This window comes from Ips typographus, unplaced genomic scaffold (assembly GCF_016097725.1).
Source record: "Ips typographus isolate SLU unplaced genomic scaffold, UJ_Ityp_2.0 IpsContig44, whole genome shotgun sequence".
Lineage (NCBI taxonomy): Eukaryota > Metazoa > Arthropoda > Insecta > Coleoptera > Curculionidae > Ips > Ips typographus.
Genome location: NW_028098575.1, coordinates 577,942 through 650,030, shown reverse-complemented (window position 1 = coordinate 650,030; position 72,089 = coordinate 577,942). Strand labels below are relative to the sequence as shown.

Here is a 72,089-nt window from a genome sequence, read left to right as displayed (position 1 = left end):
CTGACTTACTGACATTCAAAGTTAAATTTGATGATAAAAAATATAGAAAAATGGTATTTCGCATTAACACACATCAATTTTACAATAAAAAGGTAAAAGAAGGAATCTCACTTACGGTACTTTCTTAGATCCGCAACTGTGGGTTCTCTTCTGTAGGTTCAAAGGTCGATCTCAGCAAACAGTAGAAACTGACGATTTTTTGGGCCTGGCTTCAGGAAAGGCTGCTTCCAAATCACAGGTTAAACCGAAAAATCTTCTGAGATCCTACCGACGACTGCGCCAGTTAAGTAATCTTCCACGCGATAAGTCTTTTAAAAAACTTTATTACAGAAAAGATTACAACAATAGGTGACTCACAATATGACTGCTTTAAACGAAGATCAATTGCAAAGTGATTTACAGACTGACTACGGGCCCTAGCTTGAATCTAGAACGCGTGATTTTTATATAAACAATAAAATAAGATTCTGCAAAGTCTAATCTAATAGTCAGCATTATCGGAATTATAGGCTACATAACTCGTGTTAAATTTTTAACCTCATGTTATTTTCGAACTACAGGTCTAAAACTTGACGGGTGTATCTTTAGTACCCTGAAGCTTAAGTAAGTTTACCAATTCGGTCTAAAAAGTGAATAAAAACTCTCAAAAAATCATCTTTTTTCGAAAAGATTTTATCTTTCCATACTGCCTGTATGTATGCTAGGTGCTTGTTGTTTTTGATACTTGCAGGGCAGGTACCAGGTAAAATTTGGAGTAGAAAGTAAAACAGGGTGGTCAAAATGCGAATATTAACTTTATATGAAGAATTAAGTACAGAAGTATTTTTTTAAATAAATTGTTCAAAGTGACCTCCGTTTGAAACCAAACAGTATCCCAAACGATCGTTACATGCCTTTTTGACGTTATAAATAAATATGTCACTCTACCTGCTACCTGCCCTGCCAGTATCAAAAACAACAAGTACCTACCATGCATACAGGGAGCATGGAAAGATAAAATCTTTTCGAAAAACGATGATTTTTCGTTAGTTTTTAAACACTTTTTAGACCGAATTGGTAAACTTACTTAACCTTCAGGGTACTAAACACACACCTGTCAAGTTTTACACTTGTAGTTCCAAAACAACATGGTTTAACATGGGCTTAAAAATTTAACACGTAAAATCCTATGTTGCGCGTTAAAAAAAACGCACTGTATTACAAGTCATTAGACAATTAATGCAGATAAAGATAAAGATTTATGTTTTACCCTTAATTTGATAATTTTGTTAAATAAGTTGGCAACGCCGCCACTTTATGCAAATCTGAAAACTGATTCAGATGCAGAATTTTACAAGGAATCCAAATATGCAAAAATATATGGGGTGTTTTATTTAAAAAACAAAAAACATTTTTGCCCCGCCCTTACGCAACATCCTGTATAGTCGAAAGTATTTCTATGTTGTACACCAAATGATTCTGGTAAACTTTTACATAAAGTCTTTTTTTCGAAAAATCAAAAGCAACAACAATATGGGACTTTGGCACACTATTGCGCCACCACAAAACCGTTTTTCCATGTTAATCTCCTATGTCCAGGGTGCTCTTGGACACCTGGTATATTTAACGGCTTTCACTTACTTCCTACTGGAGCACATGCAGGTCGCCATGCATTAATAAAATGTCTAATCATGTAAAAAAATTTTCCTTAATTCATCTGTGGAATGAATTAAGGAAAGATGTAGAAGAATTTATACGGAATTTTGATGATTGTAAACGTTATAAACATTTGATTTCACATACCGAACCAATGACAATAACATCTATGGCGTCTTCGGCGTTTTAGAGAATATCTTTGGATTTAGTTGGCCAATACAGCCGGACCCTTGGTTATAATAAATTTATTTATCGCAGTTCGGAATAATTAAGCGGGTGTTTTGCGATGCCACTCTCGAAGATTACGGAGCCAAGATGTTCTTTTTCGTCGTGGACCTCTATTTCCGGCAACAAGGAGGTGATATTTTTCTAGGTGCCTCATCACCTGGCCGAAGTATTCGTGTTTTCGGCTTTTATATCCTTACTATTAACTGCGACCTTAGCAAGTTTGTGGAATGATATGCCTTATGAAATAAAGAGATCGAAACTAGCACTCCAGTTTTTGTCGAACAGTTTATTTTGAGACATTGTATTTCTGATGAGGTTATCTCCCACCAAGGTACTGAATTTTTATCTAGCATATTTCGAGAAAGCTGTCAGCTGTTAGGAATTAAAACTTTAAATTCTACAGCATATCCTAACCAAACCCTAGGTTAGCTCGAAAACACGCATAAGTCGTTATACTAGTACATGCAAATGCAAATTTCAAAAAATCCAGACACTTCTTGTTCATGGCTTTCATTCTGGTGCTTAACATATAAGACCACTGTTCATACATCAACAAAATAAAGACCTTATGAATTAGTTTTTGAGAAAACAGCCAAATTACCATCCAATTTACTAAACAACATTAAATTAACATCATTTTGTTTAAGTAACAACTATTGTTATGACTACTAGGTATGTACAGGGTGCTGCATTTTCGATGGTTTTACGGGGTACAGAGAAAACGGTAATAGTTAGACAAAAAGTAGCATACGTGTTCCGATCTATTTTTCCGAGCTGAGATGACTGGCGAAGAGTGGGCTGCGCAAACTTCTTTTGTTTCAAAGATACGGGGGGCTTTTGAAAATTGGTCATTTTGGAACCTCCTCTATATTTCATTTGCTATTAAAGTTATCAAAAAAGGAAAAACGGTTTCCGGTAGAAGTTTTGACGTAGAATCCAATGGCGTAGTCAGTTTTTTTCTATTACGTTTAGTTTCTGACATATGACAGTAAGTTATATTTTTTTAAATGGAACACCGTATATATTTTTAGTTCATTTAATTATGTTGACTTTTACTTTTTAAACGGTGTAACTATTAGTAATAAAACATTAAAAACTAATCAAGTCAAAATGCCTGAATTCAAAGCTGAATACTTGAACTGCATTCCTACTTTTGATGGCAAACCTAATGATCTCCAAAGATATCTAGCAGTTTGTCAAAGTGTGATTGATGCATTCTATAAACCTAATCAACCCAATGATTTTCAAAATATTTACCTACTAAATTGTATTATTGGTAAATTAACAGGAAATGCAAAATTAGTATTAGGAACCCAAAATGTGACAACATGGGACGAACTTAAACATATTTTGAATAGGAATTTTGCGGACCAAAGGGATGAGGCCTGTTTAAATCGAGATTTAGTCATGCTTCGTCAACAAAATAATGAAAAACCAAGTCTGTTTTATGACAGAATTTTGCATATCCTAAATTTACTTTGCTGTTATATTAATGTACATGAGGATAGTGATGCTGCAAAACAAATAAAATTTAACCTTTATAACGAACTAGCTTTAAAAACATTTCTCTCGGGACTTAAAGAACCGTTAGGAACCAGAATACGTTGTATGCGTCCAAGAGATCTACCACAAGCTCTTCAATTCGTAACTGAAGAATATAACACCCACTATTTCTAAAACACTAATAAACTACCTACACAATCGGCAGTAAGACAACAATCACCAACACAAAATTTTAAACCATTTCAAAATCAATTTATGCCTCAAATGCCCCAATACAGACCAAACTTTAGTAATTCATATAATCCTCAAACACCTAATAATTTCTTTAGGCAAGGACCTCAGTTTCCTTCACAACCGATTCCAATTAGACCTGACTACTCTAAACTTAGACAACATTTTCCAACTAATTCGCAAGTTTTTAAACCTAGACAGGGTAACAACGTTTTCCGCCCTAATCAAAATAAGTCCCTTCCAAATCCAACTCCGATGAGTACGACGACTCGCAATTCGACAAATATGTTTAGGCAACCCCAAAATTTTCAACGACACTATAATCAACCAAATTATACAGTAGAGGAACTTTATAATACACAGACATTTGATGACGTTAAAGAACATGCTGACAGTCAAAGTAGTCAAGAATATTGTAATAATGCCTATTCTGAAAAACAAATTTTCCTAGAAAATGAAGAAACATTAATACCACAGGAAAATGATTATTACACCTCGCAATACACTGAACCCTACCAATCAGACAATGACCCAAGTTCATTTTACAATGCTGACGCAAATTTTCAGGTACCAGGCCCCAGCAACCAAGAAACATAATACCGGAACCTGAAATAATACCCTTTAATAACGTTAACACAAGTGAACTCTCATATATTATCTTCCCAGAGCATAACTTAAAATTCTTAATAGATTCGGGTTCCACAAAATCATTCATTGATCCCTATGTAGCCAAAAAGTATTTTTCAAGTTGCATATCATTTGACCCTTTTGTAGTTTCAACTGTATTCCAACAATCATCTCATCAGCATAGTCCAGTCATACCCGCTTCCAAAATTTTCAAATTACCTAATCCCCAATTTCTCAATTTTTATCTCTTTAAATTTCACAATGTTTTTAACGGTTTGATAGTAAATACACCTTATGCCAATATCAAATTACAGTTTCATGAGACAAAAATGCAAGTAAACAATATTACTGTTGCTCCTCGTGCACAACAAGTTGTTCGAATTAAAACAAGTGTTCAAGATGGTGAAATAATAATACCATATCAAAAACTGCATAATTGTGAAATTCCAAACTGTATTAAAGTAGCTAACAACGGTTATGCGATAACCACGATAACAAATAACACTTGTAACCCTGTAACTCTAGATCTTTCAGAGCCTTTGATGTTGAAAAATATGACACCAAATATGACCAACTAATTGATAGTAATTTGCATAATTTTGAGAATGGCAGCGACATACAGAAACAATTCGACCCCTCACAGATAAGAACCGATCATCTTAATTCGGAAGAAAAACAAAAAATTTTAAACTTGTGCAAAGAATTTTCCGATATTTTCTACTATGAGGGAATGCCACTAACTTTTACAAGCAAAATTAAGCATGCAATTAATACAAGTGATGAACTACCTGTGTATGCAAAGTCATATCGGTATCCATTTATACATAAAGCAGAAGTAGAAAGTCAAATAAACAAGATGTTAAAACAAAATATAATTCGCCCAAGTAATTCACCTTGGTCAGCACCTATCTGGGTTGTACCCAAAAAGGCTGATGCATCGGGAAAACAAAAATGGCGTGTTTGTGTTGACTTTCGGAAGCTAAATGAAAAAACAGTGGACGATAAATACCCCCTTCCGAATATTACTGATTTACTCGATAAACTTGGCAAGTGTCAATATTTCACTTCTCTAGACCTTGCAAGTGGTTTCCACCAAATTAAGATGGAGGAAAGGGATATCCCAAAAACAGCATTTAGTACTGAACAAGGACATTTCGAGTACACGCGAATGCCGTTTGGACTAAAAAACGCTCCGGCGACATTTCAAAGAGTCATGGATAACATCCTCCGAGGAATCCAAAATGAAAAATGTTTAGTTTACTTAGACGATATCATTATATTTTCCACTTCTCTACAAGAACACCTAGAGCGACTTAGATCAGTATTTCAGAGACTTCGTGAATCTAATTTTAAAATCCAGTTAGATAAGAGCGAGTTCTTGCGTCGCGAAGTGGCATATCTAGGACATGTAGTAACACCCGATGGCGTTAAACCTAATCCCGATAAGATACAAGCGATTAGAAACTACCCCCTACCTACGACAACAAAACAAATCAAAGGATTTTTAGGCTTGCTTGGATATTATAGGAAATTTATCAATAATTTCGCCAAACTAACAAAACCACTTACTAAATGCCTAAAAAAGGGTGCAAAAATAGAACACAATCAAGAATTTGTTGACTGTTTTGAAACATGCAAAACTTTGCTTATGAACAAACCAATTCTCCAGTACCCAGACTTTACAAAATCTTTTAATTTGACATGTGACACAAGCAATGTTGCTTTAGGAGCAGTACTTTCCCAAGGCACTATAGGACAAGATAGACCTGTAGCGTATGCTTCAAGAACACTGAATGAGTCAGAACAAAATTACTCAACGATTGAAAAAGAATGTCTTTGTCTCGTATGGGCTACCAAATATTTCAGACCGTACTTGTTTGGCAGAAAATTCAATATAATTACGGATCATAAACCCCTTCAGTGGTTGTTTAGTTTAAAAGATCCAAATTCAAAATTATTACGCTGGCGCATAAAACTTGATGAATTCGATTATAATATCACATACAAAAAAGGAAAATTGAACACCAATGCCGACGCCCTTAGCCGAATAGAACTACACATTAAAGAAACGGACAACTTTCAAAACTTAGTTGAATATATGAACGAATTCAACAAAAGTCTAGAAAAACCCGACAACAAGGATGCTGATGACCCGAATGACGACCCGGATGAAAACATAGATCAGATGTCAACAGTAGTGCAACCTGACCTAGACCAACACAATTTGCCTGAGGAAACAGCAGAGGACGATGACCAAACAGTACACACTAATAGAGATCAAGATCCGATAGTAGGTGTCCCAATTATAGAATCAGCTGTTAATTACGGCGCCAATCAAATAATAATCACACGAGTACGTCATTCACCAGCAAACACTAAAACAGTTATCATGTTTGAGAAAAAACGTCGATTTCACGTTCAATTATCCGAAGATAATTTCGAAGCTGACATAATGAAATTCATTAAGGAGCATATTGTACCGGGAAAATTGTACCCGATTTATTTTGATGATCCAAATGTGTATGAACCTTTCTGTGACGTAATTAGTAGAAACTTCAGATGGCCCTCCTTAAAGTTTAAGCGATGTACTATAAAACTCATAGACGTAATTAATAATGCATTCACTAGCAGCCACAGAAATAGCTGAAAACTTAATCACATTTTTCTCCCATCATGGAATTCCATCTAAAGTAATTGTAGACAATGGTACTGAATTTAAAAACATAACTGTTACCGAACTTTTACAACTACACAAAATTCAGATACATTTTTGCTCACCAAACCACCCCCAATCAAACGGAGTCATCGAACGTTTTCATTCGACATTGACTGAACATATTCGACTCTTAAATAATCAAGTATTTGACAAAACACTTATCATACAAAAAATTAAATATGCTATACTGGCATATAATCACTCGATCCATTCATGTACCAACTTCAAACCTATTGACATTATAAGTGGTCATATTAACAACGACGACCCTTTTAATATCCAATTAGATCAAATGTTAATGAGTAATTATGTTTCAGAACATAAAGACAGAGTCAAAATATTATATTCAAATATTAATGAAAATTTAATTAATAAAAAGGAGAAAGTTATTGGTAAACTCAATGAAGATAGAGACCCACCGACCTTGTTTACACCAGAAACTCAAACTTATATAAAAAAACATCAACGACAAAAATTAGGCAATACATTTCACCCGCCTACTAATATCGAATTAATCGACCCTATTCGAAAAACTGTGACTACAGTTGCTCAAGGAAAAACCCATATGGACAACCTTAAACGTCCTTTTAGACATAAATATAGTTTTAATAATTAAAATTTAACTATAAGTATTTAATATAAGAAATTAGTTTAAACTCTCCCACTACATGCTTCGAAATACTAAGATATTATATTTCAGCGCTTTAGGTTACGTGTTCGGAACGCAAGAACAAATTGTGTTAAGACAATTAGACGACAACATTGGACTTATACCCGTTAAATTAGGAACTGCAAAAATCACTGACTACTCTCATACATTGATACACTACTACGACTTAAATCCAATTATTGACGAGATAAATATTTTACATCTAAAATCAAATGACATTACGATGCTATTAGATAAACATCAAGAATATTATAACGAAATCAATAATTACTTGAAACTTTTAAATTTGACACAAAATCGAGTTGAGAACAAACTAACAGAAATAATACCACACACTGGCAGAGTAAAAAGAGGATTAGTAAACGGTTTAGGCTCAATATTTAAGACAATTACGGGTAATCTTGATGCGTCAGATGGTATACATTACGAGCATCTCATCAAGAAACTGCAAGGTAACCAGAAAAATTTAGAAGCAAGTATTTTGAAACAAAATTCTTTGTCATTGGTAGAGATTAGGAGATTTAACTCTACGTTACAACAAATCAATCACAATGAGAAACTACTGGAGTCTAGAATTAATAAAGTAGCAGCTTTGCTAGAAAATTCAGCTTATAAACAAAATAACGTATACAATTTTAAAGATTTAATCAATCAGGTAGTGAATGAATACGAAATTATTGATTCCATTTGAAGATTTGGAAAATTCATTAGCATTTTCTAAATTACGCATTATGCATCCATCGATCATTCAAACTAAGGATCTTTATGCTGAACTCAAAGCCCTTCAAGACAAAATAGGGATTGAAAAAATGGTGATGCCTGTTACTTTACAGAACACTTTGCTCTTTGAAAAAGTAATCACGCTAGATGCATATGTATTTAATAATAAAATGACATACATAATTCGTATACCAATAATGGCACCTGAATATTTTGATTATTTCCATTTATATTCAGTACCAGTATACCATCAGAGCCTGTTTAAGGTTGTACTACCGCGAAATAAATTTCTCCTAAAAAATCAATTACACTATGCATACTATGGTGAAGAATGCATCGAAACCAACCCACAATCTTTCACTTGTACAAAAAAGGACCTTGAAGACATCCAGGACACTAGCCCCTGCGAAAACAAGCTTTTGAACTCCGAGAAGGACATTTCCAAATGTAAACAAGTTGAAGTCAAAACAAGAACAATTTTAGCCAATCGATTGGAATCTACAAATAAATGGATTCTTGTACTCCCACAAAAAGAATCTGTACAACTTAAATGTAACAATCAAAATGAAGTTGTGCGAATAAAAGGGACATATTTGTGCCAAATTCCTTTGAACTGTGAAATGACGGTAAACACCGTGCATATAAGTAATGATGTAGATGGAAAAACTAGTGAACAACCAATCTTATTTCCTGATTTTGCTGACACTGCTGCATCTCTGCCTGTTCTCAACCTTAGTGTACATCTTACACAAGTGAAGCTGGATGAACTCTATCAATGGGAAAACGAAATTGTCAATAACCAACCCTCGATGATGTTCTCCGAAGTGTCGACAGTTCCTAGCCTTTGGACAATTCTCATCTACTTCGTTGTTGCCATACTCTATGTGTTCCTGATCCTGAAGAAAGTTCTACCCATCTTACTTTACAAAAAGACCCAGAACACTAACGTAAGGACCAGGGAATCCATAGATGTTGAACTTCCTCGTCTAGCCTAGAAGTTCATTCTCAACGGGGGAGGAGTTAAGTCACCCTAAAGTGCCGACTATATATTTCTAAGTGCTTAGTATACATTTATAAATGCTTAGCTTGTTGTTTTCTCCTAGATAGTTGCGCTTCCAATTTGGTTAGAGTTAGTCAGTTGAAGTTAGTTGTAAGATACACTTATTTGTAATTTTTAGTAATTAAATAATTTTTTAAAAAAGCAATCTCGGGTTTTGACTAGTTAACTCATGTAAAAATTAATTTAATAGCATGCTGCATTATGTAAAATTCAATTTTTTCTCCAAACTATTTGATTTCTAGTTTTACCATTATACAACCTTCTACTAAATAGAAATGCTAAAAGCAAACATTTGGCTTTGAATATTGTAATCCACAAAATTGGGATACAGGGAATGTTACATTTTGTAATTCGACTTGGTCAGCTGTGTCTCTATTTTGGTGTGAACTTTTACGAGTTGATTTAAACATTGCAACTTTCCTTCGACAATCAATATTATCGATTTCATTTATGTTACTTGTCTGTAAATAAGGATGTAACATTTTCGATTGAATAGGAAAATCGGACTGAAACTTATTAACAGTTTTTGATTTGCGTTTTTCGGAAACGCAAAACATTGAATCCTTTGTCGTATTTGTATTGATTAATTCATTAACGTCGAATTTACCTATAACAGAATGCTTTAAAATAGGAACTGTTCTAAATCCCTTATTGACAATTTTAATGTATAAATTGTGCCCATTTTGCAAAAATGGTGTGCCTACACACAGATTTCTTGGACATAAATAACTGTCTCTTTTACATAAAAATGCATTTCGTTAAATCAGGCACATTATTCGCGGTTTTCAATCTTAACATTATTTGCGTATTTGGTTTTACAATATATTTTCGAGCAACTTTTAATTTTATTACAGGTTTTACTGTTTTTTCGACGTCAGAAATTTCTACACCCATTAGATACTCTTTCTAAACTTGGTTTTTAGATGTAACATCTAAATCAGGTCGATAGAGCTTGACTGTAACTTCATCACCGTTGTTATTCGGGGAAATACTCAAAGTATTTTTATTGTAATCAATCATTGCGTTAAAATTCGATAAAAAATTATGTCCCAGAATTAAAGGTTTAGAAAGGTACTAATGCTTCAATGTCCAACTTTATGTTGTTAATTTTTAGAGTTACTTTTGAAGTACCAACTGGGTTAACAGTATAACCTCCTACTGAAGTTAATTCGATTTTCTCTGATGATAAAGAAATGTTAGTTATAAGATTTAAATCAAGTAAATTTGGTTCACATCCTGTGTCTAAAATTCTATCAAACAAATTGTCTTCGTTATTTATTGAAGCTTTGATTGACAATAAATTGCTATCTTTACTGTTTGTCGAATTTAGAGCAACTTCATCGACACTTAACATTGAGTTTTCACATTTACTAGGATTCTGATGTGTAGAAAAATTCTTATTTTGTCCAAAATTGTAAAAATTGTTGCTACCTCGATTAAAATTTTTACATTTTGATTAACAATTATTTCTGGTATTACTATTTCTTATACCTCTTTTGATCAAACCTAGAATATTTTTGCTTTTCTCGTGACACATTTTGATAATAGAAATCATTTTTGTTTAACTTGGTCCCTTTGTATTTATTATTTCCACAATAATTGTTGGACTGAAATTCACAATTTTTACAATACTTATTTGGCCAAGTACGATTAGCACCGTATTTGTCAAATTTGTTTTTCAACCGATCATTACGAGACCGAAAATTTATTCCGTCCGAAATGTAAAATTTACTTTGCCGATTCATTTGACTAAATAATACACACTCTTTAATATCACTTATTTTCAAGACTAGTGGGTTTAAATCACTCAAATTTTTATTATTAGAGCATAGCAAATAATACATTTCAAAACACGACGGATTTAAACCGTTTTCAAAATAATCTCTAAAAGTTTCAAAAGACATGTCTGGGTTAATTTCATTTGCCAAAGTACGTAAGTCACAATAATAAGTTACTGGATGGTAAGTTAAAATGTAAATAAATATACTTATGTACAGATAATATTTTAAAAAGGTTTTCCAAGAACTCTTCCACAAGCAGAAGCTCTTTGGGAGGTACACAAGTTAGATGTTGTCTTGAATCTCATAGTACCATTTCCTGTTATAATTGACAGGGTCAAAGGCCGATGGGTTCACTTATCTAGTGGAAGAGTGTATAATGAAGGATTTAATTCTCCAAAAGTACCCGTATGTACATATATAATTCAATTTTTGCTAACTTACTAAGCTAATGTTTTGGACATTCAGGGTAAAGATGACATAACTGGAGAGCCCCTCATTCAAAGGGAGGATGATAAGCCTGAAGTGGTTCTAAAAAGACTTCAACAGTATGAACAACTGACAAGACCTGTCATTGAATATTACAGAAAAAAAAATAATTTACATGAGTTTTCTGGAAATACTTCTAATGAAATTTGGCCTCAGGTTCTTGACTGCTTAGCTACTTACATACCTTTGCAAATAACAAAAAAGTGAAATTAACTATGAAGTATTTATAAATATTTTAACATAAAATAGTATAGAATTTAGTTATTTTGAAGAGACATATCATGTGGTATAATAAATACAACTTTATAAATATTCTATAAGTAATAAACAATGTTTCCTTATAAATTTAATACATTATTAAAAATTTAGCAATGCCTTTTGTAACCCATAGAGTGTAAATCATTCACAAAAAATGGTTAAATTAAACCTCTTCAAAAGCAATTAGAAAAAAACTGGCAAACAGTCAGCAGACATTTGGGTGACCCTTAATAAATTGTAGTGATTATTTTTATTAGGTGCACTTTACTTATGCTTATGTCTACATTCCAGTTTTATTGACGTAAATTTCAAAACGTCATAGTTATTGGCTTTGTATGAATACTACATGAATACTTTTTTTTACTATAAACTATAATATTAACAATTTATTTCGTCTGACCGTCTGTTAAGGCCAGTATCCATATGTCCAAAGCTGGTTTTTCTGTCAATTTTTTGCAGCCATTTACATTTTTAATAAATGTTTCTTGTCTTAAGGTGGTTTTACATTGAAGCAACTAGGTCAACCTAGGTGCTTGCTGCAAGCAACTATATTGTTGTTCCACATTGTTTCAGTAGCATGCTGCAAACGGGTTTTGTCACAGCATGCGACTAACCTAATTACATAGGTACAGGCAACCGATTGCTTAAATTTTTCAACCAGCTTTCTCCAGGATGGTTTTGCAATAACACGAAATATTTGCAATATTTGTACTATTGCCTTAGTGAAAGAGTCATCTTTTTGTGCTCGTCTTACTCTTGAAAGTATGCTGTCAATTTCTATGGTCCATACGGGTTGGCGACTCAAAGCGTCCACATGCTGTATTTTAGTACCAGATCGATGTTGGATAGTATAATCATAATCTTCCAACAACAGCGCCCATCTAGCAACTCTTGTACTTAATTCTTTTTTCTTCATTGTCTTCTCAAACGCAGCACAATCTGTCACGATTTTGAATGGAAATCCAATAAGATAAACACGCAGCTTCTTTAAGGCTTCCACGACTGCTAACACTTCTAACTCGTAACTACAGTATTTACGTTCTGCATCTGTGGTTTTCTTGCTGACAAAGTACACGGGATGCAACTGATTATCTTCTAAGGATCTTTGCAGTAAAATTGCTCCCAATCCATCTATTGAAGCATCAGTGTGAAGTTCCATTTCCAAACCTTGTTCAAAAATTTTCAATACTGGTTCTTCAGCTAGAACACGTTTCAGTAAATTGAAAGCTTCCTTTTCTTTGACTCCAAAAATAAAATTCTGGTCCTTCTTCAATAAGTCACTTAGCGGCTTGGCAAGCGTCGAATACCTAGGAATAAATTTCCTAAAGTACCCCGTGAGTCCTAGAAAACTTTGAATTTGCTTGATCGTCTTTGGTTCGGGATAGTTCAATACAGCCTTAGTTTTATCACTAGATGGATAGATATGTCCATTTGCGATTTGGTGCCCTAGAAATTCAACTGTTCTCTGTAAAAACTGACACTTTTTAAAGTTTATTTCAAGTCCATAATCTGCAGCTGTTGCTAAAACTTTCTTTAGTCGAGTCAGAGCTTCTTCTTCATCAGGAGCCGGAATGATGAGATCATCCATGTACTGCAACGTCACACTTTCGTCAATAAATTCTCGAAAAACTGTATTAATAAATCGTTGAAATACAGCTGGTGAGTTGCACAAACCGAAAGGCACTCTTCTAAACTGATATTGTCCCTTGTGAATAACAAAAGCTGTGTATTTCCGACTAGATTCTTCGACAGGAACATGGAAAAATCCATTCTTCAAATCCAAGGTGGTAAAAATCTTTGCGCCTTGAAGTCTATCTAGTTGGTCTTCGATCAAAGGTAAAGGAAAGCGATCCTTGACAATTTTTCTATTAAGATGGCGGTAATCGACACAAACTCTCGGTGATCCACACTTCTTTTTCACTACGACAACTGGAGAAGCGTAGTCAGAATGACTAGGTTCAATAATTCCATCTTGCATCCATTTTTCCACTTGCTCGTCTACAATATCTCTTTCTTTGAATGGGAGTCTCCTTGGGCTGGCATAAACGGGTTCGTCGTCCTTCAAGATTAATTTCATCTCAATATTAGTCGTTTTAACTTTTCTTGGTTCATACGAATTCACCAGTTCGATGATTTTCTTCCTCATTACTTGATTGATGTCTTGTCCAATGTTAATATCATCTTTCGTCCCAGCAAAATCTATCTTCATTAAGTCCAAAGTTTCAATGTTTTCAGGTTCTTTATTTATTTTAATCAAGGATAAACCATTTGACTTGGATATGCAAACTTCAGCTTGTCCTAAAAGTTGATTTCCCAAGATCACTTCATGATTGCCCATTACTTGGTTGTCTGTCACGTATACAGTGTTAGGAAAATATTCTTCATCAATCTTTAAGTCACACGAAAATTGACCTAAAGGCGTAACCGTGGAACCTCCGAATCCTCCAAGAACAACATTGGTTTCCTCTAGCTTGGGTGTTCCAATTTTCCTATACGCATTTTCGTTCATCAAATGCACGTCACTTCCAATGTCAAAAAATGCATTGAAGGTCACTCCCAGTATAGACACTTGTTTGAACGTCCGGTTAGTTGAAGTAGAATTTTCGATTTTGGCCACATTGTTTTCGCATCGTGGTTGGGGAAACGATCTTCGTCGTGGATGTGGACAGTCCCTTGATTTATGTCCAAATGTGTCGCAGTTGAAACATTTACATCTCTCACTTCTTCTTGTACATTCTGTAGACTTGTGTCCCAGTTGTCCACAATTAAAACATCGAATTCTTGGCTTTAAATCTCCAGTACCAACTGTCCTGTTGTTCGATGAACTTTTACCGTCGTGTCTATCCATTTTTTGAAAATTCTGTCCCCTGTTTTTAGTCTTAAACTTGTCTCTATAATCTGAATAAACCCGTAATTTAATTTTAAAATCGTCAAGTCCTGTAGCGCCATACAACAACACTTTATTACTCGGATCGTCCGGTATTCCATCGATGACATAATGTATTAAAGCGTCTGCTTCGATTTGACCTCTGCTGGCCATTTCTCTCATTTCCAAAAAGTATTCATGTACTGACTCTCCTGGTTTTAACTTCTTTTGTGACAACATTGCATGCAAATTTGCACTAGTCATTTTTTGAGAGAACTCTTTTTTTAAGGCTTCCTTCAGGAATTGCCATGTTCTTATTCCCCTTTCACTTTGAACGAACAGCTTTGCTACACCAGTCAGACGTTTTTTGGCAAAAATAAAGCAGTGTATATCACTCCATCTCATTAGTTGAGCCATGTCTTCCACGTCCTCGATCCACTTTTCAATAGGGTAACACTTTCCTCCATCAAAGAGACGAATAGATTCCTCAATGTCTCGAAAATTCATTGAAAAATGTGTCTGTTCAAATCCACGTTCCAAAACATTCATGCAACTGCTTCATGATCGTCACTACTAATATTTCTAGTTAATTTTTGCTCAGAATTCCGCTGAGAATTACCACTCGGTACATTCAAAGGAAACGTAACATCTTCGCGGTGTTGAGGATGTACTGAAATTCTGTCATTATCCTCTTCAATCTCTGATTTTTCTTCTTCGCTTTCCGATTCATCTTCAGAATAAACAACTTCCTCCAAAAGCTTCAAATTTGACAAAGTTGAGCAAATATTTTCAATCAGAGGTTCTTTTTCTGTATTATAATCAATATGCAAAATATTTGCAATACCAGTTAAATCATTTGTTGACAAATTATCCTGTGCAAACTTTACTTTAGTTTTAAATTCTTCAGAGTTAGAACTGAATTCAAAACCCTTAAATTGTTTGACGTCTTTTTTCACGGATCTGCCATCAGCTTCACGTCCATACAGCAACAAATGAAACTTTTTGACAACACTATTAGGTGCCGTTTTAATAATGTTCGCGATAATGTCTATTTCACCAAGTGAACACATCGTTCCAAAAGTCAGCTACTAGGACTTTATCAACCAAATACTATACACACTTACGTTCGATAACAGTCTTAAAAAATGTTCGAAATAAATTGTCAAATCCACGTCGTAAGTAATCAACAATTTACCATCGGTCTACTTCATTCACACTCGTCGTTATTGAACAGTTCTTTAAATACAGTATAAATACACAACATCAACTGTCTATAGTCTTTTTAGTCCATCGTTACAACTTTCAAACAAAACGTATTGCAAACGTTTTCAAATAAACCAAGGCCACGTACCTTAATCGTCATCAGCGCCGTTTTCTAAACGTTTACCTTCCGTTTTGAAGTCGTCCTACAGCTTTTCTAACAATGCCGTTATTGTCCATCAAAATCCCTTGCGATATCACAGTTGAATCGTCGTTAAATCACAGCCAGATCCTGATTGAAACCCGGTAGAAATCACAGTTGAAGTCCTGGTGTAAATCGCGGTCGAGCCCCCAATATTTGTGGGGTTTTAATGGAAAGGCAACACGGCAAGTAGTTTAACTGATTGTATTAAATAAGATTAACAATAAAAGTTGAAAAGAAGGTACAGAAACACGTAGTGATCGTCGTAACACTCGTAACGTCGTTAATCGTTTTTATCTACGTCGTGGTCGTCGTATCTGGCGTTAAATCGTGCGCACCGGCTTGCTTCGTATTTAGCACTACCACCGCACCGAATCTCTAGGTCGCTCGCCGACGTCGAGTCTGTCTGCATCCGTACGGGGCTGGCGGAGGGGAAAGGGGTTTCTAGCCGCAGCCAGACAACCTTGAATACACCGAATACACGATATTCCCACATCCATTATCATATAAAACTTATATAGTACATTGACGTGACTATTTTAGTATACAAGAAAAATCACAGTCGTTCGTTTTGTTTGTGTGGCATTAAAAAGTATAATTTTCAATAGGTATAGATCAAAGGGCACAGTAGTATCGTTTGAATTGAATCTACTTTTTCTGTTAACGTATTAAACTGTATAACGTTCACTTTGTTGATATTCTGAATTTCACTTTTATTGCCCATCTATAGAATCTTAATAATAGATCAACCAGCTAATTATTCCCATAAGTGATGGCATTAATCAAGTTAGAGCCGCAGGTAATTCACTCTAATAACTCATTTAAGTTAGGATATGATTGTTAGTGCTGTAATCGTTTTTTCCACAGTATTATCAGTATTATATTGATGTACAATAGTTGTATAAAGGAGTAGAAACACGTTTTAAAAAATAGTTTTACATATATGACAAATGCTTTAGGTATTTGGTTGTCTATACATGGGTTCTTTATAGTCTTTATTATGATTGCGTAATATTGCATATTATTATTTATTATCAACGATGTTTTTATGTACGTAGGTACCAAAAAAGTTAACGTTAATCCGAACAAAAAATAAAAATAAAAACAAAAGTAGAAAGCACCGCGTGTGTCGTGTCGTATGTGTGTTGTTTTTACCCCTCTCCCACATTTACGTGAGAAAGAGAAGTCAAATTTCGTTGCGCACTTTGATATGATCATGATACGCGATACGCGAATAATTGTGAAATGTCTGTGGTGTTGCTAGTCCTTTTCGAATAATTTGAAGTTCACACTTGTGGTTTATAGTCAACGTGTAAGGTAAAAAACACTAAGTGAGTTCTGATTTGTTTTAAGTGACTCAGGTTAAGTGTTCGATAATTAGAACGATAATACCTAAATCTTCTTTAAATTGTGTCTCGGTGTATATAACCTTACTTTTGCCGGTTTTTGACCTGTCATCCTATTTAAATATCAGCTGATGAGTTTTTGTTTACAGTGTGTTTACACTGTTAACAGTAACAGTGTACATTCCCTACAATACATAGGGCAAGCAGGAACTTATTCCTCCAAGTGTTCTTAAAATGATTATTAAAAAACGGAGGACCAGACTTTTTGTTCCTTAATTCTAGTAAGGATTATTAGGACTAAAGACATTTTTGTTTGAAACTTTATTTGTGATCATCTGTAAAAAAAAACAATGTTGTGTATAAAAAAAGTGTACAGAGAGGAGCTTTTACAACTCGCCCTGATTCTTAGCTTGCTTAGAATTAATCAGGACTCTCTATTTGACAATGACATACTTAATGGTGTAAATGATTTTGATTTGAACAATGGCACTACTTGGAGAACAGGACTTTCACCTTCTATATTGAGAAGTCATTATGTGCATCCTAAAAGCTTGGATTCAGTGCTTCTCAATTATGAAAGAGAGCTATTTGCAGACTTGAACTCACTTGGAAGATATAATCGAGGAAACTTCAGGCATCGAGATGTGCATGCCTATCTACTAAACATAGAAAGAAATGCTGCAGGGAATGTTTTAACTAACAGTGAATCTAGATCAGCACCACTGCAAAATGCTACTTCAGATACCTTATCTGATGTTGTTCTCACTAATGAAGTTTCAGATGACCTCCAACTCTCTCAAGAAGTAAGTTACATTTTTCTAGACATTTACATTACACACATCACACTTACATTAATTATTAGTACTAACACTTTGTTGATTTTTATTTGTTTTCTATATTATCCACTCATAAAAAGTACATATAGAAAAAGAAAAATTCTAACAATATCTATAGGTTTGTACAATTATGTGTATGAAGTATATAAAACTGGTAACCAAAAAATAAGCTTGTAGGTAATTTTTTTACTTGTCTCTTAAACAAATATAATTTATATTTTTATAAAATTAGTTTCAACAAGTAATAGCTAATTATCTATCCTCTAGAACATCAAAAGCAAAAGTATTGTGACCATTTTTAAACAAATAGATTTTTGCAACTTGTTGTCCAATTAGTTGGCTGGGTGGATGGATGTTTGAAAATTAAACTTGATTTTTGTTATATTTGAATCATAAATCTCCCTGAATTTAATCACCAATGTATTTTTTTGAAAATATTCTTCTCTACAAATTATGCTCATCTTTAAACATAAAAGAGATACTGTAAGTCAGGTGTAAATCCTTTAATAAAAAATCCTGGACACCCTGTATATGTTTTAATGTATAATGGTGCAATAGAGTTTTGCAAATTTTATACAAAATTTTAGTTTCAATTAATTGAGGGGGGCAAGGATTGGTATTAATATAGTATTTGCCAATCCATCATTTTCATAATGATCTTAGCACTAGTTTTATAGATTATTATTTCAGTTAGAATTAAAATTTAAATGTTTGTTCATCTGGTGCAATTACCAGTTTTGCTTTTACTTAAGTTTCATTTATTTGCCATGTTTTTAGCTTGCAGCCAAACACAAATAAACCTTACTGTTTAAGCTGCTCTGGAAATATATAAGAGACATTGCCAAAAATATAGATCATTGTCCTCCATTTGATTGGTTTACTCAAAATTGTTGTATGTTTTACGTGTTTGCAACTTGGAACATCACTCATTGAAGAGCCTAAACTACTTTATCACCTGGCTGACAGGCAGAAACTGAGATGTTACAATTAAAAACTAAATCAAAAGTCCTAGGAAATTTCTTTTTTTGTTGTGGTGAAGCAAATAAAAACTTGTGCCACTGACCCATACTTGATTGTCCTGAATGTACTCAAAAAGTGCAAAAACCACTGTGCTGGCATAGGACCAGATGTGAATAGCATAAATTTAGAATTTTTCTTTCAAGTGTGGATGTCAACATTGAAAATTGATTCACTAAATAAACGTCGGCTTAATTATGTTTTGCATGGACATAAGGTATTGGACTAGAGACCTTGACACAAGGAGAAACCTCTGACTCATATGATTTACAGCTATTGTAAACTTTCTTTGTTTGCAATAATGATGGGATGACGAAAATCTACTCCAAAATTTATGTTCTACTGGGCTCTTTTATATTTCTAGTAGGTAATATAGTGAATTGAATATAATTAGCGATTGCCCTTGTAGTCCTGGTACAGGTCTAAAATGGATGTCGTAGCATATGGTCACCTTATTTCGTGGTTGGCAATAAAAAAAGAACGCATTTATTTTTATATTCTGTAGAAGTGCAAGTCTGTTGCACTCAAATGACCAGGATTGTATTTTTAAACTAGTAAGAATACAATAACAGCCTCACACATCCAAAATAAAATAAAGTAAAATTTATATTTTCTCCTTGACCTCAACTTTCAAATTATTCTTGAAGGTGACTAAATAATGCTTTGTTTTGGTCTGTATATATTAATTTTTATCAAAGCAACATGTTTCATCAATTTTCCCATGTTGTAATAAAGAACTTTTAATGTACTACTAAAAATTTGTAAAAATTTGTTAATTACAGTGGAGTAGCTAAATAAAGTTTTCCTTAAATATTTTTATTTCAGTATGAAAAGCATAACACTAAATAGAATATTTTTTTTTACCTATTTGTCAATCTATGCAGTTTTCTAGTAAATTTAGTGTTTAGTTTAAAATAATAACCTGATTTATCAATGTGATCAAAAACTTCTGACAGTCTGGCAGTCTTGAGGGTCTTAAGGAAGAACATCTCCACAGGATGTCTATTTCTAGCAGGACTAACACACTTAAATAATTACAGAAATACTTAGCATTAACTAAAATTGCACTTGTCAATTCTAAAATCTGTTAATAATCGTACTTCCACATGCATTGCAGTTTCGGAGATCTCCCTGGTGTGTATTTGTTTTTTTTAATCTTGGACTCATGCTATGTTAGGTAAATTCAGTGATCAACCAATGCTTTCTTGTACTGCATTAAGGAATAAATAAAATAATGGTATTAAAAGGATTCTATTTGTATGCAAGATGCAAGGAGTTTGACTGCGTCTTAAGGTCGATCAAAACTCAAACGAAACAAAACGGTTGATGAACCTAATTCACAAGCATCATCATAAAAAATATTTATTTTAAACTTAAACTTTTTAACTTGGTGCAATTAGTAACGCCCATGCACTCACTAGAAGCTGGAGGTAACCCAGATTTACTTAATTACGTTTTTAAGGTCAGTTGTTTTGATTTTACACAGTCTGACTCTATATGGTCAAGACGTATTGTATAATTGATTATTTTACAGGCTAGGTCATTTGAGCAAAAATCTTAATTTTTTTGGTTGTCAGAAATGAGTAAATAACGTACACTAAATTTTAACTACTTTAATACGGTTCTTATGAAGTGATAACAATAAATTATACCTGAAATGTATCAGTATATTAGTATCTCTAATCTACACTCTAGTCAGTTTCTCATGGTTGTGCACTGTTTTGCAGTTTACAAATTGTTTAGCTATTTATCGGATGTTGTTAAAAATCATCGATTACTTGTGTCAGAGGCGTACTTAATTATTTTCAAAGTTAACAAAGCCCTAGAAAGTCAGTAAATATTAATCCAGAAAATAAAAATTCAGAAAACGTATGAGCATTTTTAGTCTCATCCTTGCCAAGATTATATCAATACAATGCAACATAGGTACTGTTTGGCTGCTTTGTGTTGTTGTTTTTTGTTATTACAAACATAACAAAGACTTTTCGACTACGTTTTAGGAAGGTTTTATATATAGATAAGGCTTATCGCTATAGTTCCATTTATATTGAATTTCTTTTAACTTGTACTTAAAAATAATCTAAATGCTGTATCCAACTACGTAATTAACCAATCCAAAGTACGTTAGTATATTTGAATACTTGAACTTCGTAACTGACATACCGCGACGTTTTGTATATTGTATGAAATCAATAATCTGATTGATTTGAGCCGTTGACACTGACCTATTGCGTATATACCTACTTTCTTTTGAGTTCAAGTCCGAGACAAAAGTTGTAAGTTTTGTTTGGATTACACCAGTGTGCAGTGCAATATATAGGCAGTTAAAAATAGGATTAGTAATAAATCCAATCTTTCTTGAATCTGAAATTTTATGTTATTAGGTATTATATATAGTGTGCTTTGGAATGAAAAGACTTTGAAGATGTTTGTCTTGAGTTGGATAGGGGATCGAAACATGATATAAACGTTCTGACCTACACAGTAAACACAATGCCTGCTCCTCTATTGACTATATGTGAAATTATACTCGAACCATTGTCGAACTTAAGGGTACCTGTTACAGCTTTAATGGGTAATGCTAATGTATATAGTGAGTGAACTGCAAAGTCAATAATAGTGGTTGAAAATTTCACCGCGAGATGGCGCCACCATCAAAACCAAATTCGTTTTAGTTTTAGCATTGTTTCAGATTTACGCTCTCGCCTGGTTGCTATGGTTATGCGTGGGTTCTAGCTATATGCAAACTTTTATTTGTTTTTAACGTAAATGAGTTTCTAATTGTGTTTATTTATTCAGTTGTAACTAACAAATCCACGAGCCGTTTCTATCTGAACCTTGACGCTTTGAATAAATTTCGTTAATATAGATAATTCAATATATGGGAGTTGCTTCTTAAACTTATGTTGGCATTTCAGTAGTTTGAACTTTTATCTATATAATTGTTGAGTATTAAGTTCTTATTTAAAGAAAAAATTGACATAAAACTTCTGCTTGTACTCCTATGTTTAACTAACAGGGTATCAAAAGAACATTTTTCTGTTTACTTGTTATACAAAAAGAGCAGAAAATTCAACAAACTGTATTACGTTTTTTCACGTGTTGGCACTTGTTTCTTAAATAGGGATATAATCCAGAATGTATAAAGATAACTTTACACTGGGTTGTAGTACCACTTCTCCTGCATGAATTAGAAGCGCAAATCAAAGAGAATAGACTAACGCAACCTTTGCTGTAATTTATAATTTAAATGACGATTGACGTCATTTGAAACCGTCCTGAATCAAGCTGGAGGCGACAATCTGCTATCTCGCGTTTCGTTTGAAAATATTTAACAGCGTTTCACCAGAAATTGAGGCAACCATACACATTTCGTAAAAGTATACCAGTCTCGAACATTACACACAAACGATAATTACTAGCAGACCACTCGCTTCTAAATGGAAATCGTACCTTAACCATTATTATTACAAAGTCAAGGATTTGTTATATTGTCCTAATAACATACGACAGCGCTTCCTAGCGTGTTGTTTTCTAGTTTTATCAACCTGTTGACATTTAGTGATACTGACTGGTGCGTGTCAGTTCGTTTTTGGTTTTGTGATGATTTTGTGAACGGATTTACTCATCCCCATGGTAAGTGGAAAAATCTTCTCTGTATTAGTATTCATTATGTATGACCTAAGAGGATTTACCCAATGTTGCTTTGATGTGGTTTAACCACATCAAAGCAACCAACCAGTTATATAGCACCAACCGTTAAATAAGCCATATACACACTTATTTCTTTCATAAATATAATAGCCTCTCAAACATTTTAGTTCCTACAACTTACACTTGAACTATGATGATATCGTACATCACTGAGTTCTACTCACTTTTAATTCGTCACTATTTAATTGGTGTTAGGTATTATCATCAGTTGATAATACAATGAACGTCGCTGTCCTCTTCAATATTCAACGCGTTCTAGAATTATTATCAATTAATATTCCTTCACTCAAACTATAAGTTGGTATTTTTATCGTTATTCAACTTGGCTGTTCAATAAAAGCTGTAAGTTTGGTTAAAATTGCGCCACTGTGTGCGTAATGGCTATTGTTGACTTTTACTTTAGTTTCTGGTGTCACAAGGTTTTTTTACATTCATAACATAACCTTGTCGTATAATAAGTGCAGGCTGCAGTCTATTATTGTGGTTTTAGGCCATTATTAGTCTCCTCATTTTCGTAACTTACAAGGTTCCATTCAAAACACTTTTCCTTAGATAAGAGAATTTGGAATTCAACGTGTTTTCACAAACTCCTCGAATAATTGCTTTCAGCACGTGTACACTTTATAATAATAATATGTTTATTTATGAATCCGGATGTGTGATTCTCGGTATGATTGCTGATGGCAATCCAAGGTTCACAAGACTGAAATTATTCTTTTTTTTTCAGGAATAATTAAGCAATCATAAATTTTGTTGTTGGGTTATTTTAAGGTTTTTTATAAATATATTACTAACCTTGTTTGTCAACTTTATTGTTTACTTTACTTTAGATTCTTGACAAATCTGTAGAAAAACCAAGTTCGAATAATTCTCAATTTTCAGTTTCGATTTTATCTAAAAAAGTTGCGAAGACTCCCTAAAAAATGCCTTCTGTTTCAAGGTAAAAACTTAATGGTTTTTAAGTAATGACGTCAAGAATAAGATAATTGATGTTCCGTGCTCCCTTTAGAGTCCTCAAAAAGTTTGATCAGTCAAATAAAACTCGCAAACCAGACCAGACCAAATTCGGTTTGCTCGGTATGTGCGTACTCCATCGTATTGGAATTGTAACAATCCTTACAAACTGTATCTATGAATGGTGTCATTGAGGTTTTAGACTGCAATCAACGAGTTTTGACATTTGAAAATGCGCATCTTCTTCTTATCACGCCCTCTACTGCCGAAGGTTGGCGATCCAAATGGCAATTATTATAGCTCTGGAAATTGCACCACGAAGGATTTCTGCAGACGAGCGGTCGAACCATCTCCTTAAATCTTTTAACCATGAGTTCAGGGCCCTAATTCTTGAAACCGGGGAACGGAATTTTCAAGAGGAGTGTTGATGGAATGTAGGAATCCGCAATTGTCAGTGTGTTCTGTCACATTCTGGACCTTTGTCTCGATAACTCCCTTCCCTCGTTTAAAGAATACGCACCCTGGCGACTTTCTACTGATCTTTTTCCCGCAGTAGAAGTGATCATGAACACTGCTTATTATTTCGATCACAGTAAAGAAAACGACAAAAATTTGACAGGGCGTGCGTTAGTAATAGAGATAACAAGCGTATTTTAAGTTTAAGCTGTAGTAACATAGGCCGTCTTAGTTGTTGTGCAACATCTGGTGACATCTGTACTCAACTCTATGAGTTAGAACGTACAAATAACACCCCCAAATCTAAAAACATCCCCATTGATGCTGCATCATTCGGTTCACACCGATATGATTGGTTAAAAATGATGTGGTTTTGTTTTTTGTTTATCAATCCCAATCCTTTGACTGGTTTCGCCGTATTACATTATTATTACAGTGTTAATTGACTGATGCGGCAATGGGGGTGTTCCTAGAGTTGGGAGTATTTGTATGTTCTAACTCATAGAGTTAAGTACAGATGTCACCAGATGTTGCATAACAACTATCATGTCTGGCATCCAGTTCATATACTGGAATGAAGGTTTTGTTCTTTGGTTATCAAGCCCTATAGCCTCTCTGATGACTGATGAACCGTAATACTGCGAAAAGGATCGGGATTGGGATTGATTAAGAAAAATCAAAACCTCACCTATAAAATTGAATTGGTGAGGTCGACACTAGGCGCTTTCTTTCGATCCACGATTTTGTATCCAAAGTATTCCAAACGCGTTATGAACTAGTTATGAACAAAAAATCACATGACACCATTTTTATACAATCACATGGAGGTCACGTGACTTTTGAATCATAACGTGTTTGGATCCGAAATCACAAACCGAAAGAAAACGGCTACTGTAAACACTGACGCCAAAATATGTCTAAAATGTTTTACATAAATATTGCAGTCACGTGGTAACTGTCAACTTTGACCTATGCTTGGCAAAATGCGGAATAACTGAAATAACCACCCGAAAGTCAGATGAGATTAAACATGAATTGTCAATTAGCCGAAAAAAATCTAATTGACATTATACATCGTGTATACATTTAGATAAGGATACCAGCCATTGTAAATCGGTATTATTGACATATCGTGTATTTTTTAAATAATAACAGACATGACAGAAATATTAATAGTATCGAACGGTCGGTCTATGTTGTCCCGATGGTGGTCTACGACGATTACAAAAGGGCCGACAATGTCCGAAGTGTCTTTACATCATTTGTCATTTGGGATATTATGACCACCCCCTAACTTGAAAAAGTCATTTGTCAAATACCGATTGTTTTCTTATCCGTAATCGGTTGACCGCAGTTTATTACCTTTTTACAACCCTTTAGAAAATGTCAATCTTTTTACCTGTATATTTACTATTTAGAAACCTTCAATGTCCAGCGAATAACCAACGAGTTATATAGGGTGAAACATAAGTAATGGGACATAGAGCTACAGTACACTCCTGACATTAAAATAATACGATTTAGCTAAATACCAAAAGTTAAAATTAAGAAACATCCAGGGTGTAAAAGTTAAGAATTTTGTTATGGTTTTTGTGTCATATTTTCAAGCTCTTTTGATATAAATTACTGAAAATTTATATAAGGGGGTTTTGCCAGTCGGTAAGTACGATGCTTTCATCTATTTTGCATTAGCTAATAGGGGACGCTACCTACAACCATTTCAGCTGCTTAAAAAGACTTAGGCAACTTTTGTTTTACGCAACTAAAACGGACATAAGATTTTAAAATATGATTCTAATATGTTTTCTACGTAAAAAGGTATACTAATTCTAAGTCTTAAAAGTAATCGTATTTCCCGCCTAGCAAAACCCCCTTGTACACATTTTTAGTAATTTATATCAAAAGACCTTGATAATATGATAAAAATTCAACTTTTACAATCTGTATCTTTCTTAATATTGACTTTTGGTATAGGACAGTAGCTAAATCGTATTATTTTGACGTCACGAATATGCTGTAGCTCTATGTCCCATTACTTATGGTTTACCCTGTATATTGTTTTAGTTTTCGCCTGAATAATGTAGTCATAATACTACAGAATTAATTTTATGCTAACTTGTGTATATTTTGGTGAGTGCGCCGTTGGTTGTGTGTATGTATGTTTTGAATATAAAGTAAACCTAAAATTTTGTTGTAATATATTTTATGGATTGTGCAATCAAGATATTAATTAGAAAGAATTATACTGATCATATTGTAATTTTTGTCCTGAAATGCGATAAAGTGGTTGTGGTTTACACATTTTCCGATAATAGCCTTCTAAATCTAGACATTTCCTACTTTCTATCTAGGATTTCTTACCAAACTCGTGAACGATTTAAATATTAAAAAATGTCCTTTATTGAATGTTTTTTCATACTATTTTTTTTCTTTACCCAAAGTTTAGATAATGATGTTAATGAAATAAATTAAAAGAATATAACCGCATCAATGTCATGGGTCCTACATGTACTTTTCAAGTAGTTAGATGTGATTCTAAACCTCTAAAATCTTCTAAATCTTCTCTTATCAATTGTCAAGTATCAGTTTTTTTGTCAGATTTAACGTACCTGATGGTGAACACTGTTATTCGTCTTAAATTTTGCATTAGGTAAATAATACTAATAAATACTATGATATTTGCATAGTGTTTTTAAGTAGTATGATACTGAGTGTCCCAGATAAAAATAACTAACATGGTGACTTCGGAAAGAATGCAATTTTAGTTAAATTGGAAAAAAGTGGCATTATTTTGAGCTCAAAAAAAACAGTGTGTAACCAGTTCTGATCATGTGAGGGGCCGTTCACATTTCAGCAATTTTAGTTTGCCAACTTTAAAAACTACTCCTAGAGTCAGTAGGTAATTGAAAATATGCTTCTTTTAAGGAGAGCTTATGTACGTAGGCTCCTGTCCTAAATATTTTTGTCTTTGCAGGTCCGTATTACAACATTTCTCTCATGTAAATATAGATTCATATTATATAAAAAAGTTTGTTTAAAGTCTTGTTTTGTCACTAGAAAAAAATTCATGTTGAGATATTTGAATTGAAGGGCTTAATGTGAAACAAAGACAAGCCACACATGAGATCAAAAAGAGTTAGTGCTATGCTCAGTTAAAGCAATAGTATAACAAGCCATTAAAAAAAATATTTTGGCCCTTCCTATGATGCGTTGACATCTAAACTAAAATAATGAAAGTTGTTACTGTATTTTACATATTATTTTTAACAATCAAAGTAAAATATGTTATTTTTACCTTTTTGAGGTCTGTCATTTTTTCACATTGAGCCCTTCAATTGATAGTAATCAATCAAAAGCAAATGTTTTGAAGTTGAGTTCATCTGATCTGTGTCTTTGTAGTGTTGGCGTCTGTGACGTGCATACAAAGTAAGGTTAGATTCGTTTTTTAAAGTTTGTCTTTTGTCTTGGAAAGAGGAGTACCTAAGTATGGTCCAGGGCACTAATGGGAGCGATGCACGTCATCAGTGAGTTTGACGTTTTGAAAATGCATTCGTATTGCTTAGCGATTAGTTGCGACCTGTAGCGCTATCTTTCTAACACGCGCTTATTAACTGAACGCAATTCTGACACTTCTCGATCTCGACGTTTAACGAGTTGTGTACGTTGTTGCCAGATTGCTAGATGACCGTTTCCTGTTTTTGTTTTTGTTGTTGATGACTTGACTAAAAACTGCTTACAGAGAGAGACAAAAAAAATTCAATATTGACTAATATTGTTATTCAAAATTCTCTGTTAAAAAACTGCGTCAACTTCTGTATAAGAAGTAAATAAAAACAAAATGTATGTAAAGTTCGTGTTTTAATGAAAAAACTAAACATTTTGCAACGAGGCGCGTTAAACGTCAATGACGTGCATCGGCCGATGTATTGCCTTCTACTATAGTAAGGAAAATGATTTAACAAAACTTGTAGGAGTATAAAGCGAAGTACGGACCTGTCTTTAATCCCGGACAAAGGCATGGGGCCGGAGCCTGGAGGTCAGCTAAGGCAGACGGCAACACATGAAGCGTGACTGTTGGAAAAAGAAACGCCGACATAATCAGCCCGGACCAATCAGCGAGCGGTTTTCAACAGCGCGATCTCTACGGGGAACGATGGGGTCCCACTTCAAACGACTGATCCGTGTACGCAGTGGTGGCGCAGTCTGAAATTGTCAAATTAATGACTCAAATTTTCAAACAAGTTTTTGCTTCAAATTCTGGCTCCGTCTTGTAAAGTTTTTATTATTCTAAACTTTTCTTCTAAGTTTAGAATAATCATTACAAATTCAGACATCTCAGAAGTGTGTGTGTGTGCTACAAATTACTTCAACGTAATTTACTTCATAACTTAAGAAGACTAGAAGAAAAGTCATTTAAAATGTAAAAATAAATATGAACTATCTTGTTCTTAAGGCGCAAACGTCAAGTGTCTGCGGCGTTGCCTGTTTTTGTCACATTTGATTGTCTATGGGCGACGTGCCCGTCGAGGTAGACATAGCCAATTAGGATATTAACTAATTAAAATTTAAAAAATGACTGTTTAAAAATGTTTAGACCGTTAAATCACCCGTTAGTCAAAACTGAATTTATCTAAATTTTGCTCATACCTCACACAGACATTGACAGTTTTCCAAATAATTATTATTTACTCGGGATAAAATGATGCATATTACACTCGGTATAACAGGGACATCTTTTGTAAGCATAAAGAATTCACTAGTTAGTATGGACGCAATCGGTATTGATTATGCAAATTCATTGAAGGTATAACATTTTGCGTACCAATTTAGATATCTAACAGCGCCAACACCGGTACACGGTTATATAAAATAAAAGATGGCGGTTGTGATAAATTACTTTATTATGCAGATTTTATACGTTTCTTGCCATAGGCCAGAAACAAAGGAATGTTTAAACCAATTTTGATCTGGCCATTTTAATGTAAATTGGTTTCTTGATTGACTTCAGTTCTAACCAGGCGACGCGTAAAGGTTCAGAGTATTTACATGCAAAACCGAAAAATAATTAGTATTTTGATGTGTATGTCCAGCTGAAACAGAGAATTTTTCTTTTTTACTCGTTTTAGATTGATTTATTGAACGTATAGTCATTTGTGACTATACAGGGTGTCCGGATTTAGAGTGTTTTGACAGGAAAATCCCATTTCCCAGCTAGATAGGAAAAAACTAATATACATGTCTAGAGGTGGATTTTTGAGAAAGGCTTAATGACAAAAACCGTAGGTATATCGATATCTTGTCAGTTCGCGACGCTAGAGGGCGTTTTTCAAATTTTGCCCATTTTGAAAACTCCTTTACAAAACATAACTTTTTGTTTATTGAAATAACATTCTCAAGGCACTTTTTCGATGTGATTCCAGTGGCGTGCTTGGTTTTTTGTTAATGTCTACCGTTTTCTCAAAAATTTGCCTAACTTTATTATTTTAAATTGAAATGACACTTGGCTATAACTTTAAAAAAATGTCCGTTTTATGCCGTTTACTACAATGAAAGTATGCCTATAGTTAATCTTAAAAATCACTGAGATAATGCACTTTGACTCAGGTTTTGAAATCATCAGCTATTAAAAGTGACGTTTATTTATTTTTTGTTTCTATGACAACACTTGAATGTTTAAAATTATTGCGTTTTTTAGTTACTTTAATGTGTGTGAAAAAACTGAAAAAGTGATTTGTTATTATAGGTCTATATCTGGTAGCAAAAAACTAAGCGCGCCACTGGAATTACATCAAAACAGGGCCTTAAGAATGTTTTTGCTTTACTTCGATATTTTAATAAACAAAAAAGTTGTGAAGAGTTTTCAAAATGGGCGTAATTCGAAAAACGCCCTCTAGCGCCTGCAAACTGACTGAAGTTATTGAAATAGGGTTTGTGCCATTAATCTTTTTTCAAAAATCGAGCTCTAGACATGTATGCTAGTTTTTCTCTATCTATCTAAAACACACTAAATCCGGATACCCTGTACATTCATTAACAGTAGGTATATTTATTATATTTATTAAAAGTAGGTAAATCATCATGTACAAGATGTTATTCAAAGATGTGGCTTGGAAGGTTAAATTAGGGCAAAGTTACGCAATTTGGAATTTGGAATATTTTCGGAGACAACTGAAACAAATTTTCCCAAATCACTGCATGTTATTTTGGCATTTGTTACAATAGGATTTTTTGTTTGGTTAGGTTTGGTTAAAAAAACACTTTAACGACGTAAAAATCTAAGCGCTCTAGCGTAGGACTAATACACAACAAAACACTTAATGATGATTGGCCAAAAATGTTGTTAATTTCACTAAATTGCAAACCTGAACCATAACATCTGACACATCATCGTAATCAGAAAAAACTACCCAATTAAAAAAAATCCAAGTTGAGGATGGAATAGTGGCATTTATTTTTTATCAGTGTCGTTTATTTATTTTTTTAATATTAAGTGTTAATTAGCAAAAAAATTGTTTTTTGGATTTCCGCATGTTAGGAATATTTTTATTTTTTTTATTTTATTGAGCTGCAAATATGGAACTTTGCCTCAATTTAATCTACCTTGTAGCTCTTATTGAAATGACCGGGATTCCCATGACGAGGCTTGAAAAATCAGTACGCTGTGTAAGTGTGTATACTTATGTAATTAGTAACCAAAGCGAAAAAGTAGCCTAGTATAATAGAGTTGTAAAATTATTCAGCTGTTCTGGAAAAAGAATCCAACCCTGTGTTCTGTGTTCGAGCCCGTATGTATTATTATTTGTGTAGAGTATCGTGGAGACAGATGATAAATGATAGTTCTTAATAGGAATCCAGATCTCGTCTGAATTGCTTTATCGACCGTCTTCATTGGATAAAAGCCGAAGCGGTACCCTATTTTACTTTAATCAACTGAAAGATCCATTATTTTTAGTAACGGTGGTGATGGGAATTATTGCAACTTGGGAACCCCCACCCAACTTATAAATCCTTTCGTATTGTTCTCGTGGATTCATCCACTATGGTCGCATGCATTCTGATCAATTTATATGTATCGTCAATATTAATGAGCATATCAAAAATGACGAGGGTTATTTTTATTTGTAAAATGACAACAAAAGTATAGAACATATTGTTAAACAATCATAGTACGTTTAACACATTGGCTCTAGACGCACTACCATATAGGAGAATGATTTTGCAAGTTAGACAAATTTTAATGTCATCATGACAATTTTTGGGGTATACCGAAATGAGTCGGAACCTTCCATAAACTTTTAGTCGTCTTCGAAAATGTTAGTAGGCTACACGTGCATTCGAGTTTTTAAGAAAACCGAAATGCAATTATTATTGCAAACGCGTTTTCGTGCAATTATTGATCGTTATGCAAGATTAGTGCCTTTTATGGAACTTCAAATCACGCTCGGTATGTAGTTAATAAGTTTAACATTTTTGTTATAATAGTCGGGTTACCTATTGACAGGTTAATTTTTCGTTTACATGTTTCATGCTATTTATCTAAATTAACTCAATACACGCTTTGACTGTATTTGTCAACAAATAACTACATAAGTTGATTAAATGTACCTAAGTAATATATTTCTAAGACTGATGGGTATACCCCTTTTGAATCAGCACTGTTGTTTATAGGACAAACAATCCTGTACCTAGTGTAAAAAAAACTGTGGTTACTTCCTTTTAACATTCGTTAGACCATTACGTTAATCCATTCTAAACACTTTTTATGTTCTGGCTAAGGACGGAAATTATCTTCTTTCCTTTTTTATTACGGAGATTGAAAAGTGTACAAATTTTTTCAGTGTTAAGTTCAGGAGAAAGTCATCGAAATAAGCGTTCCTTGTTTGATTCTGATCGTTTTTTAGTTTTAAAGTTTGACTGCCGCGAGAAAAAACATTTAAATGCATGCAATGCAATGCAAAACATTATTGTAAAATGATTTATGTACAATTTTCGTGTCATTGTTTCTTCTATTTTTTTTTCTTTTATATCGGCACTAGAAACAAAGGTATTAAATATACATAACCATCATTCCCATTGAGGCCCTAAAGCGAACCTATTTTCTTTTAATAAATATGCATTATCAAAGAGCTCACGCAACACGAATAGTTACCGCTTAAAACAAATATTAATTAACAGTGGCGTTGCCTTTTTTAAATGATTAATGGATACATGCATGTGATTTTAACATTTTCTCGGCAGGTCTACGTAGTTGATAGATGAAAGAAGGCGTAGAAAACAAAACAACTCCTACTTTTCCATTATGGTTGGTATAGGTAGAAAATTAAAGCTCTGCGTGAGTTATATCATGAGCTCATAATAAAAAAAAAAAAACGAAAAACCTCTCACAGGTATTGCCGACATTAGCGTGCATGCAGATCTGACCAGTGACGTTCAGATTTAAATATGTTTCAAAATACTTAAATTTTTATTAGTATAGGTACGAGTACATCAAACCGAGCATGTTTATAAATAGTATCTAAATTTAATTTGAGTAGTAGGGTTAAGGATGAGTCACTTTGAATTAATGAATTTTAAAAATTATTATTAATGCTTAATTTTTTAATGTCTACACAGATACCTTAATGGTACCTACATCCTACATGCTGGTGATTCTATGAGAGAATTTTAATTTTCACAATTGTCATAAAAGCTATATTATATATTTTTCTATTTCTACAGTGACAGATACATACAGCATTACAAATATAGATCTTGACGAGCTATTTATTTGCTGCCAAATTTAAGGTATAAAGTGTATGCATCGCCGCCTATGTGTGTATACTGCATAATATTGTTACGGTTTGGGCCTACTATGCTCGATACTCGATGAAACCGATGCGCCGCAATATCTGGCCGGGCGCGTATTAAAGTAGGCCACAGTTAGGAAGCGCCACACCTGGAAGATTCGAAGCAAATCGCGAAGCGTTTCGCGGTCATTCTAGAACGTGGTTTGTGAATATAAAAGAAGCGGCGTCGACGAGAGAGTAGAGTAGTAGAGTAGTAGTGAATTTGGGAACGCGGTAAAGTTTAAATAGCGGAGTAATTGTGGAATTGTAGTAGTGTTTTTAGTAGCTGTGTTAATTATTGTACGGAGTGTTTTGAAGTGTAATAAATTTATTAATTGTTGAGTTAAACTGACTTTGTGTGAACCCACGGGAAAATCGTAACAATTGGTGTCAGAAGTGCGATCAGATTTTAGTGCGACGTGAATTGGAACTAAACTTCGGGTTAGAGACTTGTGTTCAGAACCGGACTAGAGATTTTCGGAACAGTGGTGTGTTAAATTTATTTTATGCCAATAACAAGACGTTGAAGTGCAAACATGGAGGCCCAATTTGAAGTTATGCTTAAACAAGCCAAAGAAGATCTAGAAAAGATTCGAAAACAAAACAAGGAAGAACAAGAAAGGATTCGACAACAAGAAGAAAGGCTTCGACAACGAGACAAAGAAGAACAAGAAAGGATTCGAAAACACAACAAGGAAGAACGAGAAAGGATTCGACAACAAGACAAAGAAGAACAAGAAAAGATTCGAAAACGAAACAAGGAAGAACAAGGAAGGATTCGACAACAAGAAGAAAGAATTCGACAACAAGACAAAGAAGAAGACAGAGAGCGGCATGAAAAGCGTAACGTAGAAATATTGAACGTTCTAGCGGGGACCAAGACAGAAATCAAAGAGTATGTAACCCATAGTCTCAGTAAAATTCAGAACGATGTTCGGAAGGACATTAATGATGTTCGGGAGGACATAAATAAAATTCAGAATGATGTCAAGATAAAGCTACGCGACTTAGAGCGGAAAATTGACAGCATAAGAGTCAACTCTACAGTGATCACCGAAAACGGGCTCAACAAGATCAAGCCTCCCACATACGACGGTCAAACTTCATGGGCAATGTACCAACTCCAATTTGAGGCCGCTGCAAATGCAAATGGATGGAGTAACGAGGAAATGGCTGTAGCACTAATAGTGGCATTACGTGGACCTGCATTGGAGCTGTTACAGACTCTGCCTATCGCCCAACGAAGCAACTATGAAGCATTAGTAGCTGCATTAGAACGTCGTTATAGGGATCAACATAAGAAAGGACTGTATCGAACGCAATTAATGGCAAGACAGCAGAAAACTGGTGAGAATCTAGAAGAGTTTGAAACCGAAATTCGTCGCCTTGTGCATCTGGCTTACCCAGCCGTCCCGGATGAAATCCAAGAAGAACTTGTGGCACAGTATTTTGTAGATGGATTCGAGATCCGGAGGTAAAGAAATGGCTGAAGATGTTCAAAGGGAGCAACAACAGCGAATTACTGATTCGAGCGCTGGAAATTGAAGCTGCGTGCAATGACTTTCAGCCAGAGACTATTCAAGAGGAGAGAGAACCGCCAGCCGATCATGTTGCTACATCAATAAATAAAATTGAATCAATGGTCGGCCAAATAGTGCAACAAATGGCAGCATCAAGAAATAGTCAGTCCACACAATTAGAACGATCACGCCCCATCACGAGAGTGGAGTGTTATCGATGCGGACGTACGGGACACATTAGAAGGAATTGCAGACAGCGGTCTTGTTCTCCAAACCCACAGTGTCGACGAAACCAGGACATCAGAACAAATCACCGGAACTCCTCTCCTAAAAGAAACGTTACATGTTATATTTGTGGACGTAAAGGACATTACCAATGGAATTGCAGACAGCAGTCTCGTTTACCGACCCCGCAGAACTGGCGTAACCAGGAGCAGGAAATGAAGAACCCGGAAGGACATTTACCGCGATATGTAGAGGATCGTCAAGCTTTGGATAGTGACTTAAGGTATCGGAAAGGACAAATTCATAATGGTTGGAGGATTGGTCAAATCGCGATGGTGACAGATAAAGGGGCTACAAAAAGAATGAAGAACTGCGTTTCTAAGGAGGACATAATAAAAGGACAGCGCTCAGACTCTGATTTGAAAGTAATCAGAAGATGGTTGGAGAAGGATTTGAAACCGGATTGGCAACAGATTTCCAGATATGGACCAACAGTAAGGGGTTACTGGTTGCAGTGGAATTCGCTTCGACTGCGAGATGACTTAATTACCCGCAAATGGAAAAGTCCAGACGGAAAACGCTTTGTTTATCAAACAATAGTGCCCAATTCCTGCAAAGAGAATGTGCTGCGAGAACTACATGACAGTCGCGGAGGAGGACACTTTGGAGTAAACCAGACTTTGGCTAGAATAAGAGATCGATTTTACTGGATTAACTTCAGAAAGGACGTTGAGGAATGGTGTAAACGGTGTGACCAGTGTTCGTTACAGAAGGGATCCATCACAATTCGGGAACTTGAGAGAGAGAAGATGAAACCAAACAACAACCGTATGAAGATGACACTGGACCACAGACCAACTGGTGGCAATTATAAGGAAGGTGATGCCGTGTGGATGTTTCAACCCAGGAGGAGCAAAGGATTAAGTCAAAGATGGCAACGACACTGGGAGGGACCTTACAATGTGGTAAAAAAGGTTAAACGACGTCGCGTACAGAGTCCAACGCAGCCCCAAAGATAAGATGAAAATTGTCCATCTGGACAGACTCAAGAAATACCAGGGATTAGATGAAGCGGATCGGGACGATCAGCTTTAAGAGGGGGGCAGTGTTACGGTTTGGGCCTACTATGCTCGATACTCGATGAAACCGATGCGCCGCAATATCTGGCCGGGCGCGTATTAAAGTAGGCCACAGTTAGGAAGCGCCACACCTGGAAGATTCGAAGCAAATCGCGAAGCGTTTCGCGGTCATTCTAGAACGTGGTTTGTGAATATAAAAGAAGCGGCGTCGACGAGAGAGTAGAGTAGTAGAGTAGTAGTGAATTTGGGAACGCGGTAAAGTTTAAATAGCGGAGTAATTGTGGAATTGTAGTAGTGTTTTTAGTAGCTGTGTTAATTATTGTACGGAGTGTTTTGAAGTGTAATAAATTTATTAATTGTTGAGTTAAACTAACTTTGTGTGAACCCACAGGAAAATCGTAACAATATATAGGATGTATCGCAGCGGGTCGACAAGATGGCGTCTTTTCGTGACCGCACCGAAACGCGGGTTTCATTTGAACAACCACGCGGGATACGAAGGTGTGGTTCAGAGTAATTCTTACTACCCCACAGCTATCACACCCATTGTTTTCATACATGCTCCTTCCAAAATGGGATCACATTTTTCGATTATTGCAAGCGGCAAAAAGTATACTGACTTTTGAATAACCTTATTCTGAAAATAAGTTGACAAAACCAAAAACTTTCAATTACTCTCTAACTCTGTCAAAGATATTTGCTGTAAACGCAGTGCAGTGCAATAGAAATGAGACATTTGTAACAAAAAAAGTAGCCTAACGACATGAGAAATTAGAAAGCTCCATGCATGTGCGAACGTATTTTTTTGTCTTTTTACAAGATTTTTCCTTTAGATTAATATTGCACTAAATCGCCTGATGATAAGTATGATGCAGTTATATGTAGTTTCACTGTCGATACATGAAATTCATTATAATTATTATATTATGTTCTCTCAGGACGTATAGGTTTGAATTGGTCGTATTTCTTAACATCATATACATTTATTTTTTGCAAAAGACATATTGATACTGGTATAAGATTTTGTGTTTTAATATATTCATATAGCATCTTAACTTACTTTTTTAAGCTGCTAGTTCTCCATCCAGAAACTCGTCAACGTTCGCTTTTAAAAAAAATCCAAATATTCTTATCTCTCTAGAGAGAGAGAATATCCAATCTCTCTCTCTCTCTATAATCCAAGTATTCTTCTAAAAAGATTAAAATGATAGTACAAGTTCAAGTATTACGGAATTCGTTTTGGATAAAACAAATAATGTTATCTACAGGGGTTTTCAGTTTTTCTCGTAAATATGAAAAACTCTTGGCTGTAATAAGTTTTGTCTAATAGAGTACAACGACTAATATAATCACTTAAATTATTTATTCCTTAGAACTCTATCTGGCTACCGTTAAATATTAATAAATTTTATTATTTTATATCTTTAATATGCAATTTTGAACTATTGTTGCTTTAGAATCTCCAAATTTATGCATCAAATATAATCAATATTATAAAATTTTATTGAGTAAGTTGCAGTAGAATATAGTCGTAACATACGATATCATTATATACCAAACGTCAACAACTTTTCCATATTTAATATTATAGACTTGAAAAGGAAGTTTTTCTCTATTTTATGAAATAGGTAAACAACACAGCTCAAGGTTATTAATTGTATGCCGTAAAATTGAAAGTCTTATCCTTATCGCGTTCGATAATTAGCTTTCCAGTGTTATCTTTACGCAGTTTTTAGCAACACTTGTATTATTTTGGATCTAAGTTAGTACGGGCATTTATAAAGTCTGACTGAATTTTACTCTGGTTTAATGTTCTTCATTTATTCTCTTTTTGGGGTTATGCGATTGGAACAATGGCTGTAAGTAAGAGGTTAAGTCCCTATAATTTATTGTTTTGTCATTGTTGTGGCACAAATTCTCATCAAAATTGTGTTTATATACTTATATCCTCATCTATAATAAGTCACTAATTTGATGTTAGTTAATATGTTGTAATTTTTTCTATTATTTCGCATTTACAGGATATTGATCTTATCGAAGTTTTGTGGAAACAGGACGTAGATCTTGGTTTCTCTTTGGAATTAGCCAGACAAGAAGAGCAGCTGAAGGACAAGGCGGCTGATGTAGTTGAGACTTTGAAAAATGATGCTGATGCTTCTACATCGCTGCTTATCGAAAAGGAAGCTGAGGAAGTTAAAGCTAAAAATGAAAAAGTTAAGGTTTGTGATTTTGTTTCATAAACTTCAAACTAGCACCACATTTATCTAATGTAACAAAACTATTCTCCTATATATTCCACATATATATATATATATATATATATATATACTGTCGCAAATAGACTTTTGTGTTTAACATACGATTTTAAGTGGACTGTATTTAAATTAAACGGTGCACATTAATAGGACTCACCTGCTCTTGTCGTTGTCACAAAATTATCGGTACCGAAGCCAGACTGTTTGAAGCGGCTGTACGACGCGTACTGCCGGATTTTGTCCGCATAAATGTGCATTAACGCGAGGAATTTGTACATAAAAAATTATACTAAAAAAAACATGAAATCCCCGAATTAGTTCATTCGATCAACAACAGGGAATTAAAAAAACTGTATGAGTTTCCAACATTCCGCCCACCATAAAACCTATGGTTGTGGTTTTATCCCAAAAAAAACATATAAATGAAATTAGGCAAAAAGGAGAAAAGGAAAAAAAAAAGAAAGAAAAAATAAACTAGATTACTAAATCAAGAAAAGGCAATAAAAGAAAGGTTATGTTTGCAAGTCATTGTCCTGGTAAAGGACAAAGCTTGACGACTGGACGCTGCAATAAACCGCCTTGTACCTTTAAGGTAACGACGCGAACAGTACCGTCAGCACCTGGATGCACCTTGATCACCCGTCCTAATACCCATTGTTTAGGAGGCGTGCGCTCGTCTTTGATAAGAACCAACGTGTTTGGCTTAATGTTAGGCAGACGGGTTAGCCATTTAGAGCGCTGTTGCAAAGTATGCAAGTAATCTTGGTTCCAACGCTTCCAAAAATCAACATGCATCTTCTGCAGAAGCTGCCATCTATCCAAACGATTCAAAGGAATGTGTGTTACGTCTGGCTCGGGGAACCCCGTGAGTGGTTCCATTGTCAAGAAGTGACCAGGAGTAAGTGGAGACAAGTCATTTGGGTCATCACTAATAGGTGAAAGGGGACGTGAATTTAAAAGACACTCAATCTGGGTTAGCAGAGTGTAGAATTCTTCGTAGGTAAGAATTTGTTCGCCAGTAACACGGTACAAATGACTTTTCACAGACTTAACTCCGGCTTCGCTGAGGCCGTTGAAATGAGGAGCACCTGGAGGGTTGAAATGCCACTTAATTGACAATTCCTTACAAGCCATTTGAGAAAAGGCAAGAAGCTGATTATACGCTCCTTTAAAGTTTGTTCCCTGGTCTGAATGAATTTCGGACACTCGACCTCTTCGCGCCATAAAACGGCGAAAGGCCGCTAGAAAGGTATCCGATGACAAATCGGAGGATAATTCCAAATGAATTGCCTTTGTACTGCAACATACAAAAAGACAAATATAGGCTTTAGTAGGTTTTCCTCCCCGATACCTTCCCATAGTAATGGAAAACGGTCCCGCATAGTCAAGACACACTTGAGAGAATGCTTTAACTTGGGTTAGTCTAAATGAAGGAAGATCGGCCATGAATGGCGCATAAGAGCGAGGTTTCATGCGAAAGCATTTGATACATCTAGACAGGCAGCGATAAATTGCGGAACGGGGAGATAATATCCAGAAATTCTGAATGATTAAATTGTGCAAAGTCTTCATTCCTGGATGAAAATTATCATTATGACTCTGTTCGATAATCAGTTCACATAATCTGTGATTTTTCGGTAATAAAACAGGAAATTTAGCATCTATAGATAACGAGGAGTTTCTAAGCCTGCCGCCCACCCTAAGGAGACCCACTTCGTCTATAAAAGGGGCCAACTTTCTAAAAGGTTTAGGTAAAGGGCTGTTATTACGACAGTTTTGTAGAATATTCGAAAAACTTTCTTCCTGGGCGTGTAATAGGAGCAGAACCATGGACCTTTGCATAGCATCCTTTGGAATAGTTTCCTGAAAGGAAGAAATCTGTCTTCTGGTGCGAGAAATAAACGTTAAAACGCAAGCAAGGACTCGTTGAACTTTTCGCAATGAGGAAAACTTAAACAGAAGATCTGTTAAAATAGAAGAATCAGCCTTGGTTACGTGAAGAGACAACTGTTTCTCCTCAGAAGATGTTTCAGGGGTACCATCAGACACTACTGAGCGCTGAATTGGCCACATATGACAAGGGTGAGTAAGAAATTCGGGACCCTTCCACCACAATTTATGCTCGAAAAGTTCTAGAGGAGTGAGACCTCTGGATGCGCAATCGGCTGGGTTCAGGTCTGTAGGAACGTATTTCCATGAAGAAGAAGGAATCAACTCTTGAATACGGGCCACTCGATTAGCCACAAATGTTTTCCATCTATGTGGCGAACTAAGAATCCAAGCAAGAGTGACTTGTGAATCAGACCAAGCATATACTGCATCAATGGTGAGCAGCTTTTCATAAGAGGATATAACAAACGTTAGTAAGTCGGCTAATAAATAAGCGGCACATAGTTCGAGTCGAGGTAATGAAACTATTTTGAGTGGCGATACACGAGATTTGCCCGCTACCAAGGAGCATTCTGTTTGTCCGTTACTGGAAATTGACCTGAAATACACAGCACAACCGTAGCCGCAAGAACTCGCATCGCAAAATCCATGGACTTCCACACGCGTAGTTGATCCTAGGCACGACATAAGACGAGGAATGCGAATTTTAGAAATTTCAGGCAATTCAGAGGTTATTTTTTCCCAAGTTTTTACAATTTCATGAGATGGTATTTCATCCCAATCAGATTTGGACAACCATAAAAGTTGCAAAATGCGCTTAGCAAGGAAAATCATTGGAGACAAAAACCCAACAGGATCAAATATTCTAGCAATTTGAGACAATATGTTCCGTTTTGTACAGGGTACGTTGATTGGAGTATAACAATATGAAAATATGTCATTTTGTGGATGCCATTGGAGACCTAAAACCTTTACAAAATTAGGACCATCACTATCAAAAGTCAATGGCATCTGTGGATCAATAGCTTTTACCGCAGATAATAATTCGGAGCAGTTGCTGGCCCATTTTCTCAATTCAAAACCTCCCTTTTCAAGCAAAGAGATCAGCTCTTGTTGTAATTTAAGAATGTCTTTCACTGATTCAGCACCAGCAACGCAGTCATCTACGTAGACCGATTCGTCTAAAACCTTGGCCGCTAGAGGATGATTATTTCGCTCAAAAGCGGCTAATTCTTTCAGGGTTCTTAAGGCTAAATAAGGCGCAGAAGATACTCCAAAAGTGACCCGATTTAAATGGTATTCCTTGATACTCTCATCGGTCGAAAAACGCCAAAGAAAACGTTGATATTTTCTATATTCTGGCTTGATCAGTATTTGGCAGTACATCTGTTTGATGTCGCAAACAAATACGTATGGGTATATTCGAAATCTTAACAAAATAGAGGACAAGTTTTGATGCAGTTTAGGTCCAGCAAACAGTGTATCATTCAAGCTTAAACCCGCGGTACCCTTTGCGCTAGCGTCGAAGACAACACGGAGTTTAGTAGAGACGCTGTCTGGTTTAAGCACACAATGATGTGGCAAATAAAATGCGGTTTTAGACTGATAATCTGAAGTAGAAACCTCGGAAATATATTCCTTTTCAATGTACTCTTTTATAAAATGTACGTATTTTAAATGAAGTTCAGGGTTTTTATGTAATTTAGACTCTAGATATGTAAATCGCCGAAGGGCTTGTGAGTATGTATCACCAAAGTTCGGGTCTTGATGTTTAAATGGAAGTGGAACTATGAATCTACCTGAAGCATCACGAGTCAACAAGGAAGTGTAGATACTTTCACAACGCTGTTCATCAGGAGACAACAACTTCCTAGAAGTTGGCACTTCTTCCAGTTCCCAGAATTTTTTAAGTACTAGTTCCATATGAGGATTCAAAGAAACATGACAGCTAACGAGAGAAGAATTTGATGGTACATTTCCAGCTGGACCCTGTAAAATCCAACCAAAGATTGTTCTAAGTGCAACAGGTTGACCTGCGTGACCAAAGATTTGACCAGATCGTAGTATATAAGGTACTAATTCTGCACCCAACAGAATATCTATGGAACTAGGGATTTGAAATTGAGGATCAGCTAGAGGTAAGTCTTGAATGTGCTGCCAATTGGTGGTATCAATTACCATTTTCGGTTGGTCTGAGCAGACTTTGGGTAAAAGAATGGCTTCAAATTCAAACCCTGGCTCAGATTTGCCAAAAGGCTTAATAATACAATGGGCTTTACCATAAGTCGGATTAGAAATTTGGTTATTGATGCCTTCAAGAGGAGTAGAGCACGGGTAACGCTTTAAGCCTAAACGATTGGCACAGCGTTCCGAAATGAAGTTGGCCATGCTAGCCGTATCAAGTAAAATTCGCGCCTTTTGATAATTCCCGAAAACATCAAGAATTTCAACGATAGCGGTAGATAGTAAAATTGATCTTTGGTGCCCAAATGGCGAGGTGCACGAGAGTGCTGAAGCCGTTGAGGCAGTTTGAGAGTTTTGTACTCCATCAGAGTTTTGAGCTGCATCTGCAAGGTTATTTGAGGCTTGTGGGCCGTGAAAAGATGATGATTGAGAAGTTCCAGAATTTTGATTGTAAATTCTTGGAGAACCTAAATGAAGCAATGTGTGATGTTGTAAGTTACACATTTTACACCGCACTGTAGAAAGACAGTTACGTACGGTATGACGTGAACGCATACAGTTAACACACAAATTGTGACTCTTAACCAAAGCCAGTCGTTCGTGAGGTGATTTAGCTAAAAATAAAGAACATCGATACAAAGCATGAGACGCTGTACATAAGGGGCACTTTCGATCGACTGCATTTTGTTGGCCCTTATCTAAAACATTATTATTAAATAAAACATCGGTTCTATGAGTGTCTTTGAACTGACATTTGCTTCGGGGATTTTGATTAGCAACCTCAGATTTACCTTTAGAAGCAGGCGTCATAAACTCCACCGTCTCCAAAGCCTTGCATTGATTATTCAAAAAAGTTGACAGCATAGCATATGTGGGAAACTCTACAGTACTATGTTCAATTTCAAAATCCATTCTGGTTTTTGTATCGAGTTTTTGTAAAAGTATATTGAAGATTATGAAATCCCACGAATTTGTATCAAAATTCAAACCTCTCAAAGAAGCAAGATTTTCAGAAAAGGTGTCAATTAACCGGCGAATATCTTTAGCCGTAGGCTTGAAGATGGGTTGTGTCAAATAAATTTCATTGAAATATGCAGTGGCTAAAACACGCTTATTTTGGAAACGAGTCTTCAAGGCATCATATGCTATCTGATAATTTGGGGCAGTTAACGGAATGGACTTGATTAAGTTGAGAGCATCAGCTTTAAGTGATGTCGTTAAATAATGAAACTTTTCTATGTCTGATAGAGTTGGGTTAGTATGAATAACACTGTTAAATAAGTCGTAGAATGCAGGCCATTGTTTCAAATTTCCATCGAAAACAGGTATGTTGATTTTTGGAAGTTTTGGAGTTAAAGTTGAAGTAAACTGCGTTGACGTTTCCTGCTGAGCAGTCTCAGACAATGTAAGTTCAAATTTTTTCCCTTTAACGTCATAAACATATTTATCTGCTAGACTTCGAATTTTATCTTCTAACTGAAATTCCGCGTCAGTTGAAATCAAAGAAACAATGGAGTTATGATACTCTCTAAACTCATCATGAATAGAGTCGACAAATTCCAATCTTGCAAACAAGTTTTGCTTATAAAACTGATCATCGGTATTATTCACCGCATAATTATAAATTTCTGACAATCTTTGTAATGACACTTTACGTCGCAGTCTAAGTTTATTCAGTTCGACAATGATATCTGCATCCGTCATTTTAGCTTATTGTTATTACTATACAAATTTAAATCAGATTTATATTTTAAATTGGTTTAAGAAATTGTCGACCCAAACTGAAAGTATACTACAAACTTGGTTTTTATCGCACGCAGATAAGCTAAAAATAGCCCAAACCCCAAATGCCTAAAATGCCCGAATGTACGGGTGATCAAGTGTACAGCAAAAAAGTGTTCAAGTTGTTTTAAAGTAAAATAATAACGACGTACAAATCACAAAATGCAGATGAGTTGCTCAAAAATGTTTGTTGTGTGACGATTTTGCCAAGCAATTAGTAATTCTGAAGAGAAATGAGCTAATTGTTGGATATAAGTAATGTAATACTAATTAGATATTTCTGAAGAGAAATGAACTAATTCGAGAAAATATCCGGCTCGAAGTGGCCAAAATGTCGCAAATAGACTTTTGTGTTTAACATACGATTTTAAGTGGACTGTATTTAAATTAAACGGTGCACATTAATAGGACTCACCTGCTCTTGTCGTTGTCACAAAATTATCGGTACCGAAGCCAGACTGTTTGAAGCGGCTGTACGACGCGTACTGCCGGATTTTGTCCGCATAAATGTGCATTAACGCGAGGAATTTGTACATAAAAAATTATACTAAAAAAAACATGAAATCCCCGAATTAGTTCATTCGATCAACAACAGGGAATTAAAAAAACTGTATGAGTTTCCAACATATACTATTCCACAGTTTTTACATCAGTCAATTTTAAAAAAGAAAGGAATCCCAAATTTTTTAATACTGGATACTTTTTACGACACCAGCTATGTAGTCGAAAGTTTAGTTAGTCGCTCTATTGCGTCAAACGCAATGCTTTCAATATAACTCATAGTAACATTACTAACGTCAGTTATGACAATTTTTTTTGTAAACATGCAAAACTGTGGGATTGAAAATAGTAGTAGTAATATTCTATTCACTGAGCTAATTTAGCATCTAGAAATTCTCCTACTGGATTTTTTTAATGTTACAGGAAGAAGAACCAGAAATCGAAACCGCCGAAGAGGATATTTGGGCTGGAGTTAACTACACAGTAGACACAGAAACTGGTGAGTATATAGTTGTTGTTTTTTTATGAACTGTCAGAGAGGTTGAGCCTGTTTAATAAACGACATTAAAAGGGGGTCGTTGTAGACTGAAAGGTTGTTCAAAAAAGTTATTAAACGAAGAACGGTACAACGCGTCGTGTGTGGTATTCATATCAATGTGCATATAATGATACTCATGCATTTGTGAAATGGTTTGTCACATTATGACAGACACCCATCAACGCGATAATTTATTTTAAAATTGATTCTTATCTCGGGAACAAAAGGACACACGAACGTCAGCCACTTAAATAAGCATAGAAAATTGTGGCAAATGTGTAAGTCGCTTTATTGGGTATAGTTAAGTTAATTGTTGTTGTTTTTGCGTTGGTTGAGAGGCAATTTGTCCATTTTGTACAGCATCATATAATAACGGTCTAGGTTAGGAGTTGTGACCATACAAAAAGTTCGGTTTCGCACCTGGGGACAGTTCATACAAGGATACGTCTCTATTCCCGAGGGATCTAAAAAATAGTCGTCAAAAATAAATACAATCATTAATACAGACGGGGAATAATAGAAAAATTTTGCTGATCTCATCGGATGTCAAGGAAGACCATTAGTCATAAACGCCATTGCTACTGTGAAATACCCTAACCCTACAGAAACGGGCCCAGCCACCCTTGCCTTTAATCTAATTGAATAACATAATACCAACAATTGTTATGCTGTTACTATAAATATTCTATTTTTACTGGGCAGAGTGGTCCATAAATAAAAATATTTAGATTTAAGTACAAGCTTCTGATTAGCTAAGGTCGAAAAAAACGTCATATCTTTATGTGTCAGAGCACTTGCAAAAGTTGTATTTTATACGGGGTGTTCATTTTTCTATCCCGGACTCTGGGTTTCTCGAGTATTTCAAGAGATGCAAGAGGTAGGTTAAATTAGGGCACAGAGGCAAAATTTGGTGTACAATAAAATGTCGCATTAAAACATTTCTAATTGCGAGTACTAACTTTTAAATAATAAAGGTATTCCACGGTAGGGCTCGAAATATGTTTAAATCAAAATCCGCATTTTATTCATTAATTTGGTGAAAAATGTGTACGAATTTAGTATTTTTTCAAGAATTTGCAAGAACCAAAATTCCATTAGAATATTTAACAGACTTTGCATGTAAACAGTAAATTAGTAAGGGTAGTAAAGGCGCGGGTTTAAGACGCCAGTGTTGGTAGAAAAAAAATGGAATGGGATATTAAAAAAGCAGGCGGTGAAGACTAGCGAAGCAGAGATAAAAGGGAAAATGATAATACGTTTTATCACAGAGCGCTCCCCTAATGCAAGAACACAGAACACTCGTATTGATGGAAAATCAAGGGGCTCAATCGCAAGCTGAGGGATGATGATAAGGTTGTGATACTTTTTTGATATATGGCATAGACTTATTTTAGTTGATAACATTTTAAGAAATTATTCTCCATTTGCTTCCAGTATTGATATAAATGGTGGTTCAAATTCAGGGGTGGAATGTCCAAAAAAAAAATCTAAAGTGTCATATAATTCCTAATCGAAAAAAAGTTACTCATTTTAAACTTTTACTCATGCCAAATAAAATTTGGCATGTGTGTTCATCACCATTTTAAAATGGTCATTTGAGATTTTTTTTAATTTATAAAAATAATCTGGAGAGATGGCGTTTAAAAAGTTTGACAGCTTCAACTTTCTTTAAGCTGTAACTTTAGAGCATTCTGATGTAGCACATGTAATAGCCCATACTTTTTCCTAAGAAAAGTTTATCTGCTCATTTGTTTTCATTTTGCATAGTTTTTCAGATACAGGTCATTTTTATACAATAATTCATAAAGAAATAAAAATCGTACCTGTCTAGATTATTTTAAAAATATTTCAAATTCTCTTTTTAAAATGGAGAACATGCCAAAATTTCATTTTCAAGTTTTTTGTTGTTTAGGAATTAAAATAAAAAAACTGGTTTTTGGAGCAAATATTTTAGGGCTCGCTATAGCTCCGCTATGTAACTCCCACTCTATAAGTATCATACAATCAATTTGGACCACCCTGTATTAGGCATTATTCGATCTATATGTTTATGTAAAACGAACGTTATTTCCAGCTTATTCAGCTCCTTTTTGTTTTTACAAAAATTTAATTTAATTTAATTATTTCATCATGGTAATTTTGAAGGTATAAAACCTTTTCAAAAATGAACGTTCTTTGCCGTGGAATCAAGCCTGACACGGGGTAGGTATTCTGAGAAACATTCGTATAAGTAAAACTGTTAAGTCATGGCGTATACTGGGCTGAATAAAAAGTTATATTGAAGGCCCAGTACCTTTTTTGGCTGTTTCATTTATACCGACACCTGCCTTTAAATTACTTAATTTAAAACTTTCAACGCACCTTACGGCTTCGCTTTTTAATGGAGACTATTTTTTTCCTTATTTTGTCCTTATTAAAATTGTGAAATATATAATGAAACGAGTTATTATCAATTTTCAGAGGGTGGAAATAAATAGTACATTTTAAAGTGTTTGCTATAGAATTTTTTTAACTCTGGTGTATGTACAGGGTGCTGCATTTTCGATGGTTTTACGGGGTACAGAGAAAACGGTAATAGATAGAAAAAAAGTAGCATACGTGTTCTGATCTCTTTTTCTGAGCTGAGATGACTGGAGAAGAGTGGGCTGCGCAAACTTCTTTTGTTTCAAAGATATGGGGGGCTTTTGAAAATTGGTAATTTTGAAACCTCCTCTGTATTTCATTTGCTATTAAAGTTATCAAAAAAGGAAAAACGGTTTCCGGTAGAACTTTTGACGTAGAATCCAATGGCGTAGTCAGTTTTTTTATATTACGTTTAGTTTCTGACATATGACAGTAAGTTATATTTTTTTTAATGGAACACCCTATATATTTTTAGTTCATTTAATTCTGTTGATTTTTACTTTTTCAACGGTGTATTAAAACATATAAGTTTGTAAACGTTAATCTTGATAATTAGAAAAATAGCGTTTCCTTAACAAAAAAGTGCTAAATAATATGTATAAAAATACCCACAGTCGAAACAAAATTTGGCTATGTTCATATTAACATGTTACATGTCGTTTATAAACAGTTTTTTCAACTTCTACCTTAAAAATAGTAGAAAATAGAAATGGCCACTTTTCTTATTAAAGTGACGATAGAACTGTTTGTAACTTAGATTTTTACTAAGATTTATTAAAAATATTTAAATTTCTGATGTGTTAGTTTATATGATTTCCGATTTTGTTTGGTATTTTAGATATTGGCCTTTTTTTAGCTTAGCAAAGGTCCTTTTTTTTAAATAACAGGATTAACCTCTACAAACTTATATGTTGTAATACACCGTTGAAAAGGTAAAAATAAACAGAATTAAATGAACTAAAAATATATAGGGTGTTCCATTTAAAAAAATATAACTTAGTGTCATATGTCAGAAACTAAACGTAATATAAAAAAACTGACTACGGCATTGGATTCTACGTCAAAAGTTCTACCGGAAACCGTTTTTCCTTTTTTGATAACTTTAATAGCAAATGAAATACAGAGGAGGTTTCAAAATGACCAATTTTCAGAAGCCCCCCGTATCTTTGAAACAAAAGAAGTTTGCGCAACCCACTCTTCGCCAGTCATCTCAGCTCGGAAAAAGAGATCGGAACACGTATGCTACTTTTTTTCTATCTATTACCGTTTTCTCTGTACCCCGTAAAACCATCGAAAATGCAGCACCCTGTACAGAGTGGTTGAATATACACAGACTTAATTTAAGTTGCACCCTTTTATAATTCAATTACTTACAACAGCTTTTATTATTAGTACTTTCTTGGCAATAAAAGCTATTTTCAGCGGGGCTTGGTATCTGGGTAACATAATATTTTTATAATAAACGATAAAAGTAAAAATAATAAATTCATATAGATAAAAAAAAAGAAGGAACAACGTTTAATGGAAAAAGCAGCGGCAAATTCCTTGGATCAAGTCGAAAGATTAATGTTAAAGTCGCTATAATAGTTGGGGGTTAAATGTGCTTCGATCCCCCCTTGTGTCAGCCCTTCTGCAATTCCCTTTCCCTGGCCCCCATTGTCTGAAATGGCGGCCATATTAGTTGTTCGAGTTCGCTCTGTTGCCTCTGTTCTGATTGGCTTTACCAGTTTTCAACTCGGCACAGTCTGTATAGTGAACGTTCTTTGATCTGAAGGATACATACAGCATACTTGAAAAGTACCGGTTTATTGTTAGTTTCGTTTTTCTCTTATTTATTTATTTATTTACTTTTCATGACTGAAAGTGAATATATCACGTGCCTGACAACATTTTGTGTGTGATCCGTTTCTGGATTTTTACATTACCTAATTATAGACGAAATCAATCTTTTTTGGATTTTAAGGTAGGTTTTCTGGTAATCCTTAAAATTTAACGTGCTTTTTGTTTCGATGGCATCATTAGCCTCGGCAGTAGACCATATCTATAATATATTAATAATTTTGGTTTGCTGCACATTCAAAACGTCAAAAAACTCATATTGTATCCAAATTTATGATTAATGATCTAGGGTTAGGCATAATAGATATAAAGGTATGCCCAAGAGACCTTGCTGCATGACTCGGTCAAATTAGTTTTGATCTTGAAAAATGAAATAATTTCGGCCTTTTGGGATCCCTTAGGTTTATTCCTCACTATTATCCACATCTAGGTAGAATCTACTATAGTATTTCTAAGCAGTCAGATTCTAGTCCTGCACATTTTCAACAAACCTAATTAAGTGCCCCGACAATACTGTATAGCAGTTTTGGCTTCACACAATTATTATTGCCTTAACTATTTGATAAAAAAAAGATTTGAATCAAAGGCCTAACTATTTGATTATATTGGAGAGTCGATAGGAATTCCTCGAAAAAAAAAAAGGACAAGTAGCACTTGTTCCGACGTGAATCGAAATACGAAAGGGCCCATCACTCTATTGTAGTGGGTAAAGTGTCAAAAATTACATTTTCTATGGTCGGTCAAGAAGGTAAATAAATAGTGGATGACGTTGATGACAGCAGTCCACATTTAAGAGAGCTCAAAAGGCACTTGAGACTGTCTAATAACATTTTAGATAATAATCTTTTTGAAACATAACAGAAGTAGCGCAAAAATTAAATTTAAATGGCTTAAAGGGATAGCGATGGGCTGGAAAGGATTTTACTTACACGTTTTAACTTGAGATCGTATAGATTAAAGCGAAGAATAAAAGGCTGAAAAGGAACAAATCTTGCAATCTCTTCAAAATCAATTTTGTTTATTACTCGTTTAAAGTCCTTCTTAATTTCCTGTGTTTTATTTCGTAACTTGAGGGATCCATAGCGTATTTTGTCGAAAAAATCCTTTCTCACGTTTCGCATTAGCAATGGTTTTTCAAGGGCAAACAAGAACAGTGGTAAATTGTCTTTTTATGGTTTATAATGTTTTGTCATACCTTGTTTAGGAAAAAATATCGACACTCGTACATAGCGTAGAAACTAAAGAGAATTTTGTATCGATATTGATTGGATTTGCCGACATTGTTTTTAACATAGGTATTTCCAATTGTTCGTGGCATTGGGAATACCTTCAGAAGAGTCTAATTCAAGTATATGAACATTTATTACACAAAATAAGATGCTATACTAATACTTCACATGGTTTTCCTTCTTTCAGTAGATTTAATAGGCGATATTTCGTAAAAAAAATACAAAAATAACAAACATTTTATAACATTTAGCAATTATTATATGTATTGTTTTGCTTTATCTTTCATTAATTAACTCAAGCAATAATAACATTGTATTTTATTGTCCTGACGACGATCTAAATGCAATTGAAAAAGTGAGTGATGAATTCAAATATAAAACGAGATCCTTTCCGGTTTTTTTGTTTGTTTCATAGAGCTATATTTAAAAGTACTAACAAAAATGTTATTTGCATTCAGACCTGTTTTTTTTTTTTTTTTTTACAAAATTAGGTGATGACGCCAGATGAAATTGTTACAGATGTGGTTATTATAACGATTTCGGCAATAAATTACTTTTTGACCTTCTCAGTTTTTTATCCACGAAACTATTTCGCAACAACTGGGTCTGACAGTTGGTTTTCAATTACACCTGCCATTTCTAAGCTGTTTGTGAAATCGAGATAACATTACGCAATTTCTCACTTGCATTTCCTAGTTTAAATTGATTTTAATCGTAAATGACGATTAGACAAGACGTCAGAAATATAATCTAACCCAACAATCGTAGGTCAGTTGGCAGTCAATTTCGTATAAAAACTTAATTGTTTATCAGTATTTGGTGACTTCCATACTGATAATATGAAGAACACAATAATAATAGATTATTTACATTACACCTGTTAATCCAAACTGTTATATGCATACCTAGTGCCAAAATAAAATTGGAATTTCGTTAACTTGTCATCCTTGGTCAGCATAAAAATTGTCTAGTCATTTTTGAAAGAAGTAATTGTATTAACATTACCCGTCGCATACTCAGTCGCTATTCAAATAGCTTTTTATTTTGTTAACTAATCTATGTTTATCATTTATTGCTCTAGTTTTTCTATTATTTGGTTATGTTTACTGCAATTGTACTAAGCAGGTTTTATACCGCAGTGTGAACTCAATAAATTAAATCTGAAAAACTAATAATAAATAATTAACATTAATTGTCAATTTGGACATATCTTTGACTTACCTACGATAAAAATTTTAAGTAATTCAAAAAACACTGCAAAATTGCATATGGTCTGATATCAAATATGTCTAATTTTTTTTTCTTTATTCTAAAAATGCAATAACCATAATGAATTCAATTATGTATACTGTAGTACTTTTGTTCCATGTTGAGTTGTTTTAGTTACAAGATGATAAATAAATCCCGAAACATTTTGTGTTTATCATTTTAGTCTATAGCCAATTTAATGCGAATAACTTTTTACAAAAATAGTTTTTACCAATAATGACTATCACATTAATGCGATTTGGGTTATTCACTAGTTAGTCACCTTTGGAGTCATTTGGTGGTCTATGCTATGCAGGACAACAAAGTTAATCTTTTTAAATGCATCCTAGACTTAATTTCACCAATTTAATGGATTATTTTGCTAAAGTCAGCCAAAATAAGTACCTACTTCAGAGTGATAAAAGAAATACAAAAGTCTCTCTCCTAAACTTATATTTTTGCTTAAACTATATACCAAAATAACCACACTGGGTTGGTTTTAATTACTGTGTTAATGCGAGATTCACTGACCATAGTTTTAACTACATTTAATTAGTTATTCACATTAAATTGGCTTATTTTCAAAAATTAAAAAAGTAATAGGAACTGTTCTTACAGGGAGTAGGATTACCTCTAACCTAGTAAACTCACTTGGGTGGTAAAATCGTTTTTATCGACAGCTTAAGATACAAATTTGGGGTGTGTAAAACGATTATCATATTTGACTTGAATTTATTTAACGCAAATACATTTATAAAATAAATGGGTTTAACTTTTTAAAGACCATGTTAGATTTTTTTTATTTTTGTTTCCATGTACATCATACCAAATTTATTATACAATAAAAGTTATAAACCGGCCAATTAAAAGTTTTTAAATCCTCAGAAGAACAAAATTATGCTACGTTCGACATTCAAGCCAATACTGATAATGTGTCAAATATGTCTGTCGATTGTCTTAATTAGAGTAAAAGCTTGACACATAAAATCTTTAGAAATGTCATTTAATTAATTTTATTAAAAAATGCCTAGTTATGGAGCACTGATGTGTTTTTAAAAACAATTTGTAGTTTCGAAAATAGCTGCAAAACGGAAAATCGGTCTATCATCCGCCAAATATAAATAAAAAACACTGTTAGATATCGTTTTAGTCTCTTTTAATTAGTTACTTATTTTAAATAAACAGGTTTTCTTGTAAATTTTATTAGAAGTTTATTAGAACCTCACAAAAAATAAGGAATATCCGATATTCCTCGGCCATTGTAATTACGTAAAATTAGACCATGAACTGGGATGTGGAGAACTAAAGGCCCATAAATATGTTACATTTTATTGGGTCGGACCAATGAGATGGAAGTAAAGTTAATACCTTCGTAAGGGGAGGGGGGAAAGATACCATGCTGGTAGGCTTTTTAGTCACGCTTATTCCTCCGTCGGGCGATCATTATATTAAGCTTTCGACCACTTGTTTTTTCTTGGCCTTTGTTTGGTCATCCCATCCAATGAAAATGTTCCAAATTGCTTGTGAGTGCCGGTTTTTTAGTTAGTTTTTGTGACAATTTTGGGAAAACGTTTATAATAATAAATTGGATAACATTATCAAGGTAATTTTCTTAAATATTTGATTTTGTGCGGTATTTGAGTGATACAATACGAAAGGGCCACCAAATACTGCATTTAAAACTATAAAATAAATTTGAGAACCAATCTAATGTTTTGATTGTGGTGGAACATCGGTTTGTTGCCATATTCATGGAAAATATCGATATTCGTAAAGTTGCAATTATGTTTTGATACGGAATAACCAATGTTGAGTGTTATTTTCTTTTAAAAGAAAGAAGAGTCAATAAACGTAGTATCATCTTTGTTTAAATAAAATCGTAATTATCCAAGAATAATCATTCGCAAATTCAAATCCGACTTAGAGCATGCATAGAAAGTCAATCAAGTATCAAATCACGCAATCAAGTTTCTGATTGTAAAAATAATTACCTTTATACCGAGACCGGGTACTAATTTGAATAGTTAATAGATCTTATAAGCTGTCAATAACTTTATCGGCTTTTATATCTGCGTATATCCTGGTCGTTCCGGAAAAAACATATAATTGCATTTCGCCTTTTGCAGTTGTTATTAATAAACAGCCATTTTGAATGAAAATTTAGAAAATTAATTTAAACGGCTGTTCAATAGAAAGTTGATGAAGTCTACTAAATAACGAAGATCTTGTTTTTATTTAACCATCTAAAGAGTAAGACTGCTCCAATTCCTCGGGACACCCATCCTTAATAAAGTGAAATGTTAAGGCTTCCTACTTTTTCTACTAGTTACAAATTTGTTTTAAAATTATTCGTTATTAAAAAAATACGGACTGTTATTAATTATGATTAATTAATAGTAATACATCCACTGGCATTCGTAAACAAGCATGCAACTGAACATTTTTAAAGAAAAAGGAGTTTTCTTTCTGTAATATTGTAATATTGCGGTAAAAGGCATAGTTTAGACTATTGTTTTCTTTTCTGTGTTATTTTTTGCTTAATATCTATTTTGATAAATCTGAAAATAGTAAAAACCATTCAAAACCCACATATACAATGGAAATCGGTAACATTACCATTCTACTAATTCGGTCATGTTGAAAGTTTAAGTATTGTATAAATTACAATCGATATATAATTACCGCCACTGAATTTGTAACACTAATTGTCGTTACTTTCTCAATTTACAGGAGAGTATGTGATAAAAGGAGAACTTGGGGCCGAGGCTAATTCTTCATGCGACTTAGGAGACCTTGCCTTACCCCTGTCCGAATTCTTTCTAGATGAAGCTCTAAGTTTAGTAGAACTTGACGATGATAATTCGCAACAGGTATTGTTTTACCATTCCTGGTTAAAACTGGCCGGTTTGAAAAACGCATACTTGCATGATTATAGAAAAATGCCTCTGGGCTGTTAGCAAGTCTTGAGGCTCTAGAAGAAAGCAACAAGAAACCAGGAGAAGCTTCAGAAGCAAATGCTACTGGCAGCGATTTAGGGGACGAGTTTGATTTGTTTGCAGACATGATTCAAACACCCCAGTTTCACCACCCTCATCATAGGGCTTTTCAGGTAAGAAATAAAAAAAATTGCTGCTTTTTGAATCATCGCTCAGTCAAAAGCACCGACGCATGAAATAAGATAAACACTCAACCATGACTACTTACCAAATAAATTAAGTAAGGAAAACTACCATTATCTCCAGTTTTTTTGAATTGGAATGTAATTTAAAAAATCTACCGAACCCTTAATAAATTCATTAATCGTTCAGGATCAATTCGAACATTCATTGTATCTCTCAGATATTTCTATTATAAAATCTTCAATTATTTTAAAGACATGCCTTCGGAACTGTAATATTATGTGGAAAACAGAGAGTGAAAAATACGTTAATATTCGCATATTCACATATATCATATTTACATTTTAATGAAGTATTCTATGACTGAAAGTAAATGAAAGTTTAGATAAAAGAAGTATGTTTAAAAACCCATTTTGTACTACGTAGTTAACAAACACATATTCAACCAAATGATAAAAACAAATGTTGATTTAATTTGTTGAATTTTAGTTGCAAATATTTAATTATTTACTTTTAAAGAACTGGGGAATATAGAAGGGGGAACAGCCCTATTTAAACTTTAAAGAAACATTATACAAACTTATTTACTCTGGTTATAGATACAATTCATTTTCAGTTAAAATATTATTTTTATCCTTCGTCATGTTATTGAATAGATAAAACCGCTATATAAGAACATCTTGGTATTTTTATAAGTTAAAAATCAACCTATTTTAAGTTTGTACATGAGATAAAACCTTCTGTAAGTTCGACGATCAGACCACCGTATCTAGAGATAATTTTAAAAGTTTTAAATAGGTACGTGGCTGTAATTATTCGTCTACACCAGTAAATCTGTAAGAAACTATCTCATTTAATAAATCATATCTTGAAAATAACCGCTACCACAAAGCGCTTTAGAAACGCATAGTAAAAATTTCAAAGTGTATTTTTATTATGACAAATGAACTGCGGAGTCTGAGGTAGTGTCTCCTTTTGTTACTTGTGGGTTCCTCTTGTCAAATTATCATTCGGCGAGGGTTTTAAAGCGCCATCATCAGTATATTCATCTTTTATGAAAGTCGCATTGTTAGGTACCTGTCCTAACTGTCAGTGCAGGTGTAAAATGGTAAAGGTTCACAAAAGAACTCCTAACCACATAGGGTTAATTTGTTAAAACAACAAGGGATTCAATGCTATGTTAATCCCGTTAATCGTCGTTCAAAAGTAGAAAGAAGACAATTTCCTTCTTGTTACTATTATAATAGGGTATAAATTAAACTTAAAAATTTTGAAATTTGAATCCCACACATTTACATTTACAATATTTTCCTAATTTTCTTGACCAAGTTAATTGAAAGTTAACATTCTCACAAATCTAAATTTTAGTACATATCGTTAGAATATATTATGAATAATGAAAAAGTATAATCGAGGTCATACTTAGTCTTTAAACAGATCAGACGGATGTCGTATAAGATGGAACCCTCGTCACAAGAATTAAATTAGAAAATAATCGTTTTTCTATGTTTGATGTTGAGTTTTGAGGTGCATTTTAACAAAACCATCGTGACATTTAATTTATTAGGTGTTAATAGTTCTCATACGAAATGTCAAATTTATCGATAAACTTTACTGTAATGGGTTTGTAATACCTACAGTGTAATAATTCTTCACTAGCTTCGTGTAGGGTACCTCTAACTAACGATTCACATTGTAGTATTGGTACTATAATATCACAATAATATTGATTTTAAGGGAAACAAAGCACTTTGTGGGAAGCTGGGTGAACCCTGCTGGCAGTCGCTCTTATCTTTTTAACTGTCCAAGTGGTAGAGTGCACTTGAGTTTGGGGTATTACTGAACAAAAATCAATATGATTGACATCCGGTCGGTATTTTATATAACTTATATAGGTAAAAAAATCGATTTTAGCAAAATTAATTACTATTTAAAAAATCTTTTGATCGGTGTGCGGATTTATCGGTATATCATGGCAATTTTTTCAAATAAGTTTTACGCCACTTTGTATAATGCCAGTCTGACACTTTCAGTAGATATTACAGAAAAAAAGTGTTCTCAAACGCAACTCAAAATAAAGTTGAGAGATTTGTTGGCTATGGCTAGTTTTGTTTATTTGTCAACCTTTAGTTTGATTAGACGTCAATTTTGTTGAATTAATATAAAAATGTTTCTCACACATCTCGAATTTCGTGAATTTAAAGCTCCGACATAATATGTTTAAAGAATTTTTTCTGTTTATTTTTGCATTTTTTATTGCAGCGATCCGTTATCGTTATGGAAGAATCTAAGAAACAAAATACTAAAAAATTTCATTTTCAGACGTTTAAAAAAACTAATTTTCTATATCTTAGCCATTTAGCTATAAATCCCCTTAATCGAAAGTCAGTCTAAAATTGTGTTTAATTCCTCGATCAAGTTTCGAAGCAAAAAGTAACGATTGCTATTTTCAGAGCCGCATGCCTCTCGTGCGCACTGTAAGCATGGAGCAGCGCTGGCAAGACCTGGCAAATTTATTGAGCCTCCCCAACCCCGGCGAGATCCACCCCTTCGGGGCTCACCACGCCCTCCCCAACTATCCCCACCCTCATGCTCACCCCTCTGCTTACGATACCAGGGGCGTCCTATTGCATAACGCTACGTTGCCTACACCTATGGGAGACTTAAATAGTACGATGCCTTATGGAAATTTAGGTTAGTTCTTATTTACTTTAATTTTATAAGGATTTATTGAAGTTGAATTTAGGTGGAACTATTGGAAATGCCGTAGCCACATCGATGAATCTTACGAACAGCAGTGAACCAATGGGCGAATCAAGCACGGCTCCGCATTACAAATTAGAGCCACCTTCCAATGACATGATGTATTATCAGGTAATTTATTTATTTTTAATTTAAGATTTGTATGTTTATGAATTGAAATCGACATTATCACTCCAAAGTTAGGATATATATATACAGGGTGTCCCGCGAGGTAAGGGACAAGGTTTCACTACATGTTCTTTAGGTGAATTCGAGTCGAAAATGTCTTATAAAAAAGGGTCCCCAAATGCTTCCTTGTCAAGATATGATTTTTTAAAATTTAATAGTGTTATTGTGCCGGAAACTACAATAATTCCGAAATAATAATTTTATTTAACACTGTGAAAAAACCTTTTTACAATAATTGTTCAAAGTGTCCACCTTCATATTGTAAGCATAGTTTAGCCTTTTTAATGATGTGGCTGATACCTTCCCCATTTTTTCCCAACACGGTGGTTATTTTAGGTCGTCAGCGATATTATTAATTTCAGCGATATTACTAAACTCTTCATATGTATCGAAAAGTATTAGTCCATATGCCCACAGTGGAGTAGTGAGTGTGAGAAAAAACAAAACTCGTCGTCTCCATAAAATATTTATTAATTAAGTTGTTATCTGCCTAACATGTTTCGGGTGTATTCAGACACCCATCTTCAGAGGCTTAACTAGATCACTAGTCTGCTGGCTGTCATTCTACAAGGGGGGACAGCTGAACCCAGATGTACTTAAGTGTACTTCTTCATATGTGCTTATTTACTATACATCACTAAAATCAGAATAAAACGTACTATTTTTTGGGCTAAAAATCCAAACGAAACGTCGTGTGGCAAATTTGAATCATTGGGAAAAAGTGGCAATAAAAAAATGCTTCTAGTTTTGGGATATTTCTTCAAATAAGGTTAGAAATAAATAAAAACAAAAAATATAAATTTTCAGTTTTTTTTCGGATATCTTCGAAAGTACTAGGATAATCGAAATTTTTAAAACTGCATTTGGTTTAATTTTGGCTTTAAATTGCGCAACTTTGCCCCAATTTAAACTTTCTCGTAATCCCAATGGTGAGGGTCGAATTTGAATTACCCTGTATATATTTCAGTAAAATTATTAAAGTCAAACAAATTTGTCACAAAGGCAGACAGCATATTATTGTAATTTCCATTTTATCGGATATGTTAAGGAAGTCAAAACTCTGCACTAGTTAAATTCCAATTAACCTTTACTTCTGATTTGTTACGTGTACAAATAACTGGATCACAAAATCGCAAATAAAAAAAAATAACAAAATAAAGTATAATTGAGAAACTGATAGATAAGGATTAATATACAAAAGTGCTTGTTTTAATTAATTCCATTATTTTACTCAAACCCCTAGACCCTCTTGTGAAGATGATGAAATATATAGCTTTCTTCGTGATTATTCACGCTGAACTCTATCAAACAAATATGTAGAAGTATTTTTGTGAAATGGACCTTTTTGCCGTAATCAAAAACACCTGAATTATATCTTTTACAATTTGTCTTTCACTTACCAATTATGTAAATAAGTTATTTTAATGTGGTTTAAGAATAACTCAGGATCGGAATTTGCTAACAACCAGACTGATGGTTTCTTATCTAATTTGCTTAATGACGAAGATTTGCAGCTGATGGACATGGCCATGAATGAAGGTAAGTCTAGCTATTTTTTCCAAATACTTAAAATAGTAGGTACATATATATTTTTTTAAATGTACTTATAAGTTTTATAACAAAGACAAACTGAGAGACGAGAAAGTGTGAAACACAATGACGTGAAGTTTAACTGTCACAACTGGAAACCAAAATTTGATCTGTCAAATGTCAAAACTGTTGTTTAGCGAGTCACAACACTTGCCATCTACGATACGTCTTTAGTTGAGATTATCGTCTATTCCTTTCGAACAGTATCAGTGAAAAGGGCTTGAAAAGTACAAATAAACCCCGATAATATGGTAAACGGTTTTTTATTTTTAGTCTAGCTTTTTTCAATTTTAATTAGTGCTTCAATTGTATTAAATCTTTGAGTTAGTTAACTTCTCAGAACCGCGTTACTTAAGTTTTTTAAACCAGAGAATACAGATATGACCCTGAATTTCTGGCACATAATATCGCTCGCTTGCCAAATATTCGGCAATTTGAAAAAATTTTATAAAAAAGTTTGGTCACTTTTATCCCTAGTTTAATCGGCCTTAACTGGAATTGATCGTAGGACGATGTATCCTGTAAAAACTCGAAATTAGGTCACTATTTAACGTATGTTTTGTCAGCAGAGCCTAAATAATAGTCTTGAAATAGCCAAGTCATTGTTGAATGTAGATAAAAATAAAACGGCCGAGTCTATTTTGGTTTGATCCAGTCAAACAATTTAGTGCATTGTGTTCGTTTTTCTAACAGGTGGTGTCTATATGCGAAAATTTTGAATCGTCCTTAAATCATATTCGCCGTTTGCTCAATTGATTAGTATTTGTCTGCAAATATAATAGCAGTTAATAATTAGGGTGGACACAGCTTCCTGTGCATATAGTTAATGAAAACCTCGTCGCTAGCTGGTTATCTGCGTTGCTGGCATTGGGAAAAATGAGGGATACTAAAAAAGTGTCTGGCAATTTAAAAAAAATGTGTTACGTGAGCAGTGCTGGTGCTGGTTCCTGTTACTCTATGTTTAGTCTATTCGGTTGTAGATATGTTTTACCCATATGTTTTACTACTGTAAGTACGCCATAGTTTTATTCTGAAAACGACGACTTGTTCCCATATAATTTGGTATAATTCTGTTTATCTACAGCAATAAAACAGTTAACATCACTTAGAGTAACCGAGTTGTTACAATGTAACGAATCAATTCTCGAAAATTGATAACAGAGAGTATCAAGAAATAAGGACAACGGGTCAGATACGTTTTGATCAAAACGCAAAATATTCTGTGGCACTGATGTATCCCATTATAAGTTCTAGGAATGCAATGAGAATATTCAGTGTAGTAATATAAACTGCAGTTTATATCTGCTTAAAAAAGTTTTATAAATTTGTAGAATTTACGTTACGCATTTCATATACAGGGTGGACCATAAGTAATCGGACATAGAGCTACAGCATATTCCTGACATCAAAATAATACGATTTAGCTGAATTGTCCTATACCGAAAGTTAATATTAAGAAAGATACAGGGTGTGAAAGTTGAAATTTTATTTTAGCTTTTTTGTCATATCTTCACGGTCTTTTGATATAAATTATTGAAAGTTGGTATAAAGGGGTTTTGGCAGGCGTAAAATACGATGCTTTCATTTGTTTTGTAGTAGCTGATAGGGGGCGCTAGCGGTAACCATCTCCGTCCCTTCAAGAGGTTCAAACTTTTTTTTACAGAACTGAAACGGCCATATGACTTCAAAATATGATTCTAAGATGTTTTCTACGTAAAAAAGGTATACTTGTTGTAAGTCTTAAAAGTCGACCGTTTTCGAGTTATTTAATCTTTTATTATTGCATGCATTTACATGTACAGCAGATTTTAATTACTATTTTTTTTTAATTCTAAGTAGGATTTGATACAAAAACAAAAAGGGCGTTCATAACAACTAGTTTTATTTTAAAGTTTACAAACATTTTTTAAACGGTCAAATTTACATACAGAAACTGTTATGTGTGTAACTTAAGGGTATACAGCACATATCGTATTAACATACGACAATGCATGCAATAATAAAACATTAAATAACTCGAAAACAGTCAACTTTTAAGACTTACAACAAGTATACCTTTTTTACATAGAAAACATCTTAGAATCATGTTTTGAGAGCATATGGTCGTTTCAGTTGCGTAAAAAAAAGTTAGAGTCTCTTGAAGGAACGGATATGGTTGCAGCTAGCGCCCCCTATCAGCTACTACAAAACAAATGAAAGCATCGTATTTAACGCCTGCCAAAACCCCTTTATACCAACTTTCAGTAATTTATATCAAACGACCGTGAAGATATGATAAAAAAACAAAAATAAAATTTCAACTTTCACACCCTGTATCTTTCTTAATATTAATTTTCGGTATAGAACAATTTCGCTAAATCGTATTATTTTGATGTCAGGAATATGCTGTAGCTCTATGTCCCATTACTTATGGTCCACCCTGTATATAAGCAAGCTAAAGGCCCAAATGTTTTTTCTTTTTTATTCTATTTATACTCAAACTATTTAAAAATATTCTAACTAAATTTATTACTTCTTTTATTGCAAATTTGTTACCAATTTTTGTCATAAATCAATATGTAAAGTCAAAAACTGACATTTTTATCAATATTATTATTATAGTATCTCATACGATGAGTGTTATCAGTTATTAAGTCCAACGTTTTCTTAAGTACTTAAACATGGAAAATTTAGTCTGATTAGGTACCTATATTAAATGAAGCAATTGTAAGGTTCGGATCAATTGTAACTACTTATACAGACGGTTATTTTTTATTTCCGAAACGTCTTGTTTACTAAAACGCACGAAACTTATCTGAGCTACTGAAAATAGCTTAGTCATTGAAATTAAGAAAAATATCTATGTTCGTGTGAGATAAACCATTATCCAGTACTGGTGCCTATAAGTGTTAACATTCAAATTAGTTGTTAGTTCGTGTTGCTGACGATCAGTAACGAATTTTTTCTCAGTTATTGCGGTTTTCAGAAAGTCACCTCGGCAACGACGCTCGCTTGTGACACTTATCTTATTTTTGATAACAGATATTTTAATTTAACTATATCATAGCACCGGTTTTTTATCTACGTAAATCTTCTTGGCAACTTTTGAAAATGAACGGAAATTCTACTTTGATAAGTTAAACGAGCATATAGTCGCGACCACTTCTCTGTTTCTACTACGTCAAGTTTTCTGTTAAATTTTTGGTACTGGTAGAAAATCGAACGTTGTATCGTCAATTTTAGAAAATAGTGTATTTGCTTATACTTCTTCGGTTTTCTGTGAAAGTTATGCATCCACAAGGGTATAGAAGCAACGAATTGGAATTGTTCTCCCTCTGTTCTTTATTCCGTTACTTCTTAAAAATCATGTGTTATTGTCGTTGTTGTTGTTGTGGTATTTGTTGTTGTGGATGTAAAATTTGAACTACATAAAATGCCAATGAATCTTTGCGTACGTGACCTCCCAAACAACAAATTTTTCTATACCGAAATACCTTCTGTGGAAACGGATCCTCACGTAGGTTTGTAGTTTTTGTCCCAATATTAAAGACATACTTATATAATCTATTCAGTTTCCAGTATTGATGTATTCAGTTATGCGATAAGACTATAAAGAACCAAAATTACGTCGGCGAATTTGATACTCGTTTGTGTTACACTACTAGACCATTTTTCAGTAATTGACTAAAAAATGTTTAAATATAGTACGATTTTTAGGACAAATTTACAATTCTGGTCGATAGTTTTTTAAGGATTTTTTTACTAACCTATTTAGAATACAACGGTATTGTCTCTTATTTGACGAATGGTTTCATTCATAATATTGTCAGAGTATTAATAATCAATTATTCTAAAAGTAACGTAGTGAGTACAAGCAAGTACAGTTGGTTGGCTCCATGTCTATTCTTTTAATAATAGTAAAATGAAAATCAATTTGAATTTTTAGAAAAACCAGGGGCAGGCTGATTTTGCAGTGACATATAGCACATGGTATGGTACGGTACCTGTTTTAATTAAACTATAGGGTTTTACAAAACGAGGACTTAAATATAGAAAATTATGATATATTGTTGTGTATTCTACAACATAACTTATCCTACATTAAACAACTGATGTGTAATTGTGTCGTACGTCTTTATTGATCGTTTTCTTGAAATATTCAACGGAAATTTAATGTTTTGAATTATGTATTTCAGGGATGTACACAATGCGCATGTTGGAAAGCAACAACACTGTGAGCAACTTGAGTATGAACGCAACACCAGTAGGTACCACTACCAGCATTTCCCGCCATGACATGGAACGCTTGGATACATCTAGTGACAGCGCTGTAAGTTCCATGGGTTCTGAAAGAGTACCTTCGCTTTCTGATGGAGAATGGTGCGACGCCGGTTCAGATTCTGGTCACACCACTACTGGGGAGCACTACCCCCAAGATTATCAAAACAAATACCGCCCGTTTGATTATAGTTACTCAAACTTATCTGAAACATCCCGTATGCCTCCTGTTGCCCAGAAAAAACACTTGATGTATGTAAAAAGATTTCACGCTTCGGGTTTTACAGAGTACAGAGACCCCGTTAGCAATTTTCATCAGGAAAATACTACATCGAGAGCTAAAGTACCCGAGGTAAAACATTCCTGTTCTTCTGAGTTCGGACATGTTCCTAGAGTGGACCATATTCAACACAATCACACGTACCATTTGCCCGCTGAAAATTCGGGTGCCATGCAACGACCGGTGTCTAGAGATAAGGGAAAATCGCGAAAGTCCGAAGAAGAACATTTGACTAGAGATGAAAAGAGGGCCAGGGCCTTAAACATTCCCATTTCCGTAGACGACATTATTAATTTACCCATGGACGAGTTCAATGAACGTTTGTCTAAGTACGACCTTAGCGAGGCTTAGCTCAGTTTGATTAGAGACATTAGAAGAAGGGGCAAGAACAAGGTGGCGGCACAGAACTGCCGAAAGCGAAAACTTGATCAGATTTTGAGTTTGGCCGACGAAGTGAAAGAAATGAGGGACAGGAAAATGTCGGTCATGAACGAACACAAATACTCTATGGTAGAACTGAAACGCATGAAAGACAAGTACCAGCAGCTCTACAGACACGTTTTTCAGGTAAGCGCATTTGCTAATGTTTGTTTAGGCTTAGTGGGTATTATTAATTACTATCATTATGTTAAGAATTGTTGTGCGTTTTACTTATCCGTAATTTATTTTTGTTTTGAATTATGTATTTCAGGGATGTACACAATGCGCATGTTGGAAAGCAACAACACTGTGAGCAACTTGAGTATGAACGCAACACCAGTAGGTACCACTACCAGCATTTCCCGCCATGACATGGAACGCTTGGATACATCTAGTGACAGCGCTGTAAGTTCCATGGGTTCTGAAAGAGTACCTTCGCTTTCTGATGGAGAATGGTGCGACGCCGGTTCAGATTCTGGTCACACCACTACTGGGGAGCACTACCCCCAAGATTATCAAAACAAATACCGCCCGTTTGATTATAGTTACTCAAACTTATCTGAAACATCCCGTATGCCTCCTGTTGCCCAGAAAAAACACTTGATGTATGGAAAAAGATTTCACGCTTCGGGTTTTACAGAGTACAGAGACCCCGTTAGCAATTTTCATCAGGAAAATATTACATCGAGAGCTAAAGTACCCGAGGTAAAATATTCCTGTTCTTCTGAGTTTGGACATGTTCCTAGAGTGGACCATATTCAACACAATCACACGTACCATTTGCCCGCTGAAAATTCGGGTGCCATGCAACGACCGGTGTCTAGAGATAAGGGAAAATTGCGAAAGTCCGAAGAAGAACATTTGACTAGAGATGAAAAGAGGGCCAGGGCCTTAAACATTCCCATTTCCGTAGACGACATTATTAATTTACCCATGGACGAGTTCAATGAACGTTTGTCTAAGTACGACCTTAGCGAGGCTCAGCTCAGTTTGATTAGAGACATTAGAAGAAGGGGCAAGAACAAGGTCGCGGCACAGAACTGCCGAAAGCGAAAACTTGATCAGATTTTGAGTTTGGCCGACGAAGTGAAAGAAATGAGGGACAGGAAAATGTCGGTCATGAACGAACACAAATACTCTATGGTAGAACTGAAACGCATGAAAGACAAGTACCAGCAGCTCTACAGACACGTTTTTCAGGTAAGCGCATTTGCTAATGTTTGTTTAGGCTTATTGGGTATTATTAATTACTATCATTATGTTAAGAATTGTTGTGCGTTTTACTTATCAGTAATTTATTTTTGTTTTGAATTATGTATTTCAGGGATGTACACAATGCGCATGTTGGAAAGCAACAACACTGTGAGCAACTTGAGTATGAACGCAACACCAGTAGGTACCACTACCAGCATTTCCCGCCATGACATGGAACGCTGGGATACATCTAGTGACAGCGCTCTAAGTTCCATGGGTTCTGAAAGAGTACCTTCGCTTTCTGATGGAGAATGGTGCGACAGTAGTATAGCAATGCCGGTTCTGCCTCATTTTGATGAAATGGTGAAGGCGCGAGGTTCTCGTAGCGTGGGGCCCGTAGCCCCGAGCCCCGAGCCCCGCCGTGGTGGTGACCACCGTGGCCCCGCCGTGTTGGTGACGTCACGTGGGGCCACCCCACATGTCACTTGTCACTTGTGGCGGGGCGGTTCATTTTTATGGGTGAAGGCGTTCGTAGCGTGGAGCCCCGCCGGGGGCCTCGAGCCCCGTGGGGCCCACCTGTCACTTGTCAAAACAGGCTCAAATGGTGAAGGTCAACCCCACCCCAACCCCCAACCCCAACCCCTAATAATAATAATAAGGATGCGTACGTCATTGGCGATTCAAACAGGTAATGGTTAACTTGCGACCCATTTGAAATGGTAACTTCTTTAGCAATAAATTCTGAACCTTGCGCCCGTTTAAGGTAAAACCTTGAATATCAACAGCAAACACTTTCATTTTTTTTTCGGAGAGAGCTCAACTTTTTAGGTCAACAGTCGGACACCTACTGAAAAATGATCAAAAAGTGATTTTCCAATTTCATACATGGTCTGACCAGGGTCACTACGTAGTAATTTTTACGCTTATTTTTCATGTAATTAGGTATTTGGCTGCAAATATATTCAAAAACAACAAATTATGCTTTTTGTTAATGCCCTATCAGTCCATATTTGGCACTTTTCCCACTATCGACACATAATTGTTGTTGATGTACGCTTATTTTTCATGTATCTACCCACAAAATATATTTAAAAACAACAAATATGGGGTTTGTTAATGTCCTATCAGCCCTACTATCAATACATAATTGTTGTTTTTCGCTTATTTTTCATAAATCTGACCACAAAAATATATTCAAAAGTGACAAATATATGTTTTTGGTAATGTCCTATCTCCCCTTCCTTTGGTCACAACTGCATATAAAAGCATAAGCGAACGCGGTAGTAAAAATAAACAGAGCTTTTCTTCCAAGTCAGTTTGCAGCAGCTAAGATACAACAAAGAACAATGTCTAAGTCACCTGCCATTAGTGATTGTGCTGAAACCCTCAACGAGTTGTGCAACATTGTTACACCACCAGAAATCCGGCCAGACGAAGTGATTGAAGAAGAAGAAGAAAACCAAAATAATGATGGCGAAGATGTCGTAAGTGAGACCTATAGCTGTTGCACGTATAATCCAAATATTGACGTGACATTAAGAATAAGGGAAGTGAATGATTTCTATGAAGCTCCAGTTGACAAGCGCATCCAAAACATTACTGGAGATGTTAATCAACGCGATAAGGATTGGTGGTAATGGAATCGTGCTGTACAACACCATGAATCAATAGTTTTTTGTAATTTCCATTATGTTCTCGAGATAAGATCTATAAATTTAATTATGAATATTTGCCTCGAATGTCATGAAGATTTTGGCGATGAGTTTTACAAAAAAGTGGCTTATCACTACAAGGGTGTGTCTTTTTTGCTAGTGCATGAGCATAACTATTTTCATATGAATTGCGATGTGTGTTGTAAAGCTACAAACGCCTATAATTTCAATTTTTCATGTGTTTGGGGCAACAATATACATACACGTTTAGAAATGATAAAATTATGGGGAGCACGAGAAGAAGAAGAATAAATGTGGTTTTTTATACTTTTTGGTTCTTTATTTTTCCACACAAAAACTCTCTTACAGCAGCAGCAGCAACATTGTTTTTTATTAGTACCCCCACTTGAAAAAACAAAAAAAAACTTGTTTATTTAATTTACTTTGCTAACAATTTCACTAAGTGGTAATTGCTCCATAATACAATCCTGAATTATTACACAATAAGCTTTAGTAGCTGCGGGTATACCCACTCTTGTTTCAATTTCTATTTTAACATCAATAGCAGATGATTTTAGGCTATCATCACGCCGAGAACAGTCAATAACAAAAATACTGTGGGTTTTAAAAGCATCATAATCCAAAAGTGTTTCCCTCCTTTCCGCTGAATTAAAGAAACTCGATGCAAATTGTACATAGTTGTAGTGGGCGTCAGCATAATCATTATTGGTAAAATTTAAATTCAATCGCTCATAAGGATAATATTCACCGTTGAGAAATAGTCTGATATCAGATATATTCAAATTATCAAACTGAGTTATGTCCTTCATAGCTTGATTAATTCTGTTTGTTTAAAATCCAACGATTATGTAAAGAGGGCAATCTACATCTGTAGTTGGTTTCACACTCCAAATCTCTTTTGTAGAACCTCCATTAAGGCTAGGTAATTCATGTAGTTCCCATTTTCGGAATGGAATTAGAATGGGTTTATCGTTACGTAATGATTTTAGCAGCTCAAGTTTAGTTTGATCATTGGGTGCCACATGTTTGACTTTTAATTCAATATTATCAATAGTTAAGGTGAATGTTGTATCATCCTTGGATACGAGAACACAATTAGTGTCAGTTCGTGAACGAACGAATCTAAAAGTGTGTCTTCCACTCATAATTACTTGATAATCTTGGAAAATGCCAAAAAAGTGTTTTAAGGGTATCCTCATGTAAAAAGTACCATCCGTATTTACTGACACATTCTCTGGGTAACTCCAGCTGGCTGTTTTTAAATGATTTTTATCACTTGTATTGTAACACAGATAGCCACGAATTAGGCTGACAATTCCGGGATTTTTAACATGTTCAACTTCAACACCGTTTAGTTCATAGGTCATGGAATCAAAGAAAAATCCTGCTGCATTATTCACTAATTTCACATCACCCGTTCCCGCTATTTTTGATAGTTTTCCTTTAATAGACAAAGCTGCATCGCATAATAGAACCCAGGCATCATTGCGGTTTACAGTTATCTCAATAATATCATTGTTTTGAAAGGATTTTATGTATGGTAAATACGTTCGAAATTCGATGTGATTAATGGAATTGTCGCTTGTAGGCAGTTGGTAGAGGTCTAAAATTTGGCTTGACAACATAGCCGATTGAAGATAAGAATAAACTGTTGACGGTAGATAACGTTCCGCTTAGGTTTTTACTCCTGCTGTGCCGCAAGGGAACTGCTGACGGTGTACCATGCACTTGATTTTTATAGGGTGTGATCACTAAGACCATTTTTTTAATTCCAATCGAATAATAATTTCTTCGCCACGAAAATTTACTAAATTAGAATTCTGATCAAGAACTTGTAGAGTAATGTTACTGATATCAGTACGATCGATCGGTAAATATATTAAATTTCGCGGCACTTCGTCAATTGGAAATCCGGGGTCGCTGTTTATCGGAAATTCGTAGATGGTGTGTGAAGGTCGATCGTTGTAGTAAGCTCCTTGTGTTATGTTACTATCAATATGAATGGTTCGTACTTTTACAATGTTTACAGGTAGATCGGATTTATGTACTTCACCAGCTTTTAACAGCCGATGTGAAAAACCCAAAAGTCCGGCTAATGAATTCTCAGGCCTAAAGTCTATGTCGAAAGTGGGGTGAAATATTTCACACTTTAAGGTATTATTATTTGGTCGCAAGAAAAACGTTGGCTCTCCTTCTTTAACTATATTGTTTGACCCTTGTTGAAAGAAGCTTTTTAAATAATTGTATATATCGGTTATTTCATAAGCTCCGGGAGGAATGTTGATAGATTTTGCGGATTCGGTGTTATCTATATAATGAAATATACTGTTGCTTGTTTCGATGTTGGGTATTGTATTATACGAATGAAATCCAATTAAAGCAAGACTATATTGGAAACTTGGGTTCAAATTGATGGGTATGGGGAGGTCTATAGATAAAGTTGATTGACGTCCTTTTAAAGTGAAGATTAAGGACATACTGACTGACAGTAGTGGGATTGTGGGGTATTTTATAGACAAATGTTACTAAACAAAAAAACATAAAATTTTATTCAATTACATTATATAAAAATTCAATACAAAGAAGGCCGCAATTATATGTGTTGAATTTCTGATAACGATCCTTATTGTATAATATTTTAACATTAGAACCAAAGTAACGAACTAGTTCTTGTGGTGGTTTTAATTGGCCGAAACTATCAAAATAATTTACAGTGTTGCCATGTTTTTTGTATGCCACCCAGTGAGTACCTTTATGACTGAAGAGTCCAAGTTGACTATACCACATTCCCTGTATTTAATAGTTTTGGGAAGCGTATCTCGCATAAAGACCCCTCTAAAATGAGGTATTTGCAATTGTTTTATATAATTTAAAATTTCATAATTGCTCAAGGCATGTTTGGGAAGGGCTATTGGAAGTTTTTTTTTTAAATATAACCCAAATCCCCGTTGCGTTTTTTTCAGATAAAGTCCCGAGCCTTTCACTCCAATTTCCTCAGTTTTCTTTTTATCTCCTGTTAGTTTATTTTTTGCATTTGTAATATCTATGACATTCTTGGCGACAGTTGATGCACCCCCAGCCAGTGCTCCAAGCGCTCCTAACGCCGAGAGAATTGGTAAAAGTGGTAATATTCCCCCCAATTTTTTATCATCAAAAGGGATGCTTCGGGGAATTCGAATTTTTCTTTTACCTCTTTTACTTTACGCAGCACTTTTTTCACCAAAACTTGAATTTTTCGCCTTAACACGGTCCCAAGCTTGATTTTCTAATATTGCATCAGCTTTATGTCGGTCTTGTAACGATTTATTTTTGCTGTATGCAAGATCGTGCTCTTTGCAGGCACTATCTAAAGGATTAATTCCAGTGTCTCCTCTAGCTAACCGTTCTTTCACATGAGTTCCGGGTCCACACCACTGATAGGAAGGTAGATGTAGTTCAAAGGGTAATTTGTTAATTAGGGAGTTGACAATACCAGCACCTGTGTGCTCTTGGATTATTAACATACTACTGAAGTTACCATCTGTAAAACAGCTATATAAATAGGTTGTTCACCTAAAACAAGAACCATTTTTCTCTATGAAAATGGAGGTAGTGCTGCAAGACATAGATCTTCCAATAGAGAATTTAGACTTTAAAACAACTGAAGATGTAAAACATAGCAAATTATTGCCGAACTGTTTTCGCGCCATAATTTGTGGGCGAAGTGGTTGTGGAAAGACAAACCTGTTTTTATCGTAATTGTTTAATGTGAATGGATTACGATTTGAAAATGTGTATGTGTTTTCAAAATCTCTTTTTCAACCTAAATATGCGCTAAGTGTTAAAAAATGTTAAAGGTGTGGGGTATTTTCCCTTTACAGATAATGATGAGCTAATTGACTATCAAAATGCTAAAAAGAATTCCATATTTATATTTGATGATATTGCATGTGAAAAACAGGATAAAATACGTTCATATTTTTCAATGGGTCGACATAATGACATTGATGTTGTTTACATTTGTCAAACGTATTCGAAAATACCTAAACAATTAATCAGAGATAATTGCAATGTAATAGTTTTGTTTAAACAAGATGATGTGAATTTGAGACATGCTTTTGATGAACACGTGTCACCAGACATGACTTATGATGTTTTTAAAAAATTGTGTTCTGAATGCTATAATGATAAGTTTGGAGTTTTAATTATTGCTAAAGATTTTGATTTAGATAGTGGGCGGTACCGTAAGGGTTTTGACAAGTATATAAAAGTGTTGTAACTGTTTGTATACTTTATTTCCGTTATGAAACTCCTTAGTAAAGCAGATGCAGAGCGTATAAGAAGAATTGCCGAATTGAGCCAAAATGTTCGGAAAAAATATCAATCTCTTAAGCTAGGCCGATCTGAAGAGGACAAAACGTTGAACGAATTGTTCAAACCAGTTACAAAACCACTTGCTTTAATTCTAACGCAACAACAACAACAACAACTAGTTCAACCTCATCAAGAACTAAAACCTAAGAAATTGTTTGAGGCGGAGGAGGAGGAGGAGGAGGAGGCTGAGGGGGACGATGAGGATATAAATAATGAAACCAAAATAGAGCAGAATAGTGATGACACAA

At 34.6% G+C, this 72,089-nt stretch overlaps 1 protein-coding gene across 1 annotated transcript; it reads left to right on the top strand.

Annotated features, from left to right (window-relative positions):
* The first annotated feature begins 17,425 nt into the window (after nucleotides 1-17,425).
* Nucleotides 17,426-66,582, top strand: LOC145739821 (uncharacterized). The gene is given in 12 exon segments (XM_081995176.1): nucleotides 17,426-18,332; nucleotides 38,177-38,374; nucleotides 45,191-45,266; nucleotides 54,755-54,894; nucleotides 54,960-55,133; nucleotides 57,597-57,837; nucleotides 57,890-58,017; nucleotides 59,511-59,613; nucleotides 63,840-65,821; nucleotides 65,888-65,894; nucleotides 65,946-66,503; nucleotides 66,548-66,582. Coding segments are annotated over 12 exon segments (4,095 nt in total). The 5' UTR covers nucleotides 17,426-17,879.
* Nucleotides 66,583-72,089: the final 5,507 nt, after the last annotated feature.